The 70,247-nt window shown below is 37.3% G+C and overlaps 6 protein-coding genes and 1 long non-coding RNA gene across 20 annotated transcripts; 5 read left to right on the forward strand and 2 right to left on the reverse strand.

The window, feature by feature from the left end:
- The first annotated feature begins 4,006 nt into the window (after positions 1-4,006).
- On the forward strand, positions 4,007-8,892 carry LOC135635623 (alcohol dehydrogenase class-3). The gene is made up of 9 exons (XM_065146827.1): positions 4,007-4,348; positions 4,479-4,615; positions 5,602-5,648; positions 5,731-6,056; positions 6,502-6,584; positions 6,654-6,729; positions 7,785-7,942; positions 8,357-8,518; positions 8,598-8,892. Exons 1-9 carry the CDS (start codon positions 4,315-4,317, stop codon positions 8,712-8,714), a joined length of 1,140 nt encoding a protein of 379 aa, XP_065002899.1. The 5' UTR covers positions 4,007-4,314; the 3' UTR covers positions 8,715-8,892.
- A 129-nt stretch (positions 8,893-9,021) lies between these two features.
- LOC135635624 (large ribosomal subunit protein eL20-like) lies at positions 9,022-13,844 on the forward strand. 4 transcript variants are annotated; one of them, XM_065146830.1, is made up of 4 exons: positions 9,022-9,749; positions 9,833-10,013; positions 10,139-10,202; positions 13,290-13,844. In XM_065146830.1, the coding sequence occupies exons 2-4, from the start codon at positions 9,865-9,867 to the stop codon at positions 13,629-13,631; spliced, it is 555 nt and encodes a 184-aa protein (XP_065002902.1). In that variant the 5' UTR covers positions 9,022-9,749; positions 9,833-9,864; the 3' UTR covers positions 13,632-13,844. The 4 variants fall into 4 exon arrangements, 3 of the variants coding, with proteins under 3 accessions (XP_065002902.1, XP_065002901.1, XP_065002903.1); XM_065146829.1 differs by having other exon boundaries at positions 9,855-10,013; XM_065146831.1 differs by having other exon boundaries at positions 9,898-10,013.
- A 4,012-nt stretch (positions 13,845-17,856) lies between these two features.
- Positions 17,857-36,149, forward strand: LOC135636913 (uncharacterized). 5 transcript variants are annotated; one of them, XR_010496088.1, is made up of 18 exons: positions 17,857-18,054; positions 20,571-20,706; positions 23,760-23,912; positions 24,075-24,191; positions 24,259-24,343; positions 24,816-24,924; positions 25,069-25,136; positions 25,253-25,378; positions 25,452-25,556; positions 25,649-26,622; positions 26,980-27,183; positions 27,289-27,349; positions 28,482-28,595; positions 29,192-29,305; positions 29,385-29,474; positions 32,145-32,217; positions 34,799-34,917; positions 35,856-36,149. XR_010496088.1 is itself a non-coding variant. In XM_065149087.1 (17 exons), the coding sequence occupies exons 2-16, from the start codon at positions 20,600-20,602 to the stop codon at positions 32,169-32,171; spliced, it is 2,454 nt and encodes an 817-aa protein (XP_065005159.1). In that variant the 5' UTR covers positions 17,857-18,054; positions 20,571-20,599; the 3' UTR covers positions 32,172-32,217; positions 35,856-36,149. The 5 variants fall into 5 exon arrangements, 1 of the variants encoding a protein (XP_065005159.1); XR_010496089.1 differs by having other exon boundaries at positions 20,577-20,706; XM_065149087.1 differs by lacking the exon at positions 34,799-34,917.
- Positions 36,150-36,389: 240 nt separating this feature from the next.
- Positions 36,390-44,557, forward strand: LOC135636914 (bifunctional TH2 protein, mitochondrial-like). The gene is made up of 7 exons (XM_065149088.1): positions 36,390-36,995; positions 37,423-37,531; positions 40,929-41,219; positions 41,352-41,760; positions 41,910-42,179; positions 43,520-44,138; positions 44,225-44,557. The coding sequence occupies exons 1-6, from the start codon at positions 36,556-36,558 to the stop codon at positions 43,933-43,935; spliced, it is 1,935 nt and encodes a 644-aa protein (XP_065005160.1). The 5' UTR covers positions 36,390-36,555; the 3' UTR covers positions 43,936-44,138; positions 44,225-44,557.
- A 1,307-nt stretch (positions 44,558-45,864) lies between these two features.
- LOC135635384 (uncharacterized) lies at positions 45,865-48,167 on the reverse strand. Of its 2 annotated transcripts, XR_010495614.1 has the most exons (3): positions 48,022-48,167; positions 47,779-47,929; positions 45,865-46,093 (listed from the first exon to the last, which is right to left on the reverse strand). It is a non-coding gene; the product is annotated as an uncharacterized LOC135635384 (long non-coding RNA). The 2 variants fall into 2 exon arrangements; XR_010495613.1 differs by lacking the exon at positions 45,865-46,093 and having other exon boundaries at positions 47,556-47,929.
- An 858-nt stretch (positions 48,168-49,025) lies between these two features.
- On the forward strand, positions 49,026-53,892 carry LOC135582079 (uncharacterized). Of its 6 annotated transcripts, none has more exons than XM_065146960.1 (7): positions 49,026-49,304; positions 50,272-50,519; positions 50,589-50,659; positions 50,757-51,870; positions 51,937-52,571; positions 52,859-53,012; positions 53,093-53,892. In XM_065146960.1, the coding sequence occupies exons 2-7, from the start codon at positions 50,405-50,407 to the stop codon at positions 53,707-53,709; spliced, it is 2,706 nt and encodes a 901-aa protein (XP_065003032.1). In that variant the 5' UTR covers positions 49,026-49,304; positions 50,272-50,404; the 3' UTR covers positions 53,710-53,892. The 6 variants fall into 6 exon arrangements, with proteins under 6 accessions (XP_065003032.1, XP_065003033.1, XP_065003028.1 ...); XM_065146961.1 differs by having other exon boundaries at positions 50,272-50,382; XM_065146956.1 differs by having other exon boundaries at positions 50,757-52,571.
- A 1,364-nt stretch (positions 53,893-55,256) lies between these two features.
- LOC135636522 (uncharacterized) lies at positions 55,257-67,955 on the reverse strand. Its single transcript, XM_065148229.1, has 13 exons — positions 67,512-67,955; positions 67,258-67,411; positions 66,608-66,780; positions 65,398-65,541; positions 64,907-65,012; positions 64,570-64,718; positions 64,364-64,489; positions 63,517-63,660; positions 60,864-60,951; positions 57,872-58,245; positions 56,773-57,096; positions 55,978-56,193; positions 55,257-55,617 (listed from the first exon to the last, which is right to left on the reverse strand). The coding sequence occupies exons 1-13, from the start codon at positions 67,758-67,760 to the stop codon at positions 55,483-55,485; spliced, it is 2,382 nt and encodes a 793-aa protein (XP_065004301.1). The 5' UTR covers positions 67,761-67,955; the 3' UTR covers positions 55,257-55,482.
- Between the last annotated feature and the right edge of the window lie 2,292 nt (positions 67,956-70,247).

Raw genomic sequence — 70,247 nt, forward strand, 5'->3', positions numbered from 1 at the left:
TAGAAAATAGATATGAGATAGAGATTAACAGGTAAATGAAACGAAAAATTACATAGAATTACTTAGTAGAGGAGACGTGGCCGAAGAGGGAGGAGACACAGGCAAGCGTGAGGTTGGTGGTGAATCGAGTGCGTTGGATGAGAGTACGTTGGACAATATAGTAGTCGACGAGTGATGTGTAGTAGAGGCCGGGGTATTGGATGGCATCACATCGCGCCCATATAAATTCCGTGGAATTCTCATCGGAGGAAACTTAGAGTTGATGCGTGGACCGACGAAATCTTGGTGGCGAGCGCATTTAGGATGGTGGTGGTGACACTCACGAGGGCGGAGTGACAGGTGGGTTAGCCCGTCCATGAGGCAACCGGGGGGAGAAATATTATTGATATTATTAAATTTTAATTATGGTTATCGATTAATAAAATAAATAAAATTATTTATGATAGAATTATTTATGAGATAATTTTGATTGATGAGACTCTTTTAATTATTTATCCTGGTCCTGTTCTCACTTATGATCTCTTAGAGATAAAATAATTAATTATTAAGATATTATAGATTTTTTAATCTCTTTTTAACTCTAATTCATCTTTTGTAATAGTTCTGTAAAGGATAGAAAGATAAGAGAATACAAGTCTAGCTCTCCTTATAGATCAATATCACTGTAACTTTCGAATCCGATGATAATGTGCTTAGACAAATACTTTCTCAGTAGCATCGAAATGTCAATATCGTATATTTGATCTATTATTATTTAATTTTAGTTTTTGACATTAAGTGTTTTTGGTATAATAATAGCATATTATGATTTTTTATGCTTACAATTGATATCAAAGACATGTTTTGAAATCAAATATATTATGTTGCAAAAGTATTTTAGATCTATTTTGTATTTGGATATATGTGTTGATTGATACCATTCGTTTACGAAAAAGTGTTATCCGGTTTTGATTTACGATAGTTGAATGTATTTGTTTCGGTTGTCGATCTATTTTTTTTATCTAGTTTATCATGTGGCCTACTTGCGGGCGATGTGAGATTCCTCATGTTTGATCAATGGACCATTGTCGACAACAATATTGTTGAGAGCGGCAACCTTCGATGGTCACTAACTCAATTGTCGGTAGCGAGTGCACACACAGCGGAAGCATCGTGGGGTGCGGTAGCCTTGCAGTGATTGACCTACCTTGGTCGCAAGCGGTTGTAATAGTGTAGTTGTGTACGACGGCTACAACAGCATCGTTGTTGCTTGTGACAATTATAGTAGAGCCACTACCTACAACGACTACAGTAGTGTCGTGGCTATGACTGCTGGAGTAGTGTTGTTGCCTGCAGCAATTGTAGCAACATCGCTATGACATTTATGAGTCACGAGCAACATCAACCGGACACCGAAGGCTAGCGACTTCTCGGGCAAAAGCCTCCCAATAACCATCATTGCGATCGTTAGGTGACACGTGTGCATAACCCCATGTGGGCACGATGGCATAGCACTGCATGACAATCGAAAGTCATCGGTCGACATTGTAAGGACAGTTGCCGCCTAGAGCAACGACTGTAGGTCATGCTCAAGCAACGACCTCGCACTGTGATAGTCAATTGCCTTGCGTAGTGACCATGAAAAAGAAGGTGAGAATTATTAAAAAAATATTTTTATCCTTCAAAAATAAAAAATTATATTTTTATCCTTCAAAAATAAAAAAAATTTATATTTTATCCTTCAAACAAAAAAAATTAGTATTATAGTATTTGAAGAATTCAATATTATCTCTTTAATATGCATGACAAAGATGTAAGTTCAAGAACATTGGGTATAAATATAGTTGAGTTCCTTCTCGTATAATTTATTCTTAATTTTATTTTTTATTAGTGTGGTTCATTCAAAATTTATTATAATAAAATTAAGAATAAGTGAAACTTAAATGAGCTACCCAATATATGTATATAAAAGAAATAAAATAAAATAAAAGAGACTCATAATATTTTTCGTATTACTCGAGTGAGTAACATTAAGAGGTCGAAGTATAATTTATAAATACTATATAAATTCATAAAAAAAATATTTATAGTAAAATGTCGCAACTAAGGTTATGTGAACGAGGAGTAGAAGATTTTAGTTAGAAAAAGAAAGGTATAAATATGATCTTTGTATATTTCAAATCAATAGTTAGAGAAGTTTTTTTTTAATACTTGATAGATTGATATTAATGCCTTAATTTATGTTACCAATAATAGAGATTCATGAGAACCAAAAGAGTATAAAATAATCATTATTTTAGGGAATCAATTTAAAGTGAAAGTGTTAGTAGTTATTGCTTATCGTTGATATTTAGAGATGATTCATCTAATATTATGTTCATATAATTCTAAAAATTAGAGTTCTTTATCTATAATTGTCAAGATATTATTTTTCGTTGATAGAGGTAAACTCATTATGATTTAACAAAAGTTAATTTTTTACTTCTACATGATGGTTTGTGCAAAATTAATATGAATCTTGAGTTTATAATGATCATATAATAAAACATTAGAATGAAACAGGGTTTCATGAACTCCTTAAGATTATATATGCTTACATCTATGGGTTATTTCATATTCTATATTTTTATGGAGAAAGAAATTTTATTACTTTTATAGTCTCATACTGTTGACACTTTTAGGTATACATAAATAAAGTTAAGAGATAATTATATAAAAATTTAAAAATTATCTAATCTGACAATGGTAGTAAATTTTATGGTAGTTATGATGAACATGATCATAATTCTAGTTCTTTTCTTATATTCCTAAAAAAACAAAGATTTGTGCTCACTATGTTTTATCATATGTATTATAGTAAAATTAGATTACTGAAAGATGAAATCATACTTTTATAAATATAATTAGGAGTATGATGAGTTATTTTTCTATATTTGAATTAATGTGAGGAGAAGCTCTGAGAATGATTATGTTTGTTTTAAATAGGGTTCATAGTAAGTCAATATCATCAACTTTTTTTTGAGTTATAAATTGATAAAAAATCTAACCTAAGATATTTATATATTTGAGATTATCCTACAAAGATAAGGATCTTCAATTCAAATGAAAAAAAATAGATTCAAGAATTAGTTCTAGGTATTTAATTATTTATCAAAAAATTCAAAAGGATATATATTTCATTATTCTAATCATGGTGCAAGAAAAATTAACTTTAGTAATATAAGATTTCTAGAAAATAGCGAATCAATTGGAGTGAAAATTTTAAAATTTAATCTTGATATTGCTATGAATTTTAGGATAGTTGATACGAATGAAGTATCTTGTGTTATTGATATTAAAATATTTGAGAATAGAACTCTGTAAAGACTTTCAAAAAGAATATATTGATCGAGTCTTAAAGAGATTTAGTATATAATTTTGTTTAGCAAATGATATAAATAAAAATTTCAATCAAAACAAATATTTTTAAAATAATTAAAAAATTAAAAAAAAAATATTCTTTATATATGTGTAGTTGGAAGTCTATACCAGATAACAATTTTATAGTTAAAATATTGGGTATATATTAGAATTTTTCAAGAATAAAATACTAAAAGGATATAAAAAATGATAAAATATCTAAAAAGATGAAGGATTATATGCTCTTATATATATATATATATATATATATATATATGTATATATATATATATATATATATAATTTAATTAATTAATTTAAAATTATATTCGATATATATATAAATTTAATTAATTAATTAATTTAATATTTTTTAATCGAATACAATTTTAAATCCAAGCCATAATATATCGCAACAAAACATAACAACTAAATGAATGGTTGAAAAAAACATCGTTTTAAAGATATGAGATAGCTTAACCGATAAGTAGCAAAGTATCAAAATCAAATCGCATCTTCATTATTTATTTTTTTAAAAAAATAAAAAATCTTTGAAATAGTAGAAAACCATATATATATATATATATATATCTCAAAAAATATGGTGTAATGATGCATGTATTCTTTTTTCTCGTTTGTCGGTGGATTTGGGAGCATGGATCGTGAATCCATGACCATCGATCCCGGATACGTGGAGAGCGCAACTGTATGGATCACCGGACCGTATGGTAACCACAAGACGGGTTAAGGAGCGACGGCCATCCTGCTGCGCTACTTCATGGGATTCAACGAAATGGCGCTGCCATTAGGGTTACATTGTGGCCCGGATACCGCTCACCGTATCGTGACCTTATCTCACCCTCTTCTTATCCTCTCACTCGGAGAGAACCCCCTCGTCTCCTCGGGCACGAACCCCTCCTCTCCTCTCCTTCCGTAATGGCGACGCAGGGTCGGGTCATCACTTGCAAAGGTAAAGTGGAGAGAGAGAGAGAGAGAGAGGGATCTTATCCTTCTTTTTCTTTTTTTTTGGTGATCGTTCGTCGGATTTTGTGTTTCTTCTGATTTCCTATGTGCGGATTTGATGTGCGAGACGGGAATAGCCGCGGTGGCGTGGGAGGCGAACAAGCCGTTGGTGATAGAGGACGTGCAGGTGGCGCCGCCTCAGGCGGGCGAGGTCCGGATCAAGATACTCTTCACCGCTCTCTGCCACACCGACGCATATACCTGGAGCGGCAAGGTAATGATCCTTTGGATTGCTTTACTGAATCTGATTGGTAACTCCTCTACCACCTGCAATTTCATGAACCAGTTCTTTTTTGGATCTTGTGTTTATATCGTTTGTTGTTTCTGGATCTAAAGTCGTGTTTCTTTTGAGAAGCTTTTCTGGATCTGACAGCGTCAAATACAGGATCTCGGTGGCCACAGTGGAATACACTCAGAATAGTTATGATGTCTAAGAATCTCTTTGATTGGAACCAAAAAACTGATGAGTAATGGAACTTGTCAGGAAATGTGTCTGTTAAAGACAGTTTAATAGAGAATAACATAAGGTTTGTTTTGTTTGATTGAATAAGGGGACTAGTAGTAGTCGAATCTGTTTATATATGTGCAAGCTTTTCTTGCAAACATCAAATTGCTTAGTGTGGAAACACCTCCATTTCCTTTTTATCATGTCTCTCTTTATTTGCATTTAGTTTCTTTCAGTGAAAACATTTGTCCTCCATGGATTTTACTATTTTTCCTGTTTCTAGAAAAAAATCATTGATCATGAGGTCCATCTCGCTTTGAGGAGGATGAGACACGGTGAGGGCTCTAATTGGACAGCTTGGTTTTTTTTATAGAGAATTGATGACGAGCCTAGCAATCTAGGATGTTACTAACCAAGATGTCAAACGTGCTCTCATTGTTATGGTTGCTGATTTGATCATTGTGAAAGTTGGGTTTCATTTGTGTTCTGTTTGTTGTCTTAAGTGGTCTTCTATAAAATCCTCAAGGCTCTTCGCCAACTCGACTTCATCATCAAGTGCAAAGATGTGTCTCCTTGAATTCAAAATTCAAAACTACATCTTGTACTGCATCTGAATCAGCTTTCTAGAATGTGTTTATATTGTGGATATTCAGCATCCAGGCATGATATCCTAGCTAAAGTGCTTTATCTCTGTTACACATGGTTATACCTAGTTAAAAACTTGTCTGACATCTTTTTCTCTTCTTCTTTTTCAGGATCCTGAAGGTCTTTTTCCTTGTATTCTTGGCCATGAGGCTGCGGGGTATGGCTTAGTGATGTCATGTTTTCGTTAGAGAATGATAGAGCTGCTTTTTATGGAATTATTATGTACATTCCATTTTCAGAATTGTTGAGAGTGTAGGAGAAGGGGTAACTGAAGTTCAACCTGGGGATCATGTTATACCTTGCTACCAAGCAGAATGCAGAGAGTGCAAGTTTTGCAAATCAGGAAAGACAAACCTATGTGGCAAAGTTCGTTTGGCTACTGGAGTTGGTGTTATGTTGAATGATCGCAAGAGTCGGTTCTCTGTGAATGGGAAGCCAATCTACCATTTCATGGGCACATCAACCTTCAGTCAGTATACAGTTGTTCATGATGTTAGTGTTGCTAAAATTCATCCACAGGCACCTCTCGAGAAGGTCTGCTTGCTTGGCTGTGGTGTCCCTACTGGTAATTTTTGTGAACTGTAACAGTACTATATATTGCAAATTCAGAATAATTACTTGATTATTTAGATTTGTTTTCTGCAAATTTGACTTGAATGTTTGACAGCTGAAATTTTCTCAACTGAAAATTTTATTGTTTCCACCTGTTGTTTTCTTAGCATGCATGCTTTAGTCTTCCAGGACTTGCAATATTGACCATTGATATGTTCTCACATAAGCTACCCGGCGGCATGCCTGAGGACTATTATCTTTGTGTTTATGTTGCTTAAGGAAAACAAATTTTATAGCAAGCTATTAATCATGCAAACGGCATCACTTTCCCAATTTTGTTGCTTCCAGTTCCCTGCCCAAGGAGCGGGGCTTGTCACTCTTGTTTGTTTCTTTTCTAGCTTCACATCTTTTTCCTTAATTTAGTTTTAGTTTGTGATTATTCTGTTCAATTTTTTCAGGTCTTGGAGCTGTATGGAATACAGCAAAAGTGGAAGCTGGTTCCAATGTTGCAATTTTTGGCCTTGGCACTGTTGGGCTTGCAGTAAGCTATTCAAATTACCCTCGGATTCATTTAAATAGAACCCAAACAAGTTATAAGTTTTTCTCATAGGTCGCTGAAGGAGCAAAAACAGCAGGCGCTTCACGAATCATTGGTGTTGATATTGACAGCAAAAAGTTTGATATTGGTATTCATTATCTCCTTTAAAACACATTCTTAGTTTTGTGATAATGTTGTATGCTTGGGTTCAGTTTTCTGCCTATCATTTTATATTTTGTTCATCATCTAGTTGTGTAGGATCTGAATAGATGTACTTTTGTCTCTTAGCAGTCAGAAGCAAGGATTTAATTACCCTTCCGAAACCAGTTCCATAACCTATCAGGCCAATATGGTACTGATATGCCAGATGGTATTGACCTATACAGTCTGCTATCATTAAATAAAGCAATAAAAAAAGTGATTGAGCATATATTTGTTGGTATTTAGTTATATGTTTCGATACTGATTTTTGTTTGGATTTATAAACATCGATCACTACGCTTGTTCAGATGAAAGACATTCACATCGAACATTACCACATTTATAATTTTTCACATTGATCTTCTTGTTAGGTGCTTGGCGTTCTTGTAGATTGTGTTGAATGCCTGCTGGGAGGAGTTTCAGCGGGGAGTTACATAGATATTGTTTCTATTGAAAAGCTACTATTATGCATTATGAAGTTTGAGGGTATGAAACATATTCTATGTTGAAGGGGTCAGCTATTTGTTATCATCCATATTTGTGAAGATTTTGTGGCGGCTCTAACAGTTGACCTTAAGTTGACCTAAGTCAACCTTCTAAATTTGGTTCACCATTTATAGCCAGAGTAGCTTAGTGGAAGAGACTTCTGCCAAACCTGAAGGTCCAATGGGAGGGCAGTGAGCTTGGTTCACTATGATTTTATTTCAGAGTAATTGTCAAAGTTCTTAAGGCTTTTAAGTGAAATGTGTTCCTTTTTGGTGTTACCTCTCTTGGAATAACCAAAGTATCCTTTATCACTTAGAATGAAACAACAAATGATCATTCAAATCATTCTAAGATTCATTTATTCTGAAAATAAATTGATAGAGAACCACTAGAAAGCCAGTTTCATCTTTAAGGTCATGTTATATTTGCATTTTGTGTTAAAAACTTTCAGTAAGACTAAAATGTTCCTGGTTTGTTCCTTTTCATAGTTCAACTCTTCTATTTAAATGTTTGCAGCAAAGAAATTTGGCGTTAATGAATTTGTGAACCCAAAAGACCATGATAAACCAATACAGCAGGTCATTGTTGACCTTACGGATGGTGGTGTTGATTATAGTTTTGAGTGCATTGGAAACGTCTCTGTCATGAGAGCTGCTCTTGAATGTTGTCACAAGGTAATATTTTCGGTCTTTTTCATACAATGCTTCAAAAAGTAATATTTCTTTCAAAAACTTTATCTTTGAGCCTTGGATTTAACTGGATATTTTATTTTTCCAAAACCGGAAAATGAGTATAAGACCTGTAATTTTGGTCCAAATAGAAATAGACTGCATTCTTTTGTGTTTGTGGTCCAGTTGCAGTCACTGATGCAATGAGTTCTTCCCATTGGTATATTTTCTTAAGAATACTGCCACGACTACTTATATCTTTTTCATGAATGAAAAAATTACAGGTCTAGAATCAAAATTTATTAGATAGTCTAGAATAAAAAAATTTCCTCATGTTTTCCCAAAAATTCTGCATGTATCATGAGTCCTCTATTGCAATCTAAACATCTTCATTCTCACATCTCTACCTTATCATTACAGGGTTGGGGCACATCAGTTATCGTAGGCGTGGCAGCTTCTGGTCAGGAGATAAGCACCCGGCCTTTCCAGCTTGTGACCGGACGCGTTTGGAAGGGGACTGCATTCGGTGGCTTCAAGAGTCGCTCCCAAGTTCCTTGGCTCGTCGACAAGTACATGAACAAGGTATCTGCCTTCAACTGTGATGTAAAAGGAGTAATTAAACATGACATCAATTGGCATTTCAACTCCACAAATGCTACAGGAAATCAAGGTTGACGAGTACATCACCCACACCATGACACTCGAAGACATCAACAAGGCCTTTGATCTCATGCACGAAGGTGGTTGCCTCCGCTGCGTGCTTGCTTTGCAACCATGAAGTGAGACCCCTCGTTTCCTTGTATGCATCTTTCGACGATTTTCTCTCTTATGATGTGTACGAATCATGTTAATCTTGCATGTGTTGTTTCCGCTGGCTTGTTCATGTTCTAGTTTAAATTTGCTTTTAAGCTCTATGGAATCGAAAGGCTTAGCAAGCCTCTGCTTGTTTCCCTGAACTTGTGTTAGATCATATTAACGTAGTTTATCTGCTGAGATCATCTATGTCAAATGCTCCACTAATTTTTGCCCCATTTCTCATCACTTGCGTCATAACAAATGGTTTGATCAGTGGAAGAGATGTAAGTACGCATCGATCGGCTGTTACCAAAGTCATTGATTCAAGTGCAAGAGAATGAATTCATTCTCTAGATTTCATTGAACTTAGTTGCAAGAGAATGAATTCATTTCATTGATGACCTCTTCTTTTCCACTTTCACATCAGACTATAGACTGGAGATTAGATACTAAAGTCGACTTAAAGCCACATAAGACGTTCTATAATAAGCTCGAGCTCGCCTCGTTTAGTGTTGGTGTTGATATTAGGCAGCCGATCCTAAAAAGTTGGATCCATGTTTGGTGGTTATGTTTAAATACGACCCGTTACTGAAGTAGACGAGATTTAAGTGCAACAGACTGAATTCATTGGTGAGCTCTTCTTTACCACTTTCACATCAGACTAAAGACTGGAGATTGGAAGCTAAAGTCGACTTAAAGCCCCATAAAAACGATCTATAATTAAGCCGATCTCGCCCCGATAATTGTTGGTGTGGATGCCAAGCGGCCGATCCTAAAAAATTGGATCCGTATTTCGTGGTTGCATTTACATCCGACCCATCTATACACCAACACGGTGGAACCCAATCGCTGCGTGACATTTTCGTAATTGGGCTACGTGCTCGGGATATATTGGACAATGGCAAGATGTAGACTCTCTCGCTGTTAGGGTTTCCGATTGGTCCTCTGGAAGACAGTTATCGGGGGTGGTCCGGCGGGGGCGGCGTTGGAGGTCTCTGGATCCATGGCCATCTTTAGGGTAATCTCGATCTGAATCTTCGAAACTGTCTATTTGTTGATCGACTCCCTTTTCGCCTACAAGAGTCCTATCCGACTTGTTAGCTCTTCGCGTACTTCGCTTTAGATTGTTGCATATGATCCTCGTTGATGACGGCGGATGGTGGCAGTTTCATCAGTATCAGGTGGTGGGTAGAGCTCTTCCAACGGCGGCAGTGGAGCACCCCAAGATTTACCGTATGAAGCTGTGGGCTACGAGTGAAGTCAGAGCTAAATCCAAGTTCTGGTAATTTTATGTTGGATCCTATCTTTTGGATCTGTGTTCTATAGCATGTATGTTGGCTTCTTTTTCAACACGTTTGCTCGTTGTTATTAATTGTTTTATCTTCCGATGTGCCTTGAGGATTTCAGGTACTTTTTAAGGAAGCTGAAGAAAGTGAAGAAAAGTAATGGCCAAGTTCTTGCTATTAATGTGGTTTTTTTTCGTCTTATTTGGTCCCTTTTTCTCAAGGAATGTCATGGGTTTGGTTTCTCCTTTGTATGTCCTGTATGTCATCGACCAGAAACTAAGTTTTCTTGTTAAACTTTGATAGCTAATCTCACCTATTAGATATTAGATATAATTATTAATTATTGATACTAAATGGATATTTAGGTTGATGCTTGATAGCCTTACTAAAGATAAATGGAAACGTATGTTTGTCTGAGATTATTGGAATCATTAGTATGTTAACAAATTGTTGAGATATAGCTCACCAATGATGGTATATGATGAATGAAATGCATTAAGCAAATAAGGAACTAAATCTTATCAATGACATCTTAGTTTATAGTAGTACAGCATGTAAAGAAGTAATATTGTGTTTCTGCATATAAAAGCCAATTACATGGTCCATGTCTATGCCTAGTTTGATGAAGTTATTTACGTTTTAATTTGTTGTCAAAATGAGTGTCTATGGAATTAAAAATTGTTAGTCGTGTGGTTGAGATTAGGTTGACATATGATTAGTATCTTAATTTTGTATTATCAACATCAAAATGAAACAACAAATAAATAGGAATGAGGCCACATTGTCTAAGTAACAAGAAAATAGCACTCAGACAATTCCATCATTGTCTTTAATTTTGAAAATTGAAAGATAGAAAAAAAGGAAAAACATTGAAGAAGGGGAACAAGAAAGAGACCAACTCTAGTTGATGGGGTTTCGAACCAAAAAGATATGTAGAAATATGCTTTCCTGATTATTGGGGGAAAGATATCTTCTTTTTTCCTTCTTGATGACTTCAAAGGTTTTCTCCACTCGGCGAATCTGAAGTTCAGCAAGCAGTGGATCTGGTCTGCCATCGGAGCCTTGAGTTACCACCATGGGTAACTCCAATCTTGAGTTACCTCCATGAGTAACTCCGACATGTATTGCAGTGTACTGTGGTGGTGGCAACGGTTGAATATGATCCCTCACAACATTAAGAACTCCGTGGATGAGTTGAGAAGCATTCATGGCTTTGCTGTCGCTTGACAGGTGCGATGTGATTGGCTTAGCTGAAACATAATCTTCCTTTGGGGCTGAAGAGGACTAGGTTTTCTTGGGCTCATAGTGGTCGATCGGGGGAGGTTCAATTTACTGGTTAGCCCGAGGAACACTCAAGGTGCATGGGGCAGTTGGGTTGTGTCTACAACCAATCTTACATACAGGAGCATCATTTCCCTTCACACCTCTGAGAAGCTCCATTTTGCCTACAATACATCAAGAATGGTCGTAATGCCTACAGGGCTTAAACCATGCTTTGACACCATTTTCATGACCCTAATTGACCATTAACTTGTTGAGCCGAACCACAGACCCACAAGTTAATGATAGTGATAGTATTTGTCCAAGTATTTGTTCACTTCCAATCTGTAACTATATTTGGGTGTTATACCTTTTCTATTCGTTGTTTTGGTTGAAACTAAATGGACTTTTCGATTGGACCCCCTGATCAAGTATCAATTGGCTGTAGCTGATTGACTTGTTCTTCCTAAATATCTAAATATTGGCTCCCATCCAACCTGATCTAATCCATTTAAACCCAGTTACCTATGTATACATTGGTCTTCCTTGGATGTACTCTTTCTGGTTGAATTAGTTTTGGATTTTATTAGACTTAAGGCTTTCTGCTTACATTGATATGCATGGTATCCAATCCATATTCATATCCATGTCTGGATTTCCAAAGTAGTGGTTGGCATTATAAATATGCAAGTGTGGATATACGATATTTCCATTTTTGTGACCACATTTGAGTTTGCATGGATGCAGAAATTTATTTAGGTAAATTTTGTATAGTTAATTTTCAAATGCCATGATGTTTAGTTCTATTGGCGAATCTTCTATCACGTTAAAAATTATTGGCATTTCTTGCTTGACTAGTCTAAACAACAAGCCATATATATGAATATTGGTGAATATGAATTTAAAAGTTGAAACATCACAACAACTTGATAATTTAAACATCACCTTAACCTATATTTGTCTGATCAGGGCATTTTATAATTAAACCCCAATTTGTTCTTGTCAGGGCTGGCTCATCATGCACATGGATGGATTACTAGGATCCCCATGAGTGATGGTGGGATCCAAGGGCCCTGTCACTCATTACATTGTTACCATGCATGCCGGTGTTAGACCAAAGATACACTGGGATGCATAGTAGGTTGCTAATATGGTCTACACGGTACACATCACGAACAGTTGTTACTAGGGTATCATCTTTGTCAGGACTAGTGAATGAAACATGCATGGTTTATGCCTACAAAAACAAGCACTTATAAGATAGGAATGGATTGTAAATCACATACTAATCAAAGACTTGACATGCTATCCATATTCTTATGGTGAGTACTTTTATAAATCTGACCTTTTTTCCCTGAAGAATCTATGGCAAACTCTGTGACTTGTGCTTATAGTGCGAGTTGTATCAAGTTTTTCATACTGTCTCAATAAATGTTAGTTTAATCATACATCAAAACTAGGGTTTGCAGGTAGCTGTCTGGAATCTTTTCTTCTCTGTCAAGCCCTAATTGTTGTGTTATTTATTGTAGGATTCTAAAAGGTCTTATCCTCCTTAGCCTATTCTTTTGTTCATAGGCTGTCAAACCACCTGGGTGGTCCTAGGTGGTGACTAGCTCAAGATCCCAAGTCGGATACCTGTATAAGTAGAGGGGACACATTGAGGAATAAATCGAAATGTTTATAAAGTGTATATTGATTACATGGGATATCAACTAACAACAATAAACTTTTGTATATGTTTATGTAAAGTAATTGAAAGAAATTCTGATGTCAAACATATATAGGCATGCTAGTGCTTAAGATATGGAATTATGGAATATTCAGGATATGTATTGTCTTTTACTTACAACATAGATTTCCATCAAACAATTTGATCTCATCCATGCCCTTTAGCAGCCATTCAGTCTGAAACACAGTTTACCTAGGCAGTCTACAGAGCCAAAGCAGTTCTTCCTAGGACACGATATCTTTTCTTTGATGTACAAGCTAAATCTGGAGCTAAATTTTGGCAGATATTTGAGAGGAAACCAACAAAGATCAAGAATTATGGCATCTGGCTGCGGTACCAAAGCCGAACAGGTTACCACAACATGTACAAAGAGTACAGGGATATTACACTGAACGGTGCCGTGGAGCAGATGTACAACGAGATGGCATCCCGCCACCGAGTCAGGTGCCATTGCATCCAGATTATCAGGACTGCCACCATTCCTTCCAAACTATGCAAGCGTGAGAGCACGAAGCAATTCCATGATTCTAAAATCAAATTCCCCGTCGTCTTCAAGAAAGTCAGGCCCCCTACCAGAAAGTTGAAGACCACTTTCAAGACCTCCCGCCCTAGTCTCTTCAAGTAAAAGAAAGCACTCGAGCACATTCTCCAGAAACTTTTGCATTTAGTTCATGCATTGTTGGATGAACTTAAAATGCCACGGTCAGAGATTGTTTTTGTGTAGGACTTTTGCAGAGAGATTTTGTGATTTGGATTAGGAGAATTCATTTCTCATTTTCAGCATGTTGTTGTTATAGCGGATGTGATCTTATGAATTGGATTAGCTATTCCAGTTTAATTTTTTGTGCTTAATTGTTCTTATACTTGTTAGCGTCGATAAGGGTAATCCAATCTTCCATGACTTGGCAGGCGTCGAGATGAAGATATATCCATCATATATCCACATAAAAAAAGCGGATATAAGCGATTCTGCTGCAGCATTTGATTCCTCTGGTGATTTCCTCTTAATATATCTGAAGGCTGATCCATCCGTCCGCAACGGTAGCAACATCATCCACTCGCTAAATCTGATGCAGCCAATGTCGGGTCCACGAAAGAAAGCGGCGCACTAATTTGGACACACCATTACGGTTTCGTTCGGTACGGGTTCGGCCAAGGTCTCGGACCGACACACCCTATTCTGCGGCTTCGACCCGTTAAAGCCACGTCGTTATGATTCATATTTCCTTTTTCCTGCAACGCTTGTTCGCCGCTTCCCTCTTCTTGTTCGCCGCTTCCCTCCTCTCGGTCTGCGGAGCGAGCATCAACCAAGAATAAGGAGAAAGAACTCCGATCTCTTCACGCCCTCAAATCCTCTCGATTATCCTCTGGTAAGGTGATTCTGTTTCTTGCTCTGTTACATCAGTTGCTGCCTTTTATACGTTTAGGATACTTACGACTTTGATGCGCACCGGACACGAGATTTCGCCACAGTTTATGCTGAATCGGAGTTTGATCTTTGGCAAGAAAACGAGCATTGTCGGTAACCAGATTCGATGATCGAAGGGTTAGAAATCCATCGAGTAGCCAACCAAAACGAATGAAATATTGCTGTCATGCTTTAGGGCAGGGATAACAGATTAGCTTTGGCCAATAAGAAAAGCTTCGTACGAGATTGTTTGGGGGAAAATAGGAAAAATATTATTAATATCTTGATTAGCCTGACATAGTCTTAACATATATATATATATATATATATATATATATATATATATATATATATATATATATATATATATATATGCAGGATTGTCCGAAGTGGTTTCGAGGTTGAAGTGTCGTGTTCTTGAGGTACCACCAAGACTGAAATCGAGATAGGCTTCTTGGTTCAATCTTTCAGATGTTTAAGTTAGTAATCTAAGATATATATGCATGGATACGAGTAGCCAAGAGAAGTTTTTTTTTTTCTCTTTCTATGTTAAATATGAGCTTTTATATTGGTCACGAAAAAACTTTATGATTGTCTTTCTCTTTATAAATAACAAAAAAAAGATTTGATTGTTTTTTTCGTCATTAATAATGAGAATGAAGCTTGTGATTGTTTTCTCGTCATAAATGACAAGAAGGAAGTTTCGTCTTATCCTTTCTCATTAGGCACCATGTGACAGTGACATGTCGAATGATTAGTCATTAGTATATCCTCTGTTTTAGCCTATAAGTAGAGATAATGGGTGTTGTTGGAGTTACAGAGATAGGTAGGCAGTTAACTTGAGTGGTGCACACAAATACCAATAACAACACGATCACTTGAGTTAATCGCTCGTGGTCGCATAACCGATTGTCATCTACCTTTGTGATTCTAATAATGCCCATTATCTTTGCTTGTAGGCTAAGACAAGGGATATATTAACGGTTAATCATCTGATGTTACCATCATATAGTGCCGAATGAGGGAGGATAAAATGAAACTTTCTTCTTATCATTTATGACAAGAAAACAATCACAAACTTTATTCCCATCATTAATGATGAGAAAGATAACTTGTTAATAAGAGAAATAATTGTAAGTTTCGTTCGTGCTTTTTACGATCAAACATAAAAGCTCGCCTTTAACATTGAAAAAGAAAAAAAAAAACTTCTTTTAACTACTCGTGTCTATATTCATATAAATCGGATAACTAACTTGAATGTCGGAGGGATCAGGTTGAGAAACATTTCTTGACCTCGGTTTTTATACAAATAGCATCTCGGGAGCATGACACTTTCACTTTAAAAACACTTCGGATAATCATACGTATACATGTTCGGATCACATCGGGCTATTCAAGTCGTCAATGATGTTTTCTCTTAATGAAAATCATCATAAAGCCTCTTTTTTGTTTTTTTTCATTTTTTTGCTTTCCCGTGATGGTCTTTTTAACTAAGCCAATCGAAATGAGCAAATATATTATTACCATGCATAAGGATAGGCTTTGCTTGAAAAGAAAAGGAAGCACAGCTGTTTACATCTCAAGATTATGACAAGCCTCCGTTTTCTTTTCAATTTATTGTTTCTTAATCGATTTTGGTATGGAAATCAACCCATAATCCGAATGTTCTTCTGTTTATGAATCTTACTGCCTCTATCCACTAACTCTTTTGTATCCGCCTGACATCTTCGATCATGTAAGTTGGTGTAGGCTATTTTACCAGCCCACCATGATGTTTAGCCCTTAACTCTTAAGAGAAGAACAAATTGCTATAGAACCATCTTGATCTAATTTTGGGACACGCAAACCTGAAGGCAGTCTGGCCTACAAGATGTGCTCCCGTTGTTAATGATGTTATGTTTTCACTAGCTTCGTGGAATTAATAGTTCATCGTTCTTTATTTCAGTCCATTCAATTCATTTTTTTTCATGAATTTGTCGATCCCCTGGAAATGGCTCTTACAATTCTCTATTTACAGCAGTGCATGTCTTGTTTATGTAAGTTGTACTGTTATTTGTGATCTCAACTAAAGAAAAGTTATCTATTTGTATGCTTTAAGATGAATGATGATAGGTACTAATGCCAATATTTAATGCCATTACTGACTTCATGATTGTATCTGACTCATGATCTCTCATAAATGTACCCTACCAAAAAAAAAGATCTCTCATAAATGCTTATGATTGGCTGTATAAACTTGTTAGATAAATTATATGTAATTGTTGATGCACTAATAGCAAAAATCAATTGAAAAAAATAGATGTTTTATACTTAAAATGAATGATGATAAGATACTAATAGCTAACAGAAATGTTAAATGCCATTACTAAATTAATGATTGTATTCACCTCATGATCTCTCATAACTACTTAAGAGAGGATGTGTAAACTTCTTAGGTAAATTATAAGTAATTATTGATGCACTAATAGCAAAACTTGATCAGGTTAGCATAATGCCAGACCAAGGATGAAGAATGCTGCAGCTCCCTCAAGATCCTTTCTCCCTTCCATTCTTAGTGCTTCCCAGTCAACCTGTGCTGCTTTTTGGCCCCTTTTTTTGTTTTTCCTTTTCTTTTCTCATTCATTGTATTTTGTGAAGATGATTCATTATTTGTGACGGTCAATTCATCCTTGTTTGTTGTCTTATTGGAATCAAACATCTTCTAGAATAATATGTACTTTCTACTCTCGTTTTTGACCACTCATGCATTCCTTGTGTCTGTGGGTATTATGCTTCCATACCTTCTCAGTTCCACAGGATGAGCATGGCAGGAACTCTCATGGCACTCATACTCGAATCATTCGTGGCTGTATCAGAATACTCTCGTCAACCTTGGAATAGAAGAAGAATCCAAGAGAGATGGAGAAGGCAGTGTCAGGCCATTCAACCCTGTAAAGCCAAAAGGGCAACCCAACTGGGATTTCCCATATTTGCACCGTTGCACAGACTTGAACGCAAACTGCATCCCGTGAAAACGAGGGTTGCAGGGGTGACTCACCCGTGAAAGTCCGGCTAAACGGCGCGGAATTCTAGTCTTCATCGTTGACTACGCAACCCGATCAAAGTTTGGGAGGTCAGAAGAACTTTCGTCGCCGCACCACGTGGGCGGTGAGCTGACGCCCCAAGCTACCGCGCAGGTACCTTTGATGGCCTCATCGGAACCGTCCATCCATTTTGGGTTCGCCAACGCGAACGGTCGAGATGAAAAGTTACGGTGGGATGAACGGTTCTATGGAGGCCTTTCGCCGAGCCACCGATGCGCACGTGGCTGATCTCCCTCACCACAAGTTCTCCCAATCGGGGCCGCTCCCGATGGGGACATCGCCTCTCCACCGTTGGATCTCGATCGGAAGGTTCATATCGGTGCTCGCTACGTTGAAATTGTGATTCTCCTTAATTAATTATCTCCGGACGCTGTGCGCAAGGATTCTGGTCGTATGACAACCCTAGTGCCTCTCTTCGTCCGTCAGCATCGACCGGGAACCCTAGATGAGATCGTCCCGCATTGATTAGAGGAACTCCCCTGATCATCGATCTTTCTTCGATCCTTGGCAAGCCGGACAGGGGCGATCCTTTTTCCCCTCACCTCCCTGGTCAATTGGTAACGAGATCCTTCTATTCCCTCCTAATTCCACTATTTTGTTGATTGGATTTCTAGATTCGAGGGTGAAATCGAATGCAATAAGGTTTTCACGGGAGCATTTCACGTAATGAGGCGAAATCCTTTTGTGGTTGTAGTTATCGATTCGTAAAAAATTGCTGCTTTCTTTGGAGGTTTTCGCGTCGGAGCGAAATTCTATTTTAGTTGTTGTATCGTCAGAAGAGCTGCCGCAAAGATTCCATCTTTCTATTTATTTTATTTTTCTTGCAATTTATTTGGGGGATAACATTGAGATCTTATTGATGGTTTTGCAAGAACGGTGGCGTCAGATAACATCATACATCTCGATGATGTAATTATGGATCAAAAGTTCTGATCGAGAAATTACATATCAATGCACTGGTGTCCCCTGGCCGGGTGGCTGATCAAGTTGGTATTAGTTTAACCTAAATTGGGGGAATTTCCGCTGCCCTATTAGTCATTGTAGACAATCGAATTGAATTGAGAACTGAAGATTGAAATGAGGATTAGCAGAGTCGAGAGGAAGAAGGAACATAGTGTACAGATGGGGCATGTGGGTGGAAATAGATTTCTATCCTTATTTGATTTGAACTAGTTTTCTTTAATGATGTTTGTACAAAGGATAATGTCTGTGACCAGAAAAGAAACTTTGTTTCTCTCTAATAATCATATATAATCTCAGCTTTTGCCAATGAATCCCTTATAAATGATGGAAGTAAAATATTACTAATATGGGGTAAGTAGATATAATATGACTTGTGTTGCATTCTAGGTTGAAAACTGGTCTGTGCCATATTTAACTCTGCGTTTCAAGTTGTAGGAGTCATAAACTGATGTGCTTTGCTGCAACCGTGTGTTAGATTTGGTTAGAGAAGAATCCAAGCATTAACTTGACTGAGTATAAGATTTCATGAGTGTAAAGGAAGTTGTTGAGCAAAGTTTGCAAAAGAGGCTGTTGTAAAGAACACTGAGAAATAGATAATTTTCTTTTTACCGTTGAAACTTATCTACCACATTCGTTTAAAGGATGAGCTTTGACGCCACGTTGAAGTTGCTATTAAGTGATCTGGGTGACTAGGTTCAAGTCATATCAAGCGATATCTCAGCTTGCAGGGGTAAGGCTGTCTGTATTGACCCTCTCTAGATCTCTCATTGGCTGGAAGCTCATGCATTATACTGCCCTTTCTTTGACGGGATGACACTTTTGTGATAACTTTAATATAACAACAGCAACAAAGCCATAAGTCCTAATGCTTTTGTGATAACTTTGATGTGGAACAAAATTAATTACCAAAAACAAGAAAGCAAATGCTCATGACTGATATGCTAAAGTATGTTTAGTAAATATGGAGTGGAAATAGTAGTGCCAATGCTTAATCAGTACCTATGGCTTTAGTTGTCTTTCTCTAAACAAAGTGTGTTGCCATATTTGGTGGCAAGAAGTGGAGCTCAAATCCATGATGCAACTACTTTGACAAAGTGGATTCATCAGCAATTTGTCATTTTTAAGAAAATTGGACTTTGTGATGATGAACATACTTTTAATCACAATCTAACACTTATGTTTTCGTTATCTTTTACTATTCCAAATATCATGGTGTATAATGCTTCCCTGATCATGATGATTTTGGATCTCATGGCAACGATGCTTATGACTCTCATCACTGGAAACATAGTACTGAATGGCTCATACTTCTTCTGTCCATATTTTATTTTATATTTGACATTTTGTGCAGGAGTTGAATTTTATGTTGCAGAAACATGCAGTATATTGTGTTCAAACTATGTTTTGCTTTGCTCTACAAAATGTTTGTAATACATTTCAAACTTTACAAATCATGATGCTTGTTTTGTGCTGATTGATGATTTTAGATAACTTTCCAAAACATCTTGGTGCATTTTGCGCTTTTGAAATATCTTAATAACTATTTAACTTGGGATATCATATGCAACAAGTTACTCAATTTAAATATTGATAAAGATCATTGGTTCTATTTTAAGGGGATAGAGATCATCAATCCTTTTTATGCTGGTGGAGATTTTTGGAATCTATGTTTTAAGTGAAAAAGATAGTGATCTTGACTACCATTATTATTGCTATGCAAATTAAGTTCCTCCTTTTTTTCTAGAAGCTTCAAGTGTAACTTTAGCCAAGTTGTTCAGTTAATTAATTATTTATTTGCTGCTGTTTATTTCTTTGATTGACGAGTCTGCTTGAATTGTGTTCAATATCCTTAAAACAGTTAAAAAAAGGAGCTGGATGGATAGCACTGAAATGACAGGGCTGTATTTGAACTCGTGAAAGTTAAAAATGGCCTATATTGGTTTACCTCTGCCTATTGTTTTTCTTTTATATCTCATGTTGGAGGCTGAAACTTAACTTATGACTGCCTAGTCTCTCTCTTAGATCTTTTAACATTCCTAAGTACGAATGGTTTCAATAGTTATTATGAGTTATTTGGTCTGATATTATTAACTTATTTCAGTAATCATAGTTTCAGGAACAGAATGTTAAAAAGATGAAATGACTCATCCTTGGGTAGATGATTCAAAGTTCTCATCTTCCACGTCACAAACAAATTCACACACTGTTTTTTCACGGTCTACATTTGATTCCAGCTTGAAATGCAGGTGAAGGAATATTTCATTATTACTTCTCGTGTCTTTTATTATAAGTAGTAATGCTAGGCCATCTCTGTTTCTTCTTTCCTTTTCCTAATGTACGTGATGGTTGCATTTGCAGTGCACTATAACAATTTTCAGAAATGGATATAAAAATTTAAACCAGCAAGATTTATTGGATTTTTTTTACCCTTGTTTTATGATGTTGGTTAATTAGGACTATCTTCACTTTCAAGTATTAAATTCTTGCGGAGAGAAAATGAGCATGCATCACATTTCTGGGTAAGTAATATACTAAATATTTGTTGCTGTTAACTTACTTTAGTTAGGGCTTTGAATTTATAAGTAGAGAATTAAATATGATTATACTAAGTAGGGAAGACTATAGTATGAAATTGAGAAACAGCTTAATTTGCATTAGTTTACCACATGATGCCCCCCGTTTCATTCTATATTGTTCTAGACGCCATACTAGCTTTTCTTGATCAAAAGACAACAAAATCTTGTAACTTTGGGCTTATATATAAGTTAAAAAGGGCAGCCTAGTGCATGAGGGTTCCTAAGAAGTTGCTTATTTCTTTGTTGAATGGTTAATCTAATTAAAGAATTGTAGACTGAATTTATATTGCAGATGCACATTTTGCTGCAATGTTGGTGAATGACTAGAGCAAAGAATTAGAAAGAAATTTGATGTTGAAGATGAGATCTTCATCTATGGTAAACACTTTTAGAAGGAAACTTGAGTTACCTTCTCAGAGAAGGTGATCTTGAATTAAGAATATGAAAAAGGAAGTTCAACCAAATCTTTAATAATTATTCTATCAAATAATGAGGTTATCTCATAGAGCATCTTTAATGTTTGATCAAATAATAATCATTCATATGTAGAGTACAAATTGGAGAATAACTTGGGACTGGTGTAGGAGGAGATGACCTGACTGTTGGATATGCCTAATTTGCTTGGTGTGGGTGTGAACTACGTATCTCTATCCATCGATCATGCTATGGAGTTTCCTTATTGGTTGTCAAATAGATATTATCATTTAAGAATTCAGGGGTAAGCTAAGGCATGGCATTGAGAAATAAAGGAAATCATTCATCTAAACCTGAGAGAGACTAAAGCCACTTTATCCCCCGACTTTGTTTCTTCTTTCCCACTTGTGATATCGTCCTATCCCTTCACTCTGTTGCCATCTTTCAACATAATCTATCATGAGGAGTTAGATCCTGTGTCACCTGAAAATATCTGTTCCAGGCAGATGTCCTTTTATCCAAAATTTAGTTTTGGATGAAATCTCATCAGTGTATTTGGTGAAAATTTCAGGTCGAACCAAATCTTATCACAGTTGATTGAAAAGTTGAAGGCTGGTTGAAGATGTTGATTATCTTTATATGTTAAATGTTGGTCAGAATTTGGGTTAAATTGGTTTGGGTTTGGATTATCCATAGAGAGATGGTTCATCTTGGGAGAAACCATAACGTAAAAGTGAGTCTAGGTTGAGTTTGGGTCTGGCATCTCGACAACGGTACATTGTGCAGTAGCTCATCTTGATTTCTTTAGAGCTGCACTTGTCTTGGGTTAGTCTCCATTGACAATTAATTGTAGGTGACATTGTATGATGGAATTTCATGATATATATACTGGGGAATGATAGAGTATATCATTTGTGGAAGAGCATCACCATTGATGACTAACTATTGATGAACCTTGTCAAGTAAATTTAATGTGGGATGACTAAGGTGTGATGTTTACAATGGGTGAATTTGTGTATTAGCTAGTGATTTAAAAAGGTGTGCCAGCGTTTGAGCGAGGTGAGGCCCGAGTGCCTCGCACAGAAGCCGGGTGATGCGCTTTAGTGAAGCACTGCCTGGGTGCTCGCTTGAACCTAGGCATCGGCCGCATGGACATGTGCCCGGTTGAAGGTGAGCAATTGTACTAGATGGTCAACTTTGATTTGATTGGACCAACTAAACATTATAGTAAAACCACCCCACCCCACCCTCCACCCACCCACCCCTCGCGCACGAGACCCCCAAACCCTACTTCACCGCCCTAACTCACCTTTGGTCCCGTTGAAGGCATCGATGCGATGATGCCGATGCCTGTGCTCCCTTCGTCGACGCCTGCTTTCCCTGCCTTCGCTCTGATGCTTGCGCTCCCTTCGCTGTTTCTTTTTTCATACACAGCTCCCTCTACTACCTAATCTTTCGTGTGTAGCTCCCTCCACTGTCAAGGGATAGGTTTGCAGCTTTCTCCATTGTTGTTGTCGTCGTTTGTAGCTTCCTCCATCGTCGTTGCTGTCATCGCCGCCCTCTACTTCCCCACCTTCCACCGTCAGTGACTTCTTCGCCCCCTCTCTCCCCCCAACAATATTATAACTATTGTTAACAGTGAATTGTTAATCCTTCAAACTGATAAGTAAAACTACTGTTACTATATTTTATATTATATATTTTTATACTATACATTTTTTATTTTTGATATATATTTTAAAATTATATTATATTTTTTATATTTTAATATTTTAAAGCTCCTTGTTTCTCTCAAGCGGGCGCTTAGTGTCTCAGGCGTTTTGGGACCTTGGTGTCTTTTGACATCTAGTGCTTTTAAAAACACTGATATTAGCTACTAAAAATGGCATAAACTCAATATAGATGTCGTTATATTTATAGGCAACTGAGGCGTGAATTTTGATTCTTTATCTAGGCAATAAGTTCAACTTCCTCTATTATAATTATTAGGGAGCTTGCTGCAAGCCTTTTAGGAGTACACACAGGAAAATTCTTTGTGATGAAGGAAACATATTGAAGAAAAAAAATGCTGGGTCTACCTTTCTAGATCTGCATGCTAATTGTCAAGTTGTTGTGTATTGCTATATTATTGTCATGTATTTTCTTGTATCTTTATTTTAGAGAAGGAATCAAGATGCCCTGCTTGTGATGTGATTTAAGTTTATCCTGCTAGCTGTTTAGCGTTCTTTATTAAGTTTTAGCTATGCCATTACATTTTCTTTTCGGGGGTCTACTTGATCATTTAGTTGTACAATCTTGTTTCTTCCCAGTCATAGAAATGTTTCCCGGTTGTTAGCATGGAGGGAGATATCTCCTCGAGCAAAGCACTGTAGGAAGCGGCTGTGGGGAGAAGGTTTAGGGTGCACTGGTGATTGTGTTGGTCTAAGATGTGACACAGATGTCAGACATGCTTTGATGTCCTGGTAAAGTTCTTTTGAACTGTCTTGCTATAAAATATTTGCTACTTATTAGATAGCTGAAATAAGCATTCATTAGTCTGTAATTATTTCTTCTAAGACAAGGTCAACTATAGCTGTGAAACATGCACTCCTAAGTGCTTATTCTGTGAATAATATCCTCCTCAGGGTTGAAGCAGAGTCATTATGTTATTTGTCAGCAAGATATTGTCCTCTTGTGCCCCCTCCAAGGTCCACAATTGCAGCAGCATTTAGTTCAGATGGAAAAATACTTGCTTCCACCCAGTAAGTTTATCTCCTGTGCCTTAGCTTTATGCTTCAGTTAGTCACTTGACTAACCAAATCTCTGCAGCGGTGACCACACTGTCAAGATTGTTGACTGCCAAACTGGAAAATGTATAAAGGTGCTGAGCGGACATCGTCGAACACCTTGGGTGGTATGTGTACATATAGAGTTCAGGTGCATGCTGTGTGTAAATTTATAATAAACTGAAGTATTGTAATGTTTAGGACTATATGCCTCCTGCTATTTCCTTTGGAAAATACATTACTTCTTGTATTGCTTTTTTCCTCAAAAGTGTTGATTGAGACATTTTCGACCACTGCTTCTTTAAGGTGCACACAGCACTTGCTTATAAAGGATTTCAGTTTTCAATAAAATTTGTCATCATTCATATTCTCGAATGTTTGTCACTCTTAAGATGTATTATTTTTTCTTATGTATTTTAACAATAGGGTCCATATTTTTGATGTTCAAAGTAATACAAATAAGGATATGGTTTTTAAGAGATTAGATAATTTTGTTAAATAGTTCACTTAAATTTTCTCTGTTACCTTTATCATATTTATTCTTAACTTTAGAGTTATAGAAATTTCTTTTGAGAGCTATTCTTTAAATTTGCCATGCAGGTTAGGTTCCATCCATTATATTCGGATATACTTGCGAGTGGCAGCTTGGACCATGAAGTTCGTCTGTGGGATGCCCAAACTTCAAACTGCATTGGGTCGCGTGATTTCTGTAATATTTTGTGCCAATTTATATGTAGCCTTGTTATTTTGAACAGTCATGATCTTTTAGTTTGATTACCTTCTATTCATGGTGTATTACTCCGAGTCTTCTCTAGAGGTATTGGTAGACATGTGTCCCTTTTTCTGTATGCAGATCGCCCAATTGCTTCTATTGCTTTTCATGCCCAGGGAGAGATTCTTGCTGTGGCTTCAGGTCACAAGGTGAGATTTTCCTGTTGTTGTAATTTGTCTAACTTTGATTTTTATCCTTCTTCTGGGTGTGTGCTCATGGGATCAAGATTGTCATGTTCTAACTATTAATAAATATCATTTTGTAGCTGTACATGTGGAACTACAACAAGAGAGGAGAGTCTTCTTCACCAACAATTGTGCTAAAGACCCGACGTTCGTTGAGGGCTGTCCATTTTCATCCACAGGCAGCACCATTCTTGTTAACAGCTGAGGTTGAATTGGTTTTAAACAAACTTCTGCACATTTATAATTTTTGCTGCTGTGCTTAATCTTCTGGTTTTCCAGGTTAATGATCTTGATTCTCCTGATTCACCCTTGACACTTGCAACATCATCTGGTTATTTGCACTACCCCCCTCCAGCTGTCCTTTTTGCGAACAGTAATAATAATGTCTGTCCACATTTGGAGATAGAACATTCTTTTTTTAATCTTCTTTTTACTTGTTCTGGTCAACTTCATTAAAGAAGAATGTCTTGCTGCAGAATGTCAGGGCTGGTGGCTTGGGAAGTATGCTGCAAAGAGTAGAATCTTTCTCATTGCTAACCAGTCAACAGAGTCCAGAAATCGGGAACCAGAATGACAACAAAACAACTCCTATGGATATAACTTCTGCTTCAAATGCTATAAAAGAAGATGAAGTTGCTGATCCTTTGCAGTCTGGAATTGAAACAACATTTGACCCTATCATGGAAGGAACAGAAACCACTGAGGTGCAGCCTATGTTAGGGGTCCAAACAAGAGTCTCCAGTATTCCTGAGAGAATGGATGTTTCCACTAATATGCCGGCTACTTCTCAGTCTAATGTGGCTGTCCTCAACCCTATTAGGCAGTCCAGGTCAGGTTTAGATGATGCACCTGCTATACCCTCGAGCTCCTTTCGTGGGGCTGACATACAGATGATTTTAAGAAACACAGATAGTGGACACCTTCATCAGTTGATTCCTTTCAGCGATCCTGCATGGTGGGAGCTGCCTTTTATTCAAGGTTGGTTAATTGGACAAACTCATGCTGGCTTGCATACAACAGTGCCAGTCAACAGTGCCTTTCAAGGGAACTCGATGGTTATTCGGGGAACAGGATCTGGCTTCCTGTCATCTGAATTACTCCATGCTCATAATGTGGAAGCTTTGGTTGCTTCTTCACCTATGGCAACCTCTGTTGGCCAGTCTAGAGTCGCTGGAAGATCTGGTCCTCGTCAACGATCACGCTCCCGTCTGATGGCTTCTACGAGTAATGGAGAAGGTTCATTAACTAACTCCCAGAATGATGAATCTGCACCTCACTCTCGTCCTAACAGTATCGAATCTGGGATTCCTACATCATTGGCTGCAGCTGCAGCTGCTGAATTACCTTGCACTGTGAAGCTAAGAATATGGCCACATGATATGCAAGATCCATGTGCCAGCTTAGATCCAGAAAAATGCCGTTTAACCATACCAAATGCTGTCCTTTGCAGGTGAAGTTATTTATGCTACCATTTTGTAACTTTTGTCTACTTGGCGTTTGCAATTATGGGGTTAGCATATTCTTTCTTTTCATAGTTTAGCATTAGAGTATCTTTGCATAAATTTAGTAGCCCACTGTATGGTCATAATGTACAAGGGTTTAAATGTTCTTTTATTGGTAGGGTCTAGTTTGATTTACTTGTATGCTGGTTAATGATACTTCAGCTGGAGTCCATTTCACAGTGTCATTCCTTGGGATGGTGATTCATTCTCAGTTAACATGGGCGATTAAATTGTGGATTACTCTTGTTGATGCTTTTGGTTAGTGCCATATAATTGAAGTGCTTACATGTTAATAACATTGACAGTGAAATGGGCACCCACTTTTCTCCTTGTGGACGATTTTTGGTAGCTTGTGTTGCATGTTTGCTGCCTCACATGGAAGGCGACCCAGGGTTCCAGCCGCAGATGCAACATGATTCTACAGGTGCCGCAACATCACCAACACGACACCCAATTCCTGCTCACCAAGTTATGTATGAGCTTCGTATATATTCTCTTGAAGAAGCAACGTAAGACCTGGACTTTGTTTGTTTGTTTACTACTTCCGTTTTGTCAACCTTTTCTTATTTTGCTTTTGACATTGTTTCATGTTTCTTTTTCCCTTTTGTTTGTAGTTTTGGTATGGTCCTATCTTCAAGGGCAATCAGAGCTGCTCATTGCTTGACTTCCATTCAGGTCAGTGCAGGAATTATGTTGTTTTGTTTCTTTCAATAAACTTAAGCAATTTAAGTTGTTAGCATTGAACTGAACTCCTCCACTGCCAACCCCACCTAAAAAAAATTATTTTTCCTTTGATGTGTCTATTGCCATCAACCCAGGTCAAAGAAGCTTAAAAGCACCTAGAGTTCTGATCAGAAAAGACAAATCATGTTGAGGGCCTCGAAGCATGAAGCTAAAAAGTGTACATGGAAGCAAAAAATAAATATCAAGATAAACAAAAAGAGTATGAGAGTTAAGTGAATATTATAGGTTAAATGTCTGGAAGTTTAGAGTAGTTTATCACTTTATTGTGCTTTAAGATGAACAAAAGGGTATGAGAATTCCAATTTAACTAATCCTCTATAGATTGACTTTAATTGAAAACAGTAAGTAAATTAAACTTTCTTGATTTGGCTGATTCTGCAAGTGAACTAAAGAGCTTTCATTTGTCCTATTGTTGACAGCAATTGATTTGCACATTATATCTGCCTTTTTTAATAAATGTGCCAATATCTGCAATCTGATGCCAAAAGTAATCTTATGCATAGTTGTCATACCATTCCAGCTGTGTCATTCTTTTAAGCTTAGGTGGGTAGAGTAGATGACATGGTTGGTGATTAGTTTACCATAGTTTTGATGTTAAGATCTGACTGTGTTTGATGACTTGTTGATTTGCACATATGTCTTCTTAACAATTGCCTTCTAATGTCTATGGTCCTGTCCTATAATCTTTATTATGATGATCCCTAGGGTTCCCCACTGTCTAGGAGGGCTGTCAATGAATGAGGTGCCTGCCAATTTTTGGCTGAATTTTTGCAGCCTTATCCTCGTAAGCAGTGGTCAAACTCTAGGAGCAATCTAAGGTCTCATTTTATGAGAAAGAGGATCAAGTATCGCATAGTTTTTGGCCATGTCAATATTCTACTGCTATTGTTGTATAGATTTGTCTGATAATTTGTGTATACATGGGCTTGATATGATAGTTTGCATATGTGGCATACACTGCAAATATATTTATTCAGTCTCTTTAGCATTGTTGTGTCAATTTGCTGGCAACCATACTTCTATTTTGATATTTTCCTGATCACTCATTTTTCATTTTTTTCAGTTCTCACCCACATCAGAACACATACTGCTAGCATACGGTCGGCGCCATAATTCACTTCTTAGGAGCATTGTCATTGATGGAGATAATGCTTTACCTATCTACACAATTTTGGAGGTAGTTATCAGTTTATTTTTGGCCATCTTTCTTGATCTTTTGTTGACAACTTAGCTGTAGATTCTGTCTCTTCTGATTAAAATGTGACAAATGATTCGGTTCAGATGATTGTTATTAGCATACGTTGATTTGACAAGATAACTATGAGACTCATTGTCCACTAACTTATCCATTCTCACTAGATATTTTTCTAACAGAAATTTAGAAACTATGCTAGTTCAGGATTGAGGTTATTTTACAATAAAAATGATGGCCAACCATGACGATTATTAGAATGTGAATAAATCAAGGTCTAGATATTGCCCATTGCATAAGGCTCCTGCCAATGTAGGGTAGTTTTAGTTATGTGGGCAATCATATAATGACTCAAAAGCTCACCATCACAGTTCTTTAATGATTATTATTAGTGTTGATTTCAAGTCAGTTCTTTAATGATTCTGATACATATTTGATTTCGTTATTCATATGTGTTGTGAAATCTAAATATACTTTCTTCCTCTTGATGTACTTAACACCATAATATCCATGAGTACCATAATAAATAGTGACTCCTATTATTTTTCATCTGATTCCATTTTTAAATATTTGATTTTCAGGTCTATAGAGTTTCAGATATGGAGCTTGTGAGAGTTCTGCCCAGTGCAGAGGATGAGGTTAATGTTGCATGCTTTCATCCTTTGGTTGGAGGAGGTCTAGTTTATGGAACGAAGGTGAAAATTTTTTTTAGTAGAGTTCTTCAGAAATTCTTTCCACTTTGGACTGCATACACGTTTTCATGGCGAAGTGCAGGAGGGCAAGCTTAGGATTCTTCAATATGATGGCCCACATTTCTCAAATTGCAGGAATCACAATTTTTTTCTTGAGGAAAATATTAATGAGGTGTTGATCTTTTAAGTTTCTACCTTCATTTTTATGCATTTATAAAAGCTACCACTTCATTATTTTGTTGTCTTCATTCTACTTTTACAACTTTAAGTTGGACAAGTTTAGTTTTATGCCTGGTAGATATATGATGTGTCTATGCATATAAAACAAATGACGTTGCTAGGATCTTGTACCTCATGGAGATTAGAACCCATAACTCAGTGGTGGATTTTCATCATAATATATTGATTTTCTACTTTGTTTTGGATTGTCATAGTTGTGTAATGCCATGGGGCCAGCAGAGAGAAGGTAGAAAGAATGTGGAGGGATGAGAGGCTAGAAGCATGACAATACACTCAGTAAGAGATAGCTATCAGCCAAGAAAAGAATTTCATTGCTTAAAATGTCTTAAATTCATTTTGTTATATCAAAAGATTAGTTTTTATATAGGCTTACAAGACTTGTATTTCTTCATACTAAAACTCAAGTTTTAGATCTTGTGACTCTAAAATCCATTCTAAAAAGACGTCTAACCTTTGGAACTCGAGGAACTTCCAGTCTTCTACACCTAGAATAAGACCTGACTATAAGAGTGTACTTGAACATAACTCTAAAGGCTTCCCAATGTGACAACTAAGATTAAATGAAAGCTCAACCAAAATCAGAAAGATGTTAGGAATCCAATTTTAAATTGTTTTGAACACACTGTAGACTCAATAGGTTGTGGCAAATAGTTCAACTAGTAAAGTGGGATAAGCATTATTTCAAGATAATCTATACTTTAAATAGGACTTGAAAATCTCAAAATATGATTATAGTGACTCCCTAATATAGAAAATAAAAGCATGATAAAACTTTAAATTGAAAGTAATTTGATGTTTTAGTGGTGATATTTTGAATATGAAATTATAAGAAACACATCTATTATCTATTTTTATTTCGTTTATTGTCTTTCTCCTCAACTATATTTTTTTTATAATTTTTATATTGGCGAGTATCTTGCTTTGCTCGAGTGTCTAGATGAACATCTAGACGAGCGCTTGGAGCATTGGGCATTTTATAACTTTGGCGCATTTTAGTGCCTAGTTCCTTTGACAACGAGTTTATCTAGTCAACTCAAGAGGGTTTATTAAAAGGGCAAAAAAGTGAAAAAAAGAGGGGAGATCATTTCCTACACATAACAAGATTACAAAACAAGCTCTAGCCTCTTCATTTTCCATGACCACCACCGTCGATCGAGCAACTCTTCCCTCTGGTTATTCTTCTCTCTCCCGTTCTCTCTTCTCATCCGCTCTCATGTTTGGGGCAAACGAATGAGGGCGGGCTCCAGGTGGCTGTTTTCCATCTCTACATTCTCTTCTTCGTCCCCTGTTAGGTCCAACCCATTAGCGGAACTCTCCACCACCCTCATGTCCTTGTCTCTTGTTATTGTTCCATTTTGCTAGTTTCATTGTTTTTTTCTCCATCCTCAATAATCATGAAATTGAATACAGTATCTGAAAGGACATCATCTTCATTCTGTTCTTTGCTCCCTCAGTGTAGCCTTTTGGCACTTCGAGGGTAACTGTTCTCAATTGAGTTTGCATATGGTTGAAGAGATAACTTTCTTATCTGAAACTACCATGTGAACTAAATTCTGCATTATAAGTAAATTCAATGCATTTTTTAAGGTATATTTATGAAATTTTGCGAAAAGTAAATCATGTTTTTGGATAGTCTCTTTTTTATACATCAAGCAGGCACAAATGGAAGACATGGTAGAAGATTTTGGTGAAGTCTATGAGGGATACCATTTGAAAGTCAGAATCATTCATCTTAAGTTAGACATCTGAAAATTGAATTAAGTGCTTTTATCTACAAACTTGGTTGAAACGATTTTTTCCTTGAAGTTGTCCATTTTGAAGAATAATACTGTAAAACATGAGATTCAGCTGTAACAGTTCTTGATGTCGATCATGTTGTTCTACATAGATTATCAGTTTGTGTTTCATTATCAACTTCCAATGAGATTGTTTCTCCAGTTTACACTCTTATAGCATATATTTGTGGAATCGAGTATTAAATTGATGTTGACGTAGTCTCTATGTTCCTTATAAAATTTGGTCATTGGCTACAGGTACATCAAATGCAGCATCTTAATGGCTATGAGCATGACTTGTAGATATATCAAATATATGGTTATGATAATAAACCATTGTCTTCTAGATGTATCTAATATATGGCTCCAAAGCGAAAAATAGACTGTTTGGACCAGCCAAACCCATGCCAACTGCCGTACCAGCATTTTGTATGTCATTGCGCCAATATGTACCTGACTTGTAGTTGTCTGCCTAGGACCAGTAGGTGTCTGGTTTTGAGATTTCAAATCATGGTGTAAAATGCTTCTCTTTAGCTAATCTTAGATATGATATTAATTCAGTAAAAGCAGTAGCTGGACTCACGTGCTCTCTTAGGTCCCTCATTTAGATCTGATATCAAGTGTTTTGCTTGTTATTCTCTGTGTATATTCAATATGTCTGTTCTTTGTGCTTATCTTTGGTTATTAATCGTACTCTTTTTTACATGTATATCTCACCAAATTTGGTGGTCTTATTGGTTATATTTTTCTTATAAATGATTTAGCAAGCTGAAAATGGTTTAATGTAAATGTTTTAATCTTTTATTTTCACTTTGCTTGTCTTGTAGATCCAGGAGTATGCTTTAGAGTGCTGAAAAATAGCAATTGCTATTAACAAGAGTTGGGTTCTCATTTTGCCAGGTATTGCTTTCAGCCTACTTTGCTGATTGTCCATAATTTTAACTTAAGTATACTATTATAACAGTGTGTATACTTGGTACATATACTTTGTTCACATGTATTATTTCCAAAAATTATTTGTTGAAGTTTTATAGTTCATTCTCTCACTTCCTTTACGTAGTTTGATTTGTGTTGGATTGGTGTGTGTGTGTATATATAAATATAAGTTAAAATTTTGATTGTCATTCATCCCATCACTTAATGAGGAATATACGGTGATAGTTTCATTGTGCTTCACCATCCTATCTAGGTAAATGTTGTTGCAAAATGTTTTCATTGAACTTTTTATGCCACTGCATCAAATCTAGTTATTTTGGGTATTTCTTTAAGTGGTGCCCACTAATGATCATGCCTGCTTAGCTTCCCAATAAACTTGTTTTGGGATATGCTTAAAGCAACATACATTATTTTATCATTTGTGCTTTCCAAAAAAGACAACCTACTTTAAGCATCACAAAAGGATATTTCTCGAGTCCTATGCCAATGATCTGTATTTAGTTATTATCAAAACCAAGGTCTTCAATTTTAAATAATACCATTCGGTACGGACTGTACGCACCAGTCCGTCAGTAGACCGGTACACGGACCACCCGTTATCGGACGGTATATATATATATATATATATATATATATATATATAAAATATAATATAATATAATATAATATTATATTATAAAGGTGACATCGCCTTGTTTTTCCGACGTCGCCCCGTGGGAAGAAGAGAGAGGCGACGTATCCGAAATTTTATTTTATATATATATACCGAACGGGATACTGCTCGGTATACAGTATCGTATCGTATCGAACGAAAGTCAAAACTCCGATACGGTATGATATTTCAATCCTTGATCAAAACCAAGTGCTGGTTCTGATCGAATGATTCAAGTAACAGTAGACATGCCTGAGATCATAGAAAAGCTATTATATTTAGCTTTTCTATACAGCAGTAGACATGCCTGAGCTCATAGAAAAGTTGTTATATTCAGTAATTGCATTGAGAAACATCTTTGCTATACAAATAAGTTGTGTGAGTTTAAACATAATTTAGCTAAACTTATAGTAAATTATTATTATCTTCCAGCGTATATTTGGCCATTTAACCCCCTGCACTTATTGTCTTAATTTCCTGTTCCAAACAACCATGTCTAACAAATGTTTGATGTAAATTCAGTATATTTTATTATCAGTTTAGTATGAGTAAGCATGATATTATGCTGAGTAGTCTGTGATTACTATTTCTTCCTGTCTTTAAGATCAATTCTCTCATCTATCCTTATCTTCCAGGAAAATTTTGGAGTTTTTAAAAGCTCAAGGCAGTAAGCTTTTAGTTCTGGAACAATGGAAAACATCATTTGTATCGTTGGCAATGTCAGAAATATCATAATTAGTTCTTGAAATGCAGAAACAAGTTCTATTTCCCTTGAAAATGCAAATACTGTCATAAACACCTTTGGTGTTGGCAGCTAGGGTTTTGCTGTGGTCTGTCTTTCAACTTATAACTGGTTGATTTGCCTGAATTAATAGGTAATAAAAATTAATGTTTGACATAGAATTAGACTGGGCCATAGCCTAGGCAGATTGACTCTGGCCTGTGTATAAACCAGTTGTGCACTTGAATGTGGATCGTCCATATTCTTGTCAACTTGATTGCATGTAGGATCACTTTGGATCTTAGGTCCTTTCACAGACTGATCTAGTCAGTGTAATCTGCAAGCATCTTCCGAGAACAATTTGTGGGTAACCATTTTATTTTCTGAGACGCCGTCATCTACCGAGCAAGTTTTTGTTGTTTTAGATAATGTCATATCCCTAATTGGCTATCGCGTTTTTAGTCATTGGCTTGGTCAAGGTTCTAAATACTGATTGATTTTGACATGTTGGACCAATCCAGTACCAAGATACATAATGATTTACCAACATGTAATGCACCCTATTGCTGGAAAATATTAAAAAATGGAAAATTATTGTCAAATGGTGTACCAAGCTGTATGGTTTTCTGTGTGTGCTTGAGCAAAATGGTGAATATCAGTCAGTCAACTGGTATATAAATTATAGGCTTGGTTGGATAGTTCTTTTCCAAGTTCTTGTTTTCAGCTCAATCCAGATCCATGTCAACATAATGGACCTTGAACTGCCTGTCCCAACCTAATCTCCGATGTTCAGTGTTGGATGGAATTAATCCTTAATGCTTTTAGTCTATCTCAATGAACTTGATCAGTGGGGATAAAACCAACTAGTGGTTTCAGTCAATTCAACAAAATTTGCTAGTGTGATCTGCCAATTTGTCCAAACTTTAGTTTCTGATAATATCTTTATAATACTAAAATTGAAAGCAAAATGGATGAAATCATTTAAACTACTGAAATACACAAAACTTCAAAACAGAAAGAGGGGGATGAGTCTAAATAGGTTGGGTCTGTTTTAGAATAAAAAACAGGTTTTTTTAAACTCATTTTTGTAGATCTGATCACCCCTCTGATACTTCTGAAACTTTGTACATGTCTATGCTTGCTTGTTAAGAATCTGTTGGTTGCATATGCAGGCTTATAAACTATTGTGCAGAAGTATCTATAAGGGGATAGAATGCTGAAGTTCTTGTGATTCTTCTTTGACTAATTTTGGAACTTGTACCAGAAGTTCTCACAAGTGTTGTGGAATTTGGTAAGCATATGTGACTTGTCAAAGATGCTACTGAATGTGCTTTATTGATATAGAAACTCAATTTTTTCTAATTATATAGCTTGATCTTTATGCGATGCTAACTTGATTTTGGACTCTAGATTTACTTGTGACTGATAATAAACTGATTTCTAACTGGATTTACAGCTATAACTTAATGTTGGGCTATAATTTTATTAGCTAGTAGAAAATTATCGTAAAAAAAATTGCACTTTTGGTATGAGCTCACAACAGTTTTTGTATATGCTGATTCATAGCATGGGACTTGATAGTTCATTCTTAAATAGTAGTTAGGGAAACTTCTATCTGCATCGGTGACAGAATTATGCTTTCTTGGTCTCAACCATGTATTGTTTACGAGAACATAAAGTTAATGACAGGTTTCCCTGGAATCAAATACTAGGATTATACGTAGGCGTACCCACATCTGCGTGCTTATGAATGTAAGGTCACGTGCTGCACGTGCAAGAGTAGCTTGTGACAGATAGATTCGCCCACTTGAGTTCTACGTAAGGCTGTGAGTTGAATACCGAGTCCATTAAATATGATATACAATTCTTAGAATGCCTAGAAACCATAATTGATTCTGGATTAGTAGAATTGAGAGCTTGATCCTATTCATAGGATGTGAGCTCCAAAAAGGTAGGGAGAGAATGAGAAAAAAATATTTAAACTAGTTTTGTATCATCTGGCACTCAAATGTCCTAATCCCTAAATATTAGGGATTTTCTAAGTATGCCGACTTCTTTACAAGTAGCTTTTCCTCCATGCTCTCTTAAGATCCTGTCCATTGTTGCTAATTACATTTTCTTCGTGAATGTGTAGCAATTACTGTCAGTTACTTTCAGCCATTAATGTTTTCTTTGATCTGCAATGCAAATCTTGACAATAAATTGTTTCTTTTCTCCCTATAAAATCAGGTACTACTTCCTGGCTGCCTGTTGATGAATTACAGAAAGGTTGGTCATTGATTTGGAGACAGCTCTGATGTGAACCTCTTGGTGTCATCTTTCTTGTTGTAACATCGCCTGTTTATTTCTCTCTTAACCCGATGCCAAAAAAAAAAAAGACATGTCAAACTCTTCTTCTGTTGTTTACCATTGATTCCTACAAGTGTTGCGTTGCGATGCCTTGTATATTCATCTTTGAACAGTGTATTCTCGCTTCCTGTACTCGTTTGCCGGTTGCAATTCCAATCTTATTTCCTCGAATAACAGATGTGCGTCTCACTTCTTCGCCGGTCTGTCCGCTCTCCAGGATGTCTGGGCCCCACTACAGCCCCAAACGTGTCAAGATCTGGAACGCCCATAAGGAATGTCTGGTGATTCGTGCAATTGATCGGAACGGCGTTTGCATGGGCCTACGGCCCAAAAGCTGCGACTACTGATCCGGCCCAATACGTAACGTGTCCATCTCACGATGATGGTGGTGATGACGTGAGACAAGACATATATGTTCGGAGGTTGACGCAGCGGATCTGCACTGCAAGCGACTCACGAGACGGACCGACGGCCGGCCGCCGGCACTCCCCCCACCACCCTCTTCCACTTCCACGCATATAAGTAATCCAAATCCTTCCCAAACCTCCCCATCCCACCATTTCTTCTTCGTCCGCCGTTGATGCGATCCCTCTCCCCCTTCCTCCTCCTCCTCCGAATCCATAACCGCGTCCCCTTCTCTTCCTTGCCCTCGCCTTCGATCCGCTCCCGATTTCGTCCCTCGAAGCGATATTTATCGGATCTCGGCTTCTCTGAGAAGCTTCCTTCGGTCGCCGCCGCTGATCGGAGGGGTTCGCCTTCGAGATCGACCTCCCTTGCTCGCTGCGCCGCGGATCCTTCGTCCCCCACGGTTGGTGCAGGCATGGAGATGGTGGCGAAGGCGGCGGCGGCCTCTGGAGAAGGCTCCGTGGCCAGGCGGTTCTGGATCGGCTCCTGGAAGGAGGCCCTGTTTGCGTCGTATACCCCCTTCGTGGTGTGCCTCGCCGCGGGGAAGCTGAACATGGACACCTTCCGCAACTACATTGCCCAGGACGTGTACTTCCTCAGGGCGTTCGCTCAAGCGTGAGTAATACAGCTCTTGGCTCCCTGAGCTTCGATGTCGGTGGTTACTGATTGGGCTTGTGAATTAGGGTTTAGGATTTATAAACTATTTTTGCGACTTCTTGGATCTTGAGCTATTTACGGTTCGGTCCTTGAATAATTCCACGTCCTCAAGGTGTTTGCTCAAGCGTGATCAGTCCTGCTCGGCCAGAAACCTTAACGTTTGGTGGTTCTTGGTGGTCCAGTGGGTTGGGGTTTATGATTCTTTTTAAGCATTCCATTTTACTTGTTCTTGTATTGAATTCTGCTAGGGTCGATACGATTTTGCTGATTGCAGATAGTTGGATCCTAGCTTTCTTGTTGTTCCTGTGGTGGGATATTTTGAGCTGTCCATCCTTTTCATTCCTGAATGGTGATAAAACATTCTTTGTTTTTTGATAAATTTTAGCTATGAGATGGCAGAAGAATTTGCTGATGATGATGAAACCAAGGCTGCAATCACTGAGCTGAGGAAAGCTGTTCTTGATGAGCTTAAAATGCATGATTCAGTCGTCCAAGTAAGGTTTCGATCATTCTCTCTGATCACATCAAATTCTCAGCCCATTCTTTCTCTTTTATTATGTAGGATTTATCTTTGATTGCATATGCAGCTCGTTCACTGGATCTTGGCAACTTCTAACATATATATTTATCAAATTAGGATTTTATATTAGAACAATGTATTGTAATTTGTTCCATTGGGCTTTACAATGGTTTTACTTGTGGATCTTTTACATATTTTATTGGCTATTCTTGATGTAGGACAAGCTACTCAGACACCAAATATGTAAAACAAGTAGTGGGATATTTTTATTATAGGGGAATTGAAAGAGAGAGAGAAAGAGTAAAATAAAGATAATAGTGTAAAAAAGAGATAACTAATAGAGTTGCTCTAGCTCAATAGGAGAAACTCCTAGAGATTAAGGATTTATGTCATCAGAAAAATCAATGTGGCCTCACATTATTTACATATATTATGAGAAAACAGACTCTCCTTCATTTGTTTTTCTCTCTGATCTTCAATTACAATTCTGTCCCTTTTTATAAATCCCAAGTACAAGAAAAAAGGAAAATATAGAATTTTGTAACAATTGCAAATAAATCTAATAAAATAAATCATCAACTCCTTTGATTTGGAATATAATCTTTCCTTTTGATGATATTCTTTATTGATAGCCTTAAACATTTATAATCTTCAATATCAAAATATGAGTTCTCCCTCTTTTCTTGGCTAAATTAAAGGCTTTGATACTAAAACTGATGCTGGATGAGTTTGGATACTATACATGTAGTGGACCTTTTCTATAATATGGGGATGGAAAGAGAGAGAGGAAGAGGAAGATAATAAAAAAAGATAATAGGATAAGGAAGGGATAACTGTCAAACTTGTTGTGGCTCAAGGAGAATTTCCCATGATAAAAGCCTTGCATTTTCACTTGTTTGATAATTTCGTACGAAAAATAAATTTCTCATACCACTCACAAATTATTTGGGAAAGCATACTTTAGTATATCCCATTTCGCTTTGATTTTCCATTATTATTCATGTCCCTTTTTATACACCCCAAATACAAGAAAAAAAAAGAAAATACAAAAAATAAAGAGTGATTATTATACATCATCAAACAAGTCATCTATTTTTTTTCCGTTTCGAAGAAGACAACATTCCATACTTGATTTGAAAAATAATCTTCCCTTTTGATAACATTCTTAATTGATATTCTCTCTTGTAGAATAGAGAACTTTCTTGTAAGGATGAAATCTTCAATTAAAATTAAAACTTTGTTATTTTTCATTTTTTCTGCATTTGCTTTATTTTTCTAATTTAGAAAGTGAAATGGAAATATGAAAAATGTTGTCAAGTGACAACTTATGGCATTTGCAGAATACTATTGAACTAATAAATTTTATTCAAATAAGAAATAATTAAAATGTGTCCATGTTGATTCTGGTTTTTCCGACGAAATTGTTTTGATTTATAAAGAATTTTGTGCTTAAACTGCAATAAATAGTTTGATGTTGCACTTTAATGTGTTTTGCTTTTATGTATACTATTCTGATGTTTATTTGGCTCTTCTTGTTTTTCCTAGTATTTCTTTTGAATATGAAAAGGATTTTCTGCTTAAAGTACATGATACTTTTAAAGAGTTTTAGATTTTTATTTCTAGGGTTTCTTCTGTGTTAAATTGTTGATATATAGCTTGACTGTTATGTTAGATTCAGCAATTTATACTAAAAGAGATATCATGGTTCCTTTTGGCTGTATGATTGATTTCTTAAATTTTATTAATATCAATTTACTTTGAATTTTATATTGTCCGTTTTATTATTATCATATACTTCAATTTGAGGAATTTGCATCTGATGATCGCACTAGTGTGATCTTCCACTTGTCACTTCTCTACATGCCATTGTCAGGGTCTTAGTTCTACCATGAAAAGCATGCTATTAGCATACGTGTGTGCGTGCACACATGCGCACACACATGCACACACACATATATATTCCCTAAGGCTCCCTTTTCATTTTTCCAAAAGACGTGACCTATTTTGATTTTTCCCAAATGATACCCCATAATTTGAATAATGCCCAAAATACCTCTCACCAACCCTAATGATACATTTTACGCTAGTTTTTTTCACCAATTTTGAACCGTTACAGTGTTTTCATCTGGCTCATTTATAGTGTTTTTACAATAGTGTTATAGTAATTTTATTGAGATATTGAAAACACTGTAAGCTATTGAAAAATACTGTAAGTGACCTCATATTATGTCTCGTTGGTTGTCATTGCTTGTAGATCATTAAAATACCATATTTTTAGGCTTGCAGTTGGTTTGGTTGAAGTTAGGAGTTCATTTGGATCATTTATAGTGTTTTCATATGGCCTCTACTTTGTTTTTGTTGTGGTGGTCAAAACACTATAATAGATTAATTTTGTATCCTTATTTGGGTGATGTTGTTCCTATAGCAAATATCTATTTGAATCCTAGTATGATATATCAAATAATTTCTAGTATGTTTTGATTCCATTTGGTTCATTTATAGTGGTTTTTAATAATGTTATAGTGTTTTTATTGAAGTATTGAAAACACTGCAAAGCGCTAAAGTTATTGAAAAACACTATAAGTAACATTATATTGTGTCTCTTTGGTTGTCATTGCTCATAGACCATTACGGTATCAAAATTTTAAATTTGAAGTTGGTTTGGAATCTGGATGAGGTTATAACACTATTTGTATCATTTATAGTGTTTTCAACTGGACTCTATATTGTTTTTGTTATGGTTGTCAAAACATTGTAACATGTCAGGCTAAAACACTATAACAAGCGGGAAAAATACTGTTGGGGTTGGTAAGGGTTAGAGGGGGAACCTTTGGGTAAAAAATGAAAAAGGGCGACATTTTCGGGAAAACCATCCATATGTGTGTGTATGTGCGCGTTTGTGTTCAATATCTAAAGCTGATGTTGGAGGTTTTGTGCCTTCTTTCAATTATTCATTGGATGCTTTTCAGTGCTTTATGCTCCCTTCTATTTGGTATTTTCTCTTATAAGGATTGTATTTTTGAAAACATAGTTGGATATTATAAAGCAGATTGGGTAATTGACAATGCAATCACGTTTTCATATTTTACACCTGTACCATGCTTTGAGGTCACTAAGATTTACTCGTCTTGATACCTTTTTTTATTTACTGTCTGTCACCCAAAGATGGTATAAGATCTATATAGCTGTTCACAAATTATGATCCTATTTTTCTTGTAGCTAAATAGAACTTAAATGGTTGTGCTATTATGATTAGTTTATATTCTCACTCTTTCTCTTATAGCTGTGAAAAACTGCATTTTTACTGGAATCGTACAGGGGTATGTGTAGACCTGTGCATACAAAGTTATCTAAGAGAACCAGTTATGCAGGAATGGGGAATCGACCCCACCAAAGAGATAATTCCCAACCCAGCAACACTAAAGTACACTGAGTTCTTGCTTGCGACTGCTGGTGGGAAAATTGAAGGTGGGAAAGGACATGGGAAAATAGTTACTCCCTTTGAGAAGACAAAAATTGCTGCCTACACAGTTGGTGCTATGACCCCTTGCATGAGGCTTTATGCATTCTTGGGCAAAGAGCTTCAGTTGCATTTGCAATATGAGGGAAATGGTCATCCATACAAGAAGTGGATTGACACTTACTCCTCTGCAGGTTTTGAGGTATCTTGATGTCTAAAAGCAATCGACGGCTGTTTGTCCTGTTCATCTGTAATTCAATTTATTGAACTAAGTACAGACAAATTCAACTTTGTTTATAGTTAGTTGCCATTTTTTCTCTTTTATGCCATGCAGGCATCTGCCGTTCAAATAGAAGACTTGCTTGACAAACTGAGTGTTTCATTGACTGGCGAGGAGCTTGAAATAATAGAAAAGCTTTGGTGCCATGCTATGAAACTTGAAATTGAATTCTTCAATGCTCAGCCAATTGTCCAACCGGTGGTTGTTCCATTAACAAAACTGCATGATCCGACAAATCATCTGGTTATTTTTTCTGATTTTGACTTGACTTGCACTGTGCTCGACTCCTCTGCCTTGCTAGCTGAGATTGCAATCTTAACCGCATCCAAGCCTGGTCAGAGTGGGACTGATACTTGTGTTCAGAGGTCACCTTCAGATGTGAGGAACTCCTGGGATGTTCTTTCTAAGCAGTATACTGAGGAGTATGAGCAATGTATCGAAAGCTTACTTCCACCAGAGCAAGGTAACTTGATCACAAGTTTTACTTCTAACAAGTTCAGTGGTTAAGATGATCAGATAACAGCATGTTTTTTATTTTTTTGTTGGAGATAATATTTAAGCACACTGTATTTGTGAATTCTTACACGCCTTTAATTACTTGTTCATGTGCAGCAAAGATATTTGATTATGAAAGCCTTTACAAAAGCCTTGAGCAGTTCTCCAATTTTGAAAAACAAGCAAATTCTAGGGTCATAGAGTCAGGATTGCTGAAGGGAATGAATTTAGAAGATATCAAGAGAACTGGGGAGTGTTTGACCCTCCAAGATGGCTGTAAAGAATTTTTTCAGAACGTTGTAAAGATAAAACAAAAACTTAATGCCGAGTTCCACATACTGTCATATTGTTGGTGCGCAGACCTTATAAGATCAGCTTTTTCTTCAGGTACTTCCTTTCCTTGATTTTCTCTTGTGATTTGTTTTGTTTTCCACTTGTAGAGGCAAATTGTGGTGGTACACATGCATACGGAAGATGTAGCTAATCGAGTCACGGCCACATACCGGTTAGAGAAAGAAACTCCTTAATTTCCCATACATGTGAGGATATATGTACAAAGTTCCTATTCATCTCATTACATACACTTATTTAGTGGACAACTCTTATTAGCTTATCTATTGCATAACCGAAGCCAACTGAAAATATATTTACTTCACACATTAGCTTTTGTTAGATCTTTCCCTTTTAATTTTTTACATAACTTACAAATGTCTATCTATTTTTTACTGTCTTGCCCTGTTTCTTGAATATTTGTATCAAAATGCTTATCTTCATTCATGGGACGATCATTTTTTTGTCATTCTTGTGTTATAAAAATTGTTAATCGTTTCTATATTATTGAGTAGGAAAGAGAAAAGTTTTTATATTTTCCCAATTGGAACTTCAAAAAATGTTGTCCATAGATCCTCTGCTGAACTCTTATTTTCACAAGCACTTCCATGTTTTAATAAAGATGTCACAGAGTTAAGAGTTTCATATCCTATAGTTTACCTCATTTGTTGTGAAAATTTTCAAAATAATAATTACTAGTTTTATTGGCATTATTCTGTTCACCTTCATCCCATCCTCAGGTACTTTGACTTTTATATGAAGTTACCAAAATCTCTTCTCTTATTCCCTTACTTCAGCAGGCTTCTATATGTGTATCCTAGGTATCTTTTATCCCTAATTTACTATGAGGAGGATCATGTTATGTAACAGTGTCCAAATGAGATGCTTTCTTTGTTTCCTTTAAAGTTTATTTGTGTTTTCCACTCATCATTTATATTTCTGCAAAGTTTAAAATAATATTTTTGTGCCAATAGTTGCTTGCTTGGAATTTATTACAACACCACTTAGTCACCTGACTTAATGGGAAAGGTATTTATTATATTCCTATAATGCACAATCACATATTTATCTTAAGCTAGAAAGATTTTCAACTGTTTTTTCTAAATTGGTCAACAAAGAGACAAAAGATTGGAATGATTTGTGCATTAGAGTTTGAGTTCCAAGATGTCATCTGCCTTTCTGATATATCATTAAAAGATTGAGGCAGGTGACCGTTCTCTCAGAAATGGATTATTTTAGCATGTCTCACAGTTTGACTTGTCATTAATTGTGGTTTTTGTTGATAGTATTGAACTTATTATTCTGTACAAGGTTATTAGGCAACACAACATTATTATGGTTATTTTTCTCCATGATGCTCTAGCAAAGCCATCTGAATCTGTGCTCAATTTGTTCAGTTGGTTGTCTAAATGAGTTGGGCATACACTCGAATGAGTTCAACTATGAGGGATCTGTTTCAACGGGTGAAATTCTCAGAATGATGGAGTCTCCCTTGGACAAGGTTAAGACATTCAAAAGCATCATAGCCAACCTTGCCAGTGAAGAAAAGCATTTGTCTGTCTACATTGGGGATTCAGTTGGTGATTTGCTTTGCTTGCTGGAAGCAGATGTTGGTATCGTCATAGGATCAAGCTTAAGCTTGAGGAGAGTTGGGGAGCAATTTGGCGTGTCTTTCGTTCCGCTCTACTCTGGTTCGATAAAGAAACAACGGGAAGTTATAGAGGACGCTCATGTCTGGAAGGGAGGGTTGTCTGGTGTTGTCTACACAGCGTCTAGCTGGACAGATATACATGCTTTTCTTTTGGGGGCATAGCTCTCTCTCTTTCTCTCTCTCTCTTAGACTGCTTTTCTTCTTTGTTGCTTTTAAGAAATGGTACAAGAACTTGACGAAGTATTTGTAAGTCAATTAATTCGTGGCTAGTTTTGTGAAGCCACAGTCGAGTAGTTTTACATAATTTCCTCCACATTTGCATTGATCCAAAGGGGAGTAGCCATCGGCCTTGCATTGGTTCTCAGGTACTTTGATTTCCGACACATCTTTTCTCTATCCTATATACATATATAAGTAACTAATGAAGGTTTTTGCTATCCATGACTTGTAGGACTGGTGACAATTTGGATCAGGTGACAAATAAATAGCCAAGGTTCGGATTTTGCATGTATTTGTTTGTAATATTTTGGGCAATAAGAAAAGATGTTACACAGCATTTTGTAGGACATTTAACTTGATATATGTACCGACCTTTAGCATAAGGTTTGAGCCACAATATTTCGGTTAAATAAGGTTTGAGCCACTGTATTTTGGTTAAATCCTGCCTCCTTTATGACAATGTGCCAAGCTGCAAAAGTTCTCATTGCATTTTGTAATTACTTATCTTTTGTAAATTCCGTTGACGATGCTATAAAGTTTAGAAAGAAAAGAAACTACATTTTCATGTTTTTTTTCTCACTGGTGAAAGATGTTTATCCTTTGCAGTTGTTTTTGCGCTTCTCCGAGTGTTCTTCCGCGCACACTTTTTTTTTTGTTTTTCTTGTTTTTTTTAATCTTTATGTTTCTCCACCGTCACAATGTCCGAGTTTCTAATGGTTCGCAGTCAATTGTAATTTTCTATTTGTGTCGTATGAATGGCTTGATGCAAATTCATTTCGCTATATGTATACTGCAAGCATACCTCAATCGAACTGTCATATCACTTGCTTCTCTCGACCCATTATTCATTTACTCAGTCTCTTATTTTATATATATATATATATATATATATATATATATAAACTTACCTCCTGCAATTAAAATATAGAAGGTTTAAAAAAAAATCAAAACCATGCGAAATGCGGTGACCAGACTTCAGCAGGCAAGGGAAAGGCCCCGAACTTTCGGTGAAGTTACCACATCCTTTCATCCGAGGAAGACCCCGCAAAAATAATTAAATCCATGCAAAACCATTCGACGTCAGTCTTCTTACGCTCAATCGCGGTGAAGACTATGCCACGTGGGAGCTACGAGGACTTCGTACCATTTTGCTGTGCGGTGACAAGACTCTAGCCGGCAACGGGGAAGTACATGATCCACTCGGTGAAGCTACCGCGTGATTTGGTGGGACGAAGAGCCGCAAAAAAAATTAAATCCTTCCAAAATCAACTGGTGTTCATCATCTTATGCTCACAACGGTGAGCAGACTCTGGACAATGATGATACCAGGACTCTACGGTAGGTTTACCAACTGCACGTTGAAAATAGTTAAAACAGCGCTTGAAATCATCTAATTCTCAGCAGAGGTGACCAGACTCTGGCCGGCTACGGGGAAGTACATGATCCGTTCGGTGAAGTTATCGCGTGCTTTGGTGGGACAAAGAGGCTCCAAAAAAAATTAAATCCTTCCAAAATCAACTGGTGTTCATCATCTTATGCTCACGAGCGGTGGGCAGACTCTGGACACGGTGATGATACCAAGTCTCGACGGTATGCTTACCAACTGCGCGTTCAAAATAGTTAAAACAGCGCTTGAAATCATCTAATTTCCAACGACTTAATTGCCTCGCTTTGAGATTAGCAGATATCCATCCTCATGTTAAGAACAGAATCCCCCAGCAAGCTTCATTTTCTTTCTTTTTTTGTTCATTTTAATTTCTCCTATAATTGTTACAAAGTGTAATTTTGTGTAAAGGTTTTGCATCATTTCTAGTTGTGAAGAGCTGAACTGTGTTTCGCAGTTAAAAGTTCATTTGATAAACTTCATGCTTTCTACATGAACAGGTTTTCTCTTTCTTGGATTGTTTACATGCTGGTGAGATCTCACAAGGCCATGATGAAAAATAAAGTTGTTCTTGCATCACATAAGACTAATTAGAGGAAAAATAATCAGCCTTCTAAAATGAAGGTTGCATGAATCTGTGCTTCTCAACTGAATCAGTCAATGAGTGATGTTCAGTAATGAGTTTCTTAGATTCTGTGCTGACATTTACTTTGAGACCTGAAATGTCCAAAGAGAACAACAATGGAAGGGTTAGAAGAAGAAAAGAACCTGTGTAAGAAAAAGGAAAACCAAAACTAAGAAAGAAATAGAAGATTGAACCCAAAAAAAATACATAAAAGAAATCAAAGTTGTAACTCTAAGACTATATTCCCATCCAAACTATAACACTTAAGGAGCTCAGAGCAATTGTGTAAAGAGTTTCCAAAGATCTAACCACTCCTTTCCCTCTATGGGAACCGGCACCGGCACCGGCACCAGCACCAGCACCGACCAGAACTCTTCCCAACAACTTACCATCTCCTTATCCAGCCTCTCTCCACTAATGCGATCTAGCATCTGAGAAACTTGCGAACACCAAACAGACTATAGAAGAAGATTAATTCGGATCTTGAATATATCACATTGAAAGAACAGTTGATCTCTGCATTCATCATATCTTGACAAATTATGTGAACAAGCCGCAGACAAAGTCCTTTGGTTCTATACATGCCTTCTGTCTGATGTCAGTATACAGAACTAGAGATGATGAACTAATGAATGTTTCATCAGTCCACAGAATTCTGTAACCAGCATCTGAATTAAATCCTAACAGTTTACAAAAGACTCTAACTCTATGAGCTTAAGCATAATTCACAAACTCCAAATCCTGTGAAATTTAATCATCTCTTACGAAAAATTTTCCAAGGCAATAGATCCATCCATTATGCTCAAAAGTTTGAGTCATGCAAGCTGTGATTCCCAAATCAAATCCATTTTCTATCTCCTAATTTAGAACTCACTCCATTGCAGAATGTCTCATCTACACTAAATTCCTTCCCATGATTACAGTGGAACAGTCTCTCTTCTGTCCACTAACCAGTTCATCAAACACTAATTTTTCTTCCTTGATTCCACATCATAAAAATAAAGTTCATTATTGCTTTGTCCATTCTATTCAAAAACAATATAAGCACCTCAAAAACCACCATGGCACCAAGAAATGAATACATCCAGGTTACCAAATCTAAAAGATTTTAGATGGCTTCTTAGCTATAAAGGCAGACTTATGAATTTTATAGGTAAAACACCTTACATCCTTAATTTGTTTACATTAACCTGGCTTTCATCAGAACCACCCACAGCCCACCATAATCAAGCTCTGCTTATTGAAGTTAATATTCTACACCAATTTCACAAGTATTCGGCAAAGAAAATCGCATAGCTAATTGATTGGCCACCCATGCTAGAGAGGAAATAAACTCTCTAGTCTTTGGAGGAGGCTTTATCCTTCAGATTTGAATCTTTTAATTCGCTCTGAGGTGAATAAGATTGTTTCATATCGATTTCACTAATAAAGTTTTTTAATTTTTCTTTGGAAAAAAAAAAAGATTTTTTATTCCCCAGTAAACATCAACATCACTAGATGATCAGCCTCAGTAAGACCTTCTTTCCTCCAGTGAAAAGATCAGGAGCCAGTCAATAAATTTTCCCATCTTTCGCATCTTTATTCAGCATCCTACAGATTTATATCAGTGGTTAAGATGAATAAATGGGGGCAAACATGAAACCCTGCCTTAGCCGACTCCTGCAATTAATCCATCCTCCCCACTCTCCATCCAACACCACAGATCACTTTCATTTAACCATGATTTGTCTCAGATTCTACATCTAATCCAAGGAAGTCCAAAGCTTAAAGATTATACCTTTAATCTGCATTCAAAGCAAAGCAGGAGCAGGCTTAATGTCGCGTATTACTCGTTACAATGTGTGTGGTAGTACATCTCTTGGCATCGTAAGGGCGACAAGTTATGCTGTTGGCAGTACCGATCGACGATTGCCACAAAGATCGAGCCGCTGCGCACCGGACCATCATCAATACGAAACATTAAGAACGAGGTAATAAAATCATGGGCAATAAATGGATAGTAAATCTCGTTAGGTACTACATCCTGATGTCGAGCAGGCATAATCAATCGCAGAGACAGATATCGAATCAAGAGGAAACGGAGAACGACATACGTAGCAGCATACCTGATCTGGCGATGGGCTTACGGTTCATCTGTGTCAGGAGGAAGAAAACAAGGAAGAAGCGAACGAGAATGCACTTCCGGTCACCTCCTGTGAGAATAAGATTACAAGGGTTGGCTGTTGCGGCAGCCTTTTAATCTTTTGGAGTCACTTTGTTGACCTAGCATCAAGCGGTAAGTCACCGTCCGTGTCCATAACATGAGGTCGAGTCCTCGTACCGTCGGTGAATGCAAGATTACATGTAGTTCACATTTTGGTGGTGAAGCTTTTACATTTTTCCGGGAGCACATCATCGACCAACAGCATGCGGTAAGGCGACCAAGGAGTTTCCATACCTCTCTTAACGGTGTTAGTCTGTGCACCGTGGGTTAAACTAAGACTTATCATCATTGACGCTTCGGTAAGGATATAATATATCTGAAGGTGCAATTAAGGAAACGATAAGTCGATCACAAATATCGTAACTATCCAACATTCTTTATTACGAGAAAAAATTGTGTCTAATAATGATATCATAATGTCCCAACAAATTTATGATCGACTAAGTGGGTTATTTTTCGATATTATATGTTTAAAAAATTATTTTTATATATTTCTCATTCTATTTTCTATCAAAGGTTAATTGTTTTCCCATTGTTCATAAATAAAAATATTTTTTCTATCCTCCTTATAATTTAGAATATATGTAATTTATCACATGAATTATGAATCATTCATGGCTTTAATAGTTGACCAAATGTGAATCACATGTAGATATTATTTCTTAAAAACAAGAAACAAAATTAAAAAAAATAAAAATAAATGCATCATACAAGTGTCCAAATTTAAAGAATATATATATATATATATATATATATATATATATATATATATATATATATATATATATATATATATATATATATATATATATCCAGCGCATGATAGCAACCAAAACTAATTTGTATGCCTTTAGCGTCCCCCTTCTCTCGCTGCACACCGCGGTTGGGAGTGAAGCCTGTGAGACCGCGTACGAGCAAACACCTGCGGACGCAGAAGCTTAGCCGCGGCGAGGGGGGGCGATCACGCCGGCTCAAGCGGTGGACGGAGGCCTCCGGCGGTCGCGGAGTGGAGTGTGGTTGGTCCTGGGACTCTGAGACCATTCGCAGTGCCCCAGCTTTGTACCCGATCTTTACCCTCGTCGTTCGACCTGGATTCCTTTGTACTGCTCCGTCCTCGCTTTTGTTTTGCTTTCCCCTGCATTTCGGACCCCGATCTCGATTCTGGAGCTGGGTGGATCGCGGTCCGTGGGGGAATGCAGCTTTCCGCGGCGGATTTTGGCGTTGGATTTTGTTTCCTGGGCTAAAAAATTGAGCCTTTTGTGCGATCTTCTCGTGTCTTTTTGTGTTGCCACTGTTCCTCAATAGTTCGGTTGGTTGATTGATGTGCCTCGTAGAACGAGTTTTATGTATGATGATTCTTTTGCTCACTTTTTGGGAAAAGATGTGATTTTTCGTGGTTCTCCGCTTAATAACCTTGGTTTCTTTTGGTTCGGTGAAGATATTGGAGCTCTGTTAGCATTCGACTCGATTTGGACTCGGCTTCTTCTAGTCACTCTCCTGGTGATCTATTCGCTATTTTTTTCTTCTAATTGTCCAATTTGCTCACAAAAATGCCCTTCTTACTGTCAAATTCCAGCAGCCGTGTGGTGTTCTTTGGTTTTGCGTTCTTTCTCTGTGCTTAAAACCTTGCTATAAGTGCTCTCCTGCTTCCTTTTCGTATCTTTCAACCTTATATCCTGCCTTTTGGTTCACAGTTATGCCTTTTCTCCTACCATTCTTCTTCCTTATTTTGTCAGTTGTCTTTCTTTTCTGGCAAAGTTTTGTGCTTTAGGGCTTTTATTGGAGGCCATTTTCGGAGAACATTATTGGAGGGATCTGGACACAAAGTTGTGGTGCTTATTCTTTCAAGCAAAATTTGATTTTTGTTGTTGTTGTTATCGATGATGATATCTTTGGTTGTAAATGCAGAATCAATGCTTTCTTCTCCTGCATTGCTTAAAATGCCTGCTGCTTTTATCTGGTCTTTCCATTTATTTGGTTCCTGATTCTTGTTTCCTTCTCTTAGCCTGGATAGTGGTCCTGGATCTTGGCTAATTTTATATGTGTTCATCCTTGTCTCTATCTCAGGCACCTCAATGAGCGGTTTTCTACTATGAATGGGAAGAGTGATTAACACATTTGACTTGAGTGCCGGCATGGATCGATCCAAACTACTTGCCGAGAGACCACAAAGAGATGGTATTTCTTTTACCTGATCAAAATGAGCTATGAGTTCTTGCATCTTCATCGAGGAAGACAGTTCATATCGCATAATGCTTTGTCGTCATCCGTTTACAATGTTTTTGTGTCTTGCACCATTGGCAATGTTGATCCAGGTCTAGTATAGTTGTTCAATATTTCAGCTGCTATTGATATGGAGTAAGTTCATTTCTTGTGTTCTGCAGTGATCAGAAATTGTTCTCATGTGGTAACCAAGCCAATATATCCTGTTGAAATGGAGATAGAAGGAAAACAAGTAAGAAAATCACTCTTGATTATTAACTGTGAAGCCATCCATTTATATCGACTCAAAACAATTCTTTTACTCTAGTCTAATTTGCATCTATCCACAGATAATAAGTGAACAAAGGATCAGTTCCCCAAACAAGAAATCAGGTGGAACAACAATCAAGATGCTTATGGCACAGGAGATCTATGATGATACAGAGTCTAGACACAACCCACCAAGTGTTGTCGCCAGACTGATGGGCCTCGATTCCACACCATTCCAGCAATCAGACACGGTCGATGGAAAAATAAGAAACAATGACTATTTATGCAATGGTTTGACAGGAGAATTTCAACATCATCAGCAGCAGGAATGTGAGATTAGGTCTTTCTCCCATGAAAAGGACTGTAGAGATGTATATGAAGTGTGGCAACAACCATCCAAGAATATTTTGGTTAAAGAGCAATCTCCACAGAAGGTAAAATATGATGAGAATTCGTATCAAAGGAGAATGACCCTTGTTCAGAAGAAGTTTATGCAAGCAAAACAGTTGGCCACTGATGGAAAGCTTCTTGACTCTAAGGAGTTCCAGGATGCAGTTGAGGTTCTGAATTCTAACAGAGACTTATTTCTCAAATTTCTGGAAAAACCAAACTCACTATTTAAAAAGCATCTCTTCGAGCACCAGAGCTTCCCTTTACCTTCTCCGACTACTAGTGTAACTGTACTGAAACCTTCCAACACCACGGAGAGGAAAGGTAACAAAAGCATGGCAAGACAACTGCTAAGAGATTCCGATGGAAGTGTTAGAAAAGTGAATAAGCATTTTTGGAGCTCTAGTTTTTCTGGGCCAAAAGGTCAGAACTTTTCCCAACAAACAAGGATAGTTGTTTTGAAGCCTAGCCCTGGAAAGCCCTATAACACAAAGACCAAGCTTTCAAACAATTCACCAACAATGTCGGGTGGGCAAAATTCTACTGGAGCTCTAGCAACTGATGAATTGGTAAGTTCAAGAGAAATATCCAAGGGGATAACTTGTCGGATGGGAGAAAGCCTGAATAGCAACATAAGGGATGAACCCTTGTTCTCCTCAACACCATTGAATGGATATATCGGGGATGAGAACTCATTCAACAGGTCAGACGGTGAGGACATAGAAGATGAGGTTGGCAGTCTAAGAGACTCCAAGATTGCAAGTCCAGCCACAGTGTATTCTTGTGATTACATCAATAAAATTGGTAGTCCTTTCTCAGCCTTATCCTTCTCTCGAGCATCTCACTCATCTGAATCATCTGTTTTTACAGAAGCTAAGAAACGGCTTTCAGAGAGGTGGGCTTTGGTGGCATCAAGTGTGAATAGTCAAGAACAGACACAATTAAGAAGAACCTCAAGCACCTTAAGCGAGGTGCTTGCCATTCCTGAGATAAACAGAGAAGGAAGCCAAGAGGACCTTGCTCATTCTAGCAGCAAGCTGTCCAGTGGAGAAGATGACCTGAAAGTAGTAACATTCTCATCCACATTTGAGACAACATATGAAGATGCTAGGGAGACTTCCCATAGGAACTTAACAAGATCAAAGTCTGTCCCAACTTCACCTTCAGCTTGTGAAATTGCAGAGTTCAATGGGAAAATCTCTAGTTCCTTGATCGGCAAACTCATTGTTCAGCCAGAGGTTCCCAAGTCAAATAAAAAGAAGTTTTCTTTCAAGAATAAGGTCTCAAAACTTCTCTTCTCTAAAAGCAAGAAATCAAACGGACAGAAGCCCCTTAAATCTCCCTCAGTTGGTGATGACCAAGGACAATGCAGTTGTTCCAATGGTAGTGATGCAAGTAATGATTATTTATTACCATCTGTTAATGATACTCTTTCAGCACGGATTAAGCTAGTTACCACTGATAGAATGAGCCATGGATCAACTGAAGAGACACCATTTCGTAAGGTGATACATTCCGCTCCTGCATTTCTTTCCTATTCTTTTGTTTATTCTTCTCAAGTTTGCTTAGTAAACCTATACATGTTCCTGTTAACTTACAGAAGAATAATAATTAAATTATGGTGCATATGTTATGCATTCTGTTATCTCTCTTTCTGACTCTAGATTTAATTATAATGGTTACAAGATGGGAATGCATCAACACATTTATATTATGCTTCTCCTTGGACATGTAGCTGCATTGTCAGATCCTTCTCTGCTACTCTTAAAATCATGGTGTAAAAAATCTGCAGGGTGTTCTTTCTCTTGGGATGCCTGGAACATTTGGGAACTTTGTTCAGAGCCAGGACCAGTCCTGCCAAATTTCATTTTCAGAAACACCATTAGTGGATCATGTTAATAATGGTTTGTCGCAGTCCTCTGGAAGTATCATTGCTGAATGTCCGCGTAAGTATCATGTACCGAATTCTACTGATACATTTGAGTTCCCTAACAAAACTATCATGTTTTTTTGCCTTGCCCTTCAGAAGCACTGTCACGGTCTCCGCCGATCGGGTCGGTTGCTCGTTCGTTGTCATGGAGTAGCTCCTACTTGGACATAACATCTGCAACAACCTTAAAGCCATCTGTGAAATTCTCCAAGGCGGACGAAGAACATGAGCAATTTGTTTTCGTTAACAAGCTGATATCATCTGTTGGCATGGACGACAACAAGAGCACGATTTTTGGCGGATGGCATTCGCTCGACAGTCCTCTTAATCCATCTCTACTGTACGAGTCTTTGCAGATAGAAGACGAGGAAGATAAGTGCAGGGAGAGGCAATCGCACTGGAGGCTTCTTTTCGACTTTGTAAATGCAGCATTGTTAGACATCAGCCAATCTATATTATTAACTGCGTGTCCATGGAAAACAGCCGGCACTTCAGTGGCTGAGGTCTGGTCACTTGTGAGGAACAAGTTGTCAGGTGACACCAAATCCGGCAATGGTGGCATCGAGGTGGATAGGTTGGTGAAGGAAGAGGTCGGGGGAAGGCAGTGGACGGAATCCAGGTGGTTGGAAGGGTATGAATTGAGTAAGGAGATTAGTGAGAAGGTGTTGGAGGAGTTGGTGGAGGAGGCAGTGTCTGGATTATCTTGTCACTAACCAAGTCAAGGCATTTTTTTGTTGTCCTTGTCTTATTTCCAGGTAGGGTTGTCATTGTCGGTACTATTGTCATTGTTGGTACTATGATGCCTCCTTACGGTGTAATATTGTCACCAAGTTGTAATGTGTGTCTATTGTTTGACGGTATGTTAATATATTGTGGAAGGGAAGATATGTACTCTCTCTCTCTCTCTCTCTCTCTCTCTCTCTCTCTTAAATTGTTCAACGTGATGATTCGATGAATCAGACAACAAACTGAACATTTCAACAAAGTTGAGTTGAAAGTAGTTAGTTAGTTGGATTACGATTTCGATTTCCATTGGAACCAGAGTCAAGATTAGTTAGTTGGTTGCTTGCTCGTAATTAAAAATACTAGCTAAATTCAAATAGTATTTATTCAGGGGAATACTGGCATTTACAGATGAGGATAAAGAAAGATCGGGATTCCCACGGGATGGCAGTCATTTATAGTTTTGATTATGTTTGGTGCGTTGGCATGTGAGGAATATAATGCAGCGTAATGGTGCTCCAGCGCGCAGGGTAGCTTGGCATTCTGCAAGCTTTTAAACAGGGTCTGGGCCAACTTGGCTGACTGCCATTTCTAAGAAGCAATCAAGGCCAATGACTTTGACACCGAAGAGGTTGGTGACATCTGCCACGGAATGCCCCCGACTTGCGAACAGACAAAGGGTAACAACTACAGATGGTCCCTCCGGAGCGCTTGCTAAGGTGCCGTTCCATCGAGCACAGAGACAGGCACAGCCAAGCATGTAATGCTGCTCCAGACGTTAGCTTCGAGACCAAACCTTGAATTGCCGGATGATGGAAGCATCATCACCAGACGGACACACGTACACTGTGACGCCCCCAATTAAGCATACCATGATGAATGAAATATAGTTAAAGAGTCGGCAAGATATTGAAGAGCATGTTACCTACAGGCTACTTGCTATGATGCCCCCAGATCCACAATATATGGGTTTCAAAGGACTACAATCATACCTGCTCACAGATGGGGAATCATAAGTCCTTGCTCAGGATGAATCACCATTTCTGGTTGACACTCTTTTGTCAAAATGAATCTTGCATGAACAAAGAAAGATATGAAACTTTGGGTTCGAGTGGAATAGGCTCACCAGGCATTAGTTTCTGGACATGAACAACCGCACAAAGCCCAGAATCATTGTTTGAATCTCCTGCAAAGCAAAGCTAATACAAGTCAAAAGCTAAGCCTCAAGCTGTGCAGCTTCAAAGATGATATACATGTTCAAATATGAAAGCTCCAATTTTTAACACACTATTCCATCAACACAGAACCTTTTCCGTGGTAGCCACATTGTCATGCGGAAAGCCAGTATAACACCATTCACGAAAATGGGGAGAAATGGAAAGCCATACATGACAACTTTGCATCAAATAAAAAGTGCCCAGACTCACTTTGCATCAAATAATGATGCCTAAACATGCATCCTTGTTTAATCGAGGTTTTTCATGCTTTAGCAGATGACTTGGAAGCCAGTTCAGAGATATTCTGTTTACAAACAGAGTGGAATAGTAGATCTTTTCATCATAAAAATAATAACCACACTATGTATTAGAAAATTTACATGTTAAAAGGAAAAGAAAAACAAAAAAGAAAGATGGATACACTCTGAACTGACTGACGATGTGTTGTAAGAGTCAACATGAGACAGTGAGTGGATCTTGACATTCCTTTTTATATACAGAGAAGCTTTAGAAAATTTCTATTGTGAGGTTCATATGCATTAATAACTACAAAAATGTTTCTCGGATTAGCCGAGCTAATACACGTGAAGTCAACCGGCTCAGCACTTCAGGTAGGACTCTTGCTGAGATGCTTGGTAACACAGGAAGAAGTTCTTGGATGACATTAGAAATCTCAACACCCTGCAAAAACAAAATGAAGATAGTATTTAGTGGAAGAAAATTATGGAACAAATTATGATAATCTCACTACTGAAGCAGCATACAATAAAATTGCATACAGACAATGTCTGAGAATTGTCAACAATATCACCACATGACAACATGATGAATGTAGTCGTGCAAAAGGTAATTTCCCAATTTGGCCAGGCATAGTAGGATATCAGGTATTTGTTCAACAGAAAATAGTAGTGAATGCAGCAAAACAATGTAAGAGTATGTTTTTTTGTATCACTCATGTAATCAAACATTGAGATATACTAATAAATTGCTTAAATTTAGGATAAAAGCAGGTGGTTTCAAATTTTTTATATATGTTGATACCTGATGTGATGATGTTTTAGAAGTTTCAGAAGTTAGAAACTTTGCAACTTTTTCAACATTGTTTAGTATGACTCTGTCCTCCTCTGTGATGGTGGGCAGCAAAACCGCAGGCCTCAGGGGAGCCATACTAAAAACTGGAGCTGCAGTCCCAATTCCCATAACTGCAGCAATTTGGACCAACTGCTCTCGCGAAACTGCATCAATCGCTTTAACGACCTGCATTGATCAATAACCCACACTTCAGCACAAAGCTTCAATCAGTTTGTTGAATTTCTTACTATCAAAGTATCAAGGGTCATAAATATTCACTTCAAGCATTCACAGGTTAAAAGTAATTGCTCAAACACAAAAACCAATAGTAGTGAACTACCAAAATGCAAAAAGAACCCAGTATATTGTATCAAAATATTAAGGATCTTAATATACTGTCATCAAATGTCAACATGTACCTCTAGAAATATCTGAATGACTTGGTTATCTAAATTGCGCATTTGTGTAATTATATATATATATATATATATATATATATATATATATATATATATATATATATATATATATATATATATATATATAAATATAAAGTGAAGCCTTTTTGACATAGGGGAGCAATTTAATATGCTCCACAAAACCTAACTTCCTTAGATGGCCCTAGGAATTACCAGTAAAGAATGTTGCTGTACCAAATCTTACATTGGTATAGTGACTAGAACTTTACAACAGGATATACCTGAGTCTAAAACATTCTTCTTGTAGCATGTCTTATCAATTAGTTTCAATGCGAGATAAGTTTACCTCATCTAGAATAAATTCTCTGAAGAAGTTTCCTTTTTCAGAAAGCAAAAACGTGAGGGCTGCCCTAGTCTTGACAGGCTGTGCTGGCTGAGGTACTAATGCTGGAAATACTGGGACCAGAAGACCTGGTTGACTCTGCAAAGAACCAAGATCAGCCATATTTCCATTCAGATTTTCACCACCTCCACTTTTTGCAGCAGTGATGAAATTCTCGAAAGCTTGCATGACATCAATGAATCTTTCTGCATCAAAGACTCCGCGTTTACCATATATCATATACCGCAATGCCTCCTTCAACCTGGGGGATTCATCTGTTAAAAGTCTCTGTTTTTCAAAAAGAAAAAACAAATTAGCTAAAGCTGCACCCATGAATTAGAAATTGAATGAGAAGAAGAAACACAAAAAATGTGGTAGCATGATATATGAACCACCAAGAACGTCTTGTTTGTATGTGTTAGTGTTATATATGACTATCACAACATGTTATCTCTTGAAAATGACACCATCAAAAGGTGGTTCTCCCATGCATAAAGTAGGTGATACAGTGGGAAGTACACAGTGAGGAGGGATGAAAAGGGGGAGAGGACAGAAAAGGAACTAGGACCACAGCAGTTAGAAAATACATGTCCATATGTACAGTGGAAAGAACAATCCTTAACAAAGCTAAATAAAAGGAAAAGGTTCATGTAACTGACCGCAAATAATTGGACAAACAGAAAAGCACAATCTTTACTGTCATTGTTTTGAGTAATAATGTTATACGAAGTAATATTGCCAAGTGTGACTAACGCTGAAGAAGTTAGAAGACAGATACATGTCAACATACAAGTCCCAGAAATACACTGGCATTATGTGACCCAGAACTTGATGTTAAAGCCAAACAAGTATTGACAAAAAATGTAAGTTTTTTAATCTGAATCTACACAGTCTGAAGCTATGCTAGGGAATCTGTTTATTCTATTGCAAACGATAAGTGGCCATAGCTATATCATAAAGGTGAAAGAATTATTCTTTTTTTAGTAAAATATAAAGGATCACAAGTAATAGTCAATATCATCATGTAAGAAGTGGTAAAAAATGGCTGCTTGATATCGTATACCTGAGCGAGATATGGGTATGCTTCGTCTACAATCGCAAAGTCAGGATTTCCAACTAGTGCTATTCCTTCTAATACCCCAATTGCTCTGATTATTAAAGCAAAATATGGTGGTATTCTGAATGGATAATCAAAGGTAATTTGAGCCAAATCAGATGCTAATTCCTGAAAGTTAATATTTTTTGCACCACCTCCTTCTAGTGCCTGATCAAAAACTTTGGCCAGCACTGGCAAGATTGGTTCCAAATTGACACCATCAGGAATGAAATCAAGCTTGACAAAGTCCTTGACAATTTCATTGTAGTCACGATGAATCAGGTGGGCAATTGCTTCAATTATACCATACTTCTGATCATCAGTCAATCTTGTCACGAGGCCTGACACACGAAAGCCACTTAATGCAACAATTTTATTCAAATTTTTTAAAAAAGAAAAAATAGAAGTCCAACAGAGGTTTTTGCAAAAGGAAAACTGCAAAAAGAATGTTAGAACAAAAAATACCAAGACAACTAAAGAACATAATCTAGACATTCTGCACATTACCGATCGAAGGAGAGGCATAAATACATTATAAATGCAAACTACACATATTAATGCAAATATTGGTTGATTATTTCATTAATTCTTTAAATCTAAGCCCCATAACTTTATATCTATAAAGTTAGTGATTATGTTTCTTGGTACCTTCGTATATTCATGCATCCTTCATCCCACAGGTCTTAGGATACATGAAACATAATACACATGGTCAGCATGTTCTATGTAACATATGCTCAATGGTCCAAACATGCGACTAAGTAAACTCTTACAGGATTAACTGGTTCTTCAGTTGTATCCTTCAGCACATGAGCCTCCCTCTTGGTCAGTCATAATCAAACTTGGAGGTGAAGGAACTTTGGGCCTTAGCATTCCAGGAAGCATATAAGATTAGTTTTATAACTGTTGCAGTGGTTGGCTGATTGAAAACTATCCTAATACTTAAGAGATTACTGCAGAACGTCTTTCAAAGTGTGCCCCCCATGCTAATCCATGCAAAAATATTGAGCTAACAGAAATTTAGCAATGACACACCTCAAATTCAGCATGAAAAGATCTTTTTGTGTTTTTTTTGAAGTAATGTGCTTCTTCTCTGATCTCTTGATTATGACAAGTCCTGCAATTGGAAAACCATACTTCTAGAACACATGCAAACTCATGGTATGCCAAATCACATGACTCAAGATAAGTCGAGATTGGCAATTTTCTGACTCAAGATATTGTGTTGCCTAATCCTTTCTAATCATAAGGACAATCCCAAATGATATTGACCTTTATCTTCCAATTCATGCCAATTATGTATGTTTCTACATGGTCTTAAAAATGGACTTGCATATCGCCAGATATAGTATGAAATGGGTTGTACGTACCAGCTAACAAGCTGATCGGTATGCGGACCAACCTGTTTTGATGGTATGCAATTAAGGGTAGACGTACCAATCGATACGCCTCGGCCCATAAGGTTGGAAGTCAACCATTACTAATCAATACAGGTAGGTAACGATCGGATTTCAATCGTCCTATTCTCCTTTCCCATCAAACTAGATTGCAACAATCAAATTGCCCATTGGGCCCTGTTAAGGCCCTTTTAAACTCTCCTCCCTCCCCCTCTTTCACTCACTCTCACTTGTTTAATTTTCCTAATCCGCAATCAGTGGAAATCAACCTCTTGAGATCCGAACTTGGGATCCGGTGAAATTTCTCTCCAATTGAAAGTATTTATCTTACTTCGACAAAAGCATGTTCAACAAAGTTATTCCTTTATGGATTCAAAAAGATAAATTCAATTTTTCATCCTTATAACTAGAATTTCTATTCATTTACGGCTTAGATACGTTTATTTGTATTTAAATATAATTCACATATCAAGAAATTAGGAGAAAAATAGTCTACTGATCTCATCAATACACCAATACCGTCTGATACGTATTGGTCCGACACATACACCAATACCGTTTGATACGTACTGGTCTAACAGGCAACAAAACACCCAATCGGCAAGAAAGGGAGTTCCCTGATCTTAATCCCATATCCTCCACTTATTGAAAATCACTCCCTCCAATTTTGCTTCTTCAGAAGCCCTCAACTTATCCTTGCTTCAATTGTCAAATTACAAGCAATACATGTTAACAACTACATTAAGATGTGTTGCTTCAACATTTATATTTATCGATCACATGAGCATATTGTCTAACGCTTCTACTACAATTATTACAACTACCCTCATAAGAAGCCATGCTACAATGTTGAAGTATCACTTATGCATATTACCTTACCACTTTCAGAACAAATCATGTTGCATATTGACTTTGTAGTGCTCTTTGGCTTAGATGATTTTTGTCATGGAAATTCTTTATTTTATTATTCTCTATTCTCATGATTCTTTATTTTACATCTCCTTGAAATTATCTTAGCTAATATATTAATCAGATGGTTCAATTCAGCAAATACAGTTGAAGTGTGGTATACCGAATACCTCAAATTATTAAATAGATAATCATTGTTTTAGTTCCTGACATTCTAAAAGGATAATATCTCAACTAGTTTTTCCAAGATTGGCCTCTCATAACTACAAACCCAACAAATCACTTTGACTTTTCTCTCTTTGTCCTCTTAATATATGAAGAGAGATGATCACTATGATAACAACTACAACCAGAATACTCAGAGTCACACAACACATTTTCCCATTATGTATTTTTAGTATATTTTTGCTTATAACATCTGCTTGTGAATATATTTCGCTGAATCAGTAATATACACTAACGACACTAAGTACGTAAGCAACACATAAGAGATTATTCATATATCCCTCAAACTCTGCTACTTTATGCATCATACAGACAAATTGTGGAACTCAATGAAAGTTGAAGATGTTTCTGACTGAGGTTCAAATGATAGCAGCTGAGTACAATGCCATTAATTATGTAGAATCATCCATTCAGAAAGGGAATATTACCAAAGTCAAGTATAGCCAACTTCCCATCTGGTGTACGAATCATATTTCCAGGATGAGGATCAGCATGAAAGAAGCCAGTATCAAGTAGCTGCAAAAATTGAAAACCATGAGATGAAAAATGCATAATTCAACAAAAAAGAATATAAGAATTCATATTTTACAGTGGAAGGAAACTGCAACGACACTCGAGTTTCAAGGCCTTTCTTGCTTCAACAATCATGCCGAATGTAGAAGATGTATCAAAGACACCAAGTTATTTCAAGTATCAAATCATGTTATTTTTAACATTGCATAAGAATTCAGCTGATATGATTTTTATATTCTACCTATAGCACAGAGTCATAGACCAAGTTTTTTTCTTGATAAAGAAAGCATTTTTAGTTACTCGGACATTCTTCAACTGCACATTACATATAACAAGATGAATGAAAAGATTAGAAACTTGATAGAAAAATTATACATCATTTTATAAAATTTCAGTGACTTGCATGAATTTTACCAATGTACAAAAACAACCAACAGCCAGTAATTTAAAAACAAGAAATAAAAATAACTGAGTATCTCCTCACATATTTTCTTGTCCATGCCGATTGGTATGTTGGTGTATCATGTGTCAATATGCTAGTATACACCAGATCTATGCCAGTCTGACCAATGATTAAATCAGCCAGAGTAACGAGATTTCGAACATTGGTTCATACAAGTCCATTCATCCACTTTCTTCTGATACATAAATACCACTGTATTTCCTGTATTCACCTGGCATTCTCTCAAATATATAAGTAGCCTTAACTCTTAAGTCTAGTTGGTCAAATTAACCCTTTATCTACTTTTATGTGTAAGAAATATTTCTAGTTTCTATCAGTTACCCAAATAGAGACACATAAATGGAACCATAGAGGTTGACATAAGATCAGGTAGGGAGATGGTCACGGGAAGGCTAGTACTAGTGTTTGTAGCCTTAGGTATCTAGGATTTTAGTTTAGAGAAGATCTAGATTTTAAACATAAACATTATATATAATGATAATTTTAAAATATTCATTGTTCAATAGCACAATAACAAGAGATAGATCATATATATGAAAAAATTAGGTGGAAAAATAGACCTGTTGACCCTATCTATTTCTCTTTTTATAATTCTTGGCCTAGTTGTCCCTTGTAACCCACATTATTTATGGTCTTCAATATGGGTGAAAAAAATTAAAATTTTAACTTTATCTCGAACCAGATCATCCCAAAACGATAGTGTTTGAACCAGGGTCTACCGTACCGAGCCGTACCGCCCGGTACGGGCGGTACGTACCGGTCCGACAGGTTGTCGGTACACGGACCGACTGTTACCGGTCCGAGTGCACTGTAGCAGTGCACTGTAGCTCGGTACACCTGGGTGTATCGCTCGGTACACCTGGGTGTACCGCTTGGTATACCGTACCGTACCGGTACCGAGCCCAGGTCGAAATACCAGTACGGTACGGTATTGCGAACCTTGGTTTGAACCACAGTTGGAATGACCAACAATCAACAAGAATCTATACTCTGAAAAGCGGGCACGATTATAGTGTCACATGGATTCACATTCAAACCCACAATTCATATGGGTCATGTAGACAGCTACCAGCACTTTTATTTTACTGTTCCAAGCAAGGCATGCAATTTCGTACCGTACTGGAATTTCGGGGTTTGCTCGGTACGGTACAAAACTGTATACCGAGCGGCAAGGTCTGTCATACCGAAGCGTACCGCCCGATACAGGCGGTACGTACCGGTCTGACAGGTTATCGGTACGCGGACCGCCCGGTACCGCTACAGTGCTACAGTATTATACTGTAGCGCTGCTATAGTATGAAAAAAGTATAAAATTGTTCGGTACACCAAGGTGTACCGCTCGGTACGTCCTGATGTACCACCCGGTACACCGGTACCGTACCGTACTGAGCCCGGGTCGAAACGCCGGTACGATACGGTACAACGAACCTTACCGAGCGGTATACTACTCGGTGTATATATATATATATATATATATATATATATATATATATAAGGCGACGTTGCCTTTTATAAAATATTTATATATAAATATTAATATATATATATATATATATATTTTTTTTTTTTTTCGTTCGGTCCGGTAACGGGTGGTCCGTGTACCGGTTAGCTGACGGACCAGTATGTATCGGACGGTATTATTCGAAATTGTCTACCTTGATTCCAAGATAAATTAAAATAACAATAATAAAAATGCTTACAGTTGTAAAGTTCCTTACAAAATATTTTGACCATATGTACGTTCTTTTATTACTCTTCTCCTACATGTCCCATATCTCTATTTTGTCTCTTTGTGGAATTAGACACTTGTTCATGTTTGCTTATCAGATTTTTCATATCTGCAAGGATGCAATACAAGCATAGTATTTTCATTGCCAACATACAGTGCATAATATATTCTGTATGCAAATGCATATATTGACAAGGAAACAAAAGTCAAAGGAAGAAAAATATATTAATGGTAGAAATATCAATAATGAGAAAGCACCATGAAATCAAACATGATGTTCATACACAATACCTTGCCTATACTACATGGAAAAAAATTGATAATCATTAGCATCAGATTTGCTAATTGCATGAATTAAATCATTCAACAAAGTAACCTGCTTTAGGTAGCATATCACTCCAACGTTGACCAGTTCCCCTACATCACTTTCAGTACTTTGTGATAGTTTCTCTCCATCTATCCACTGGGTGGTAAGAACTTTTCTTGACGTATATTTATGATAAGTCTTCGGTATGACAACCTGAAAAATTATATGTTTCTAGATCAGGTAATCACACATCACATGTTAATCATGTAAATAATGGCAACTGTTCAAACAAGAACATCGTCTTACATATCAGTTTAGCAAGGAATGGGAAACCACTACATTTTCACCACATCTTTAAGAAGAAAATTGAGATATAAGTATTTTGGTATGTCAGACAATTACCATAGTTTCTTTGGATCAACTATCAAAACAATTTCTTTGAGAAAGGTTTCACTTGTGAGAAACAAGAAATATCTAGATCATCCTTATTTCGCATGAGAATGTTTTCACTAACAAAAGAATATGAAATAAAATGCTAGAAAAAGTGATTCTTGCGGCAGCAGTGGCATAGGTCATAGAATTTCTGGATCATAATGTTTCTGTGGATGAATCTGGCATGCAAATCCTACTACTGAAAAACACAATCCAATGGCTGGAGAAATGAAATTTACCATTGAAATGTAGGTAGATTAGTGATTATTCTGTTACTGGTTATATATTAATGATTTAGAACCACTAGTTGGAAATAAAATGTCAAGATTCCTATATTTGGAGCCAAATTAACAATTTTCCTTTTATCCTGAGGAACCAATGTATACAAAACTACAGTTTTTTGTTCATCAAAAACTTGCTTTGTATAACAAGGAAAAAGATCCTTTACTGAATAGAGCAATAATTAGTACTTATAGAAATGTACCTGAGGAAGGTCTTCTCTCATCATTTCAGCAAAGCGAGTTCCATTTTCTCCTTCATTTATATAATCAAGTTCTTCAAAAAAGCGGGCAGCCCATTCATCCACCAAACCAACAATATCAATCGAGATCTGATAGGTCATAACAAGATACAAATTACGCAATAGTTTCAGGCTTTCAGAAGCAGCAAACCAAGTAGCTGACCAATTACCTGAGGAAATCTTCGCAAAAACAGTCCCAGTTTCCGAATAATGAAGAGATCTATGGTGACAGTCTCCAGAACAAAAGGCCGCTGTACTTTGACGGCCACCAACTCGCCAGTTTCTTTTAGGCGACCCTTGTAAACTTGTCCCAGAGATGCTGCATATATAAAGTTTCCTCTCAATAGCTTATGACCTTATGAATATCAAAAATAATGCTGAAAACAAAGGGGGCGACAAAAAGTCATATAGTAGTATTGCTCAAAGTTACATTTTCAACAAAACACATGAAGTAGTACAGCAAAAACATATTCTAAGCTCATTGCCGTAATGTGTAGATGAGATTACCAGCAGCAATTGGGGATGGTGTCAGTTCAGAGTAGATGTTACACCAAGGCTGCCCAAGTTCTTCTTCAATAAGGGCCATCGCAACATCATCTGGAAATGAAGGAACCTTCAAGTACCAAACAAGAAACTTCAAATTTAGCAAAGGTAAAAGCATATAATAGATAAGTCATCTTTATTGACCAGAAAGATTAAGGAATGCCCACAAAATAATGGTAATGACTTCCAGAAAAACAATAGGAAAGCAATGGAGAAAACAGCATGTCATATATTAGGATACTGAAAGAAAACCTGGTATAATGTAATTCATTGAACTAAAAATACTATAGTTAATTTTTCATAAGAAAATCACAAAATTGTGACTCTCCTACTTGTCTCATGGTGTAGAATCTCAACTTTTTTCAACTAAAGAAGAATCAGATATCTCACCCAGAAAAACATATGTTATTTAGTTCACATTAACCATGAAAAACACTTCGAACATACCATATTACCTTATCACATAGCTTCTGCAGTTCAGTCATTGCAGCAGGTGATAATATGTCTGGTCGAATACTCAAAGCTTGGCCAAGTTTTATGTAAGCTGGACCCAGTGACGTTACTATTTCCCTTAATTCAATAGCCCGTGCGACCTCATTCTAGAGAAGAACACACGAAACCAAATGTGAGGAATTGCAGATATAAAATCAACATACATCATATATATAGGGAAATGCGCCTCAATTAAACCAAGAGAGTACTAAAAGTAGCTTAGAAACCATGAAGTACACACACACACACACACACACACACACACACACATATATATATATAGAGAGAGAGAGAGAGAGAGTCAAATTAGAACATTCGGGAATAAGATGCATGATCAGCGAGGGTTAATTGCATTGAGCTTATCATGCTAAGGAATGAAGCAGAAAATTGGTTTTGAAGAAGTACCAAGGACAAATCGATGCTTAATTGTGTTAGGTATGTGCTTGATGTTTTGATTGAATGTTTGATGTTCAACACACTCTTCTTAACATCTTCAAGACAAAGCCTCAACAGCCATAGCTGTATTGCAAGAGTAACACTTCACAATAAATAGGCTGTGATAGACACACAAACAAGGAGTTTCAAGTTATCACCTGTAAGTTAATAGGATATGAATTCATAGCAAACACTCCGTCCATGAGTAGCCCTTTCATATTTGTGCCCCATCACAAATCACCTTTATGTAAATATAATCTGAATTTATATCAAACACCATCCATGGATGACCCTTTCATACTTGTACCTCTCATCATTCATAATAATAGGTCAGCCCAGATAACATTTGTTAATTGACTCATCAACTTGATGAGGGCTGAGCTACCCACAAAATACTTAAGCTCAAGTGAGCAACTTTAGACCCATCTAACCCTCTATAGGTTCATAACCCTCATCCCACTTCTGATATAGGATTAAATGGGGGGATCACAAGCTATATGTAATTATGTATTGTTTAAGAACACAGTGGACAATGTCCAGTGGATTTGACATAAACAAAAATCTAAAGAGCAGCAAAAGCTATATAGTACAAAATTTAAGAAAAGAACTACATTAGAAATGTCAAATATGACAGAAGAACAACAAGCAGAGCTAGAAGATAATGCCTCCTGTTTGGTAAATAATGACAAGATGCAGCGAGAACAGTGGAGAGATGATTATATGTGACCATATTTTTACCTCTGCGATCTTCTTGTTAATCAAGTCCCAAGCTAAATGAGACAGAAAGCCACCTGCTACAGACAGCAGCTGTATAATCCGTGTGGAAACAGCTCTAGGGCGCTTTCCCCAGTAGGATGCAATTATGTCAGGATCATACACAAGTGGCAATGCTTCATTGCTGTTCACAGCTGGTACCTAAACAAGTATCAGAAACCATCAAGAAGTAAAACTGCATTTTCAAACAAAAGATCTTGATCTTCCTACCAAGTGACTTCAACTCCACTACCTAGTCAAAAGATTGTATCCACACGATTTGACCTGAACAAAGACAATGGACAACTCAAAAGTCATGTCCGCGATGTGAATTTTACCTTTTCGTGTAAACAACTCTGGAGGATACTTAAAATATTGTTAAAATGCAGCAACTAATCCGATCTGAAGACTCACGATTTATAATGAAAATTCAGTCATATAAAGAATTCTTGATGCACCAAATGTCCGATCACTGATATCACCTAAAATATCAGATTGGTCATGCTTCAAGGTTTTGATGGATCTTGCATTAGTTCGCTTGGGCATCAATCAGGTGTTACCAATCTATTAAAGTATTCAAAAGATCGCGCGAATTATGGAAAAGCTCCACGCGTCAATTGCAAAAAAAAAAAAAGGTACCTCGACAAGACGAAGCCGGATGTTCTCATCTGCAAACTGAGCGTCAGTGAGGTTTTGACCTCGAAGTCCTCTCATCAGCGTGGCCAGCTGCTCGTCCTCCTCCATCTGCTTTCTCACCTTCTTTATCTCCTCCGACACGTTGCCAAACCTCTTCCAATTTTCCAAGAAACCAGCACAGCCAACCCTCAATCAACAAATTCGAAAAGAAAACCAAACACCCCGAATCCAAAATCCCTAACCGACATCTTACGTTGGAGGCGGCACCATTGACGGAACCAAACGAGGCGGACCGAGGAGAAGAGGCAGAATTAGAAGAAGAAGCAACGGCACCACCGGTCGTAGGCTCCGTCGCCACAGCGAAGACTCCCGATCGTGGAGACCTAGATCTCAGACGAATTGATCGGCGTCGGAGCGTCCTCCACTGCGGGGCGGCTGTCGCCAAGGGCGAGCGGCGGAAGGGCTCGAAGCCGCACTGGAGGAACTGAGGCGCCGCTTCCATGGAGGAAGGATCGAGAGATCCCGCTCTCTCTTCTCTCTCGGTCTCCTGAGAGCGGAGAGGAGACGAGATCTACCCACCTACGTCGGTGTTGCGTTCGCCGGAGACTCGGGAAGACCGACAGTTGCTTTGCTGAAGTCTCTCAAAGCAGGAGCCGGCGTCTTTTTGTTTCACTTTAGGGAAGCTTAGCAGTGCAGTCCGCTAACCTACTCCCCCAACCAGCATTATAAACACAAGTATCAGATGAATTCACTCACCACTAGAAAACATCCATGCGGTGGGAGCACTTTTGTTATATTTCACCTCGAGAGCACTCCCCTCTTCCAATTCGGTGTGAACCACATGGCAACCGTAGATCAGACACGAATGCGAATCTTAAAGCGTTCCTGTGATACGATACCGATCGGCCGGTCGAAGCCACCGCTTTTTTGTGCGGGTTACATTATTTTAGTATTATTTGGGTGTGTGTGGACGACGTCGCCGACCAACCTGTAGTGGAGAGGACGCAGAGATGAAACGTGGCGTCTGCCTCAGCCATCCGGACGAGTGTGGGAACCAAAGTTGGCCACGTGAACACTGTAGCCACGGAGCGGTGGTCATGACGCACCGGTGGTGAGAAATACCTGTATTGTTTTTTTGTGGCAGCGTATAAATTCCCATTATGATTTCTCCGCCCACCGATATGACACGTTATTTATCCCACATAATCTCTCATCAAAGCAAACCGTGGCCAAGAGCTCAAATGACGCTTCTGGCTCGTTTGGGTAGATTGAGTCAGGGATCTCGACGCTTCGTGTTGATTTGTCACTTTGAATCTAATCTAAATTTGATTTCGATTCGAGTTATCCAAACCTAAATACGGAGATACTATAGATATTAATTGGATTAGGAAACAATGTCTCTCGAGCCCTCGTGTTAGTTTACGTTAGTTGAATCCAATTCTAATTCGACTCTAACTCGAGTTATCTCCTAAATATGTAGGAGACTACTAACTGGATTAGAAAATAATATCTCTATATATATCTAAATGATGTGTTTGGGCCTCTTTGGGCATTTTGACTTTGGGGTCTCTGGAGTCCTCATATTGGTTTACTTTACTTGAATCTAATCTTAATATGATTTCAATTTAAGTTATCCTAAACCTAAATATCATCGGAAGACACCACAGCTACTAACTGAATTATGAAATAGTATATATATATATATATATATATATATATATATCCAAATGATACGTTTGGACCCCATTTGACAGGTTGACTCAAGGGTCTCTCGAGCCCTAATGTTAGTTTGCGTCACTTAACCCAATCCTAAAATGACTTCAATTCAAATTATCTCAAGCCTATATACATATTCGTCTAAATTCAAAAACTTTAGTAATTTCAAAAAGTTTACGTTTCAATTAAAACTGATTCCGACAAAAATCATTTTGTAAAGTTCTTAATTTGAAACAGTTCATAAATATATCGAAGGTAATAAGCAATTAAAGATGTTTGCAATAAAGATAAATTGTACAAATAGAAATGCAAACCCGATTTTAGAGTGGTTCGGTCGTCGTGACCTACATCCATTTCACCGATTCCTCTTTCGTCGAGGCCACCGGTATTCACTATCGATCTTCCTTTAATAGGCGAAGATCAACCTCTGTCTTACACCTCTCTTCTCCTTTTTACAAGTTTAGGATACAACCTTTACAAGCACTCACTTCTCTCGTTGACTATTCTAACACTTAGGACTAGATGAGGATTCTCACAAGAGATTTTTACAGCGTTTTTTTTCCTTTTTAAATTCTCTATGCTTATGTGAGCCATAGATGAGAGGGGTATTTATAGGCCTCAAGTTAATTCAAACTTGGAGCCTAAAAACATCTCATCCCGGGTTTCCTAGGTACAGGCGATACCATCGCCACTATCAATCTGACACTGACACTATACTGGGCGGTACCACCGCTTGACACCTTACCAGGGGCGATACCATCGCCCAGACTGGCGGTACCATCGCTTGATATAGTCTCGGAGATTGAGCCACAATGGTGTCGCTTCTTGAGATATTGTTTGGGCATATCATTGGGCCCAACACAGTCCTTACATGGGCCCAACTGACCCCTAATTGTGCTAACTACGAAATCTAAAGCATACTTAAGCTAAACAAGTCTGTAAGTCTTGGTTTCTTCTGGCGATCTTCCAGCGAACTCTCGGGCAAGTTCCTGGACTTCACGAAGATCTTCTTAGCGAGTTCCGATGAGCTTCTTTGGTAAGCTCTTGGACTTCTCGGTTGGTTCCCGTAGAACTTCCAATGAACTCTCGAACTCCCAACAAAATCACGTCCTTGACTCCGGGACTTCATTTTGCTTTATGCCTTGTTATCGTAGTTAATCCTGCACATGTAAAAACATACTTCGATCTAGATAATTAATACTAAGCATGAATCATGTTGTTCGGTATGTCATTGGTCCATCGACGCTTCGTCTAATTTTTCGACGCATCATTC

The sequence above is a fragment of the Musa acuminata genome, chromosome BXJ3-4 (genome assembly GCF_036884655.1).
Source record: "Musa acuminata AAA Group cultivar baxijiao chromosome BXJ3-4, Cavendish_Baxijiao_AAA, whole genome shotgun sequence".
Classification (NCBI taxonomy): domain Eukaryota; kingdom Viridiplantae; phylum Streptophyta; class Magnoliopsida; order Zingiberales; family Musaceae; genus Musa; species Musa acuminata.

Excerpts from the sequence above, each read along its gene's own strand:
- LOC135635623 (XM_065146827.1), top strand. The coding sequence starts at position 4,315 with ATGGCGACGCAGGGTCGGGTCATCACTTGCAAAG. Across the intron at positions 4,616-5,601 it reads CATATACCTGGAGCGGCAAG|GATCCTGAAGGTCTTTTTCC; the intron begins GTAATGATCCTT and ends CTTCTTTTTCAG. Across the intron at positions 8,519-8,597 it reads TCGACAAGTACATGAACAAG|GAAATCAAGGTTGACGAGTA; the intron begins GTATCTGCCTTC and ends CAAATGCTACAG.
- LOC135635624 (XM_065146830.1), top strand. The coding sequence starts at position 9,865 with ATGATCCTCGTTGATGACGGCGGATGGTGGCAGTTTCATCAGTATCAG. Across the intron at positions 10,014-10,138 it reads AGAGCTAAATCCAAGTTCTG|GTACTTTTTAAGGAAGCTGA; the intron begins GTAATTTTATGT and ends TGAGGATTTCAG. Across the intron at positions 10,203-13,289 it reads AAGTTCTTGCTATTAATGTG|ATATTTGAGAGGAAACCAAC; the intron begins GTTTTTTTTCGT and ends AAATTTTGGCAG.
- LOC135636913 (XM_065149087.1), top strand. The coding sequence starts at position 20,600 with ATGACTCATCCTTGGGTAGATGATTCAAAGTTCTCATCTTCCACGTCA. Across the intron at positions 26,623-26,979 it reads CCAAATGCTGTCCTTTGCAG|TGAAATGGGCACCCACTTTT; the intron begins GTGAAGTTATTT and ends TAACATTGACAG. Across the intron at positions 28,596-29,191 it reads CTATCTACACAATTTTGGAG|GTCTATAGAGTTTCAGATAT; the intron begins GTAGTTATCAGT and ends TTTGATTTTCAG.
- LOC135636914 (XM_065149088.1), top strand. The coding sequence starts at position 36,556 with ATGCGATCCCTCTCCCCCTTCCTCCTCCTCCTCCGAATCCATAACCGC. Across the intron at positions 36,996-37,422 it reads CTCAGGGCGTTCGCTCAAGC|CTATGAGATGGCAGAAGAAT; the intron begins GTGAGTAATACA and ends GATAAATTTTAG. Across the intron at positions 41,220-41,351 it reads ACTCCTCTGCAGGTTTTGAG|GCATCTGCCGTTCAAATAGA; the intron begins GTATCTTGATGT and ends TATGCCATGCAG.
- LOC135582079 (XM_065146956.1), top strand. The coding sequence starts at position 50,405 with ATGAGCTATGAGTTCTTGCATCTTCATCGAGGAAGACAGTTCATATCG. Across the intron at positions 52,572-52,858 it reads AAGAGACACCATTTCGTAAG|GGTGTTCTTTCTCTTGGGAT; the intron begins GTGATACATTCC and ends AAAAATCTGCAG. Across the intron at positions 53,013-53,092 it reads TATCATTGCTGAATGTCCGC|AAGCACTGTCACGGTCTCCG; the intron begins GTAAGTATCATG and ends CTTGCCCTTCAG.
- LOC135636522 (XM_065148229.1), bottom strand. The coding sequence starts at position 67,760 with ATGGAAGCGGCGCCTCAGTTCCTCCAGTGCGGCTTCGAGCCCTTCCGC. Across the intron at positions 65,542-66,607 it reads TTAACAAGAAGATCGCAGAG|AATGAGGTCGCACGGGCTAT; the intron begins GTAAAAATATGG and ends GTTCTTCTCTAG. Across the intron at positions 57,097-57,871 it reads CATACCCATATCTCGCTCAG|AGACTTTTAACAGATGAATC; the intron begins GTATACGATATC and ends TTTGAAAAACAG.